This window comes from Cupressus sempervirens, chromosome 1, assembly GCF_028749045.1.
Source record: "Cupressus sempervirens isolate cs-2001-9-10 chromosome 1, ASM2874904v1, whole genome shotgun sequence".
Classification (NCBI taxonomy): Eukaryota; Viridiplantae; Streptophyta; class Pinopsida; order Cupressales; family Cupressaceae; genus Cupressus; species Cupressus sempervirens.
In genome coordinates, this window is record NC_143118.1 from 53,521,345 (window position 1) to 53,593,433 (window position 72,089).

At 36.1% G+C, this 72,089-nt stretch overlaps 1 protein-coding gene across 1 annotated transcript; it reads right to left on the reverse strand.

Moving 5' to 3' along the window:
- Positions 1-16,354: 16,354 nt before the first annotated feature.
- On the reverse strand, positions 16,355-51,406 carry TPI (triosephosphate isomerase). The gene is made up of 9 exons (XM_089816432.1): positions 51,320-51,406; positions 48,847-48,922; positions 47,998-48,121; positions 45,679-45,763; positions 45,205-45,337; positions 19,131-19,225; positions 17,175-17,253; positions 16,864-16,946; positions 16,355-16,741 (listed from the first exon to the last, which is right to left on the reverse strand). The coding sequence occupies exons 1-9, from the start codon at positions 51,356-51,358 to the stop codon at positions 16,694-16,696; spliced, it is 762 nt and encodes a 253-aa protein (XP_089672558.1). The 5' UTR covers positions 51,359-51,406; the 3' UTR covers positions 16,355-16,693.
- Positions 51,407-72,089: the final 20,683 nt, after the last annotated feature.

Below are 72,089 nucleotides of genomic sequence, written 5' to 3' on the forward strand. Positions count from 1 at the left end.
ATCAATTTGGGCAAATGGGTAGAAAGTTAATTTTGGCTCTATAATAGAAGTAGAGTAGAAGGAAAATACATTGTTGTAAGACTTTGGGAAATGAAAATTTGGTTATATTGGAATTATAGTGGCTTCACATTTATTTCAAATTCTTGCATGTTGTCCTTCCAATTTCTCAATTTTTAGATAGTGTTTTGTTCTCAATGGAGAAACATAAGGATGCTTGATGAATTTCCATGTCCCATACTTTTTGCAACTTCTTGATTATAAGTTGCAATGTAAAGTTAGTTGAAGCCCCTATTATAAATATGCTTGAATTTGACATTCATTGTTTGTTATGATGGTGTTCATTATTATATGAAATTTTTTGCATAACACTTAGAAAATTGTCCTAGTTCTTGCGAAGTTGTAGTTGAACTTGGCAAAACAAAACTTAGTTATTTTGGAATTTGTCCACTAGAGCACTGTCCATTGATATTGTGAAAGAAAATTTCACCATACATGGGAAGTACATTGTGAGTGTCATGCTCTTTTCCTCCATGCAAGATTGAGAGAATCATTATTTTCTATTTGTCAACATGATGCACATTTTAATCACGGCCAACCCTTCATCATGACACAATCTTTACCAACATGCCACGTGTCTCTCAAGCACCAAAGAAATTTTTTGTTTGATGGGAGACCTAATCCTTTCTCAAAACTAGACATGTGGCAGTCTCAAAAACTTATGGTACAAGCTCATCTCCAACAAAAAAGTACCAAAGAAAAAACAAAGTCAAAAAAAATTTCCAGATTCACAAAAGCATATTGATTTTTTTCCAATTTTTTATTTTTTTTCAACTACAAACTATGTAGATCATGAAAATCAAATGCTAAAATTTTCAAAAAAATCAATGATGTTTTTGATCTTTTGAAAATTGGTCAATTGTACATTTTTTGTGGGAGGATAGTTGTGTCCAAAACTTATCAAAGAACTCGGCCTTGGTCAAATATAGCATTTATGTCATCGCATTGTGTGTCTTCCCTATTGCACTTGTATTTTGTCACATGCCCAACTCTGTACCTTCATCATTCCTCCAATGTGGGCACAGTTCTTGATGAAAGTATCATCATGATTTCTTTGGAATAGAAGGTAGTGCAATTATGGGAATCCAACCCTCCTAAAAAGGAGGCTAACTATCATAATTTTGTGGCCAGTAAGGTGGCCCAACCTAAAAGACTTGGCAACAATGGAAACATGAGGCAATCTCTCGTATCCACTATTAGGGTTACCATGTTGCACCTCAACTATATGTATGTTGATCATTGTAATGTAAAAGGGATCTTTTGAAAGGACTTTCACTCTTATTCAAAAGGATATTGAAGCAAGTCTTAACACTATAATGAACATTATGAATCAATGAAAAGTAGTAACATTGCTTGTAGCCCTTTGCCTTTCAAAGATTCATTTGTCTCCATGAATGCTTTTTTTTTCATTTCATGACTTCAGTTGTTGCATGTTAGATTCCATCAAGCATATTATAGTTTAAGATTTTATGCATATAGTTATCTCTGTATATTTCTTTATTTATGTCTCGTGCTTAGATAGTTACTCATATATATGTAATTCTTCTTTCATTTGATGTAGAGGGTTACCTTGCTATCTCATTATGGGAGTTACTCTGTGCATTTTTAAGTGCCCCAAAGGCTTTGGTGGATCACTTGAGTAGGATTAGTTTCTCTTCTCGGCTTCTAAAATTCTAGAGTTCATTCAGTAAAGTGCATGAGGTCGCACACCCATTGAACTTCCTATAAGGTTGTTACACCTTAGAATGATTTTGGGTGTCAACAAAAATCATTGCCTTAGAAGTGGATTTAAATCCTTCTAACCCTTTCCACTTTAATTTCAATTAAATTCCTTCAAAGAAGCACCACAAGATTACATTATCTAATCAAATCGCAACCACCATTGTAAAAGAGGCGAAGACAATTCAAACATATGCCCTTTGTGGTACCAACATATCACAACGACCATTGAACTTATTCACAATCAAGACCTAAAATAAAAGACCTTTGAATCACATGTTTGATCTTTTGCAATCTTAAGATATATGAGATTTTGCTCAAAGGGAATAAGATACCTTAGTGATGAAGGGTGCTCCCCTTAATACCACGACAAACAACAGAAACAAAGAACAATACAAATTGAGAGAACAAAATATGGGCTTCTTATTATTGTTGCAAATGCAGAATTACAAAATTATAATATGCAAACCCACATGAGCACCTTCCTTACAACAGTCTGCCAAACAGAGCTACGACTATCACCCAAAATTGCCCTTGACAACCTATGGGCCTTCCTTATATAGGAACTTTTAAATGCCAAGGAAGGTTTTAGACACTAAGCCCTAACCCTTGAGGTCAACTAAGCTCATATTATATTATTCCATTACACTTCATTACATATGATCGACTAAAGATAATTTACAAATTGCATTTTTGGATGGATACACTTCTAGATACCATAACTAGCAAACTGTTGACCCAATGGGCTATTATAACCTCATTTTGGAATCCTCGCTAGCTATCTACAATGGGTGATTGCTCAAGCATCCATCAATCAAGGTTTCGCCTCATTTCAAAGGCATTTAGGCCTTCGTCATTGGACCTATAGTTTGGATAGCCAAAATTCATACCCAAAATCTGCAATAACTGCACCAATACATATGATATAACAATAAAACTCATCTAGCAAACTAATATGTCAAAGATAACCTCCATAGATGAGATTAGAACAATTTGAAAACATAGTACCAACTTACTAAAATTGACAAGATCCCACAATGGCAACTTTGTATAGGAATAGCCCTTATTAAACACAAAAACTGAAAAATCAGAAATAGAAATATTTTTGGGTGATGCAAGATCATCCTTACAGCAAGATTGTGCTTACATCCAGGATGCTCCTACATCACTTGACATTTTAAAATTGTTCAAAATGTTTCAACAAATTTAAATATAGACACTTGAACAAAAGTTAAATTTTACTTTTTATGCAAATGAAAAGATCCTAATTGTTTGGTTTGCTTTGTTATACGTTTTAGGATGCATTCAACTCAGAGATCCCAAACTCGCCATGAGTTTGGCAAGTTTGGCAATTCTTTGAACCTAATTGATCATTTTGATTTTTGTTGACTTAGTTCATCAACTCCCTAAGTTTCGGCCATAATGCACCTATCATGGCAAGTCACCAAAATTTGCTAGAAATTGCTTGCAAAACTCTATCACGCAACTGAAAAAGTTGGAGTTTAAAACAAACAAAAAAACTAACATTTTTTAATTTTATTTTTTACATTTCTTTTTTTTATAACCCTAAAAAACCTTATAAGTCCTTAGCATGGGAAGAAGAAAGGAAAAATGAGAAAGACGAAGAAAAAAGAAAAACCATAGGTTTGCATCCAATAAGTAAGAAGAGCATCAAGCAGGTCATAATCAATTAGGGGAGACTGTAATTTTGCATTAGGATGCAATAGCAATACTTAACTCGTTTGCAAGAGATAAGTGTTAAAATTTGTAGAGTGTTGATTTTATTTTGTACGTTAATGTATTCTTCATTGTTTGTTAAAAAAATTTAATTTTAATTCGTAAATCTTGAATTTTTTTTGTTAAATTGCAAAGTGCAAAGTTGCAAACCCTACAATATTTTTAGAACAAATTTGCAAACACATATTTACAGTTTTGTCAAAAAAACGTGGGATTGCTGAATTTTTTTATTACTTGAACTTTATAAATTTGTAAAATTTTGAATTGTCTTATTGCAGCAGCCTTAACATTCACTTTTTGTAATGCCTAGAAAGGATGAGGTTTGGAAATACACCGAAGAATTTTCTAGAAGACAAAAATATCAAACACTTTTTTTTTTGTGAAGATATGAATTATGATGGCATCAATAGATTTGAATACCATATTGTTGGCAAGCCTAGGTATGACATTACTGTGTGCACTTAACAAATTGTTGAGGCAAAACATTTTTATTATGTCCAATTAGAGACACATGAACAAGAGAACATATCTAAGAAGAGGCAACTTGAAGAGTTAAGTGTTATTGGCTCCCACCCTCCAACATTTGCATTTGAATCTGCATCCACATCCACGGGTTGTTTTGGAGATGGTTCTACTAGGTCTCCCTGTCATCCTAGTGCTAGTGCTAGTGCTAGTGCTAGTGCTAGTGCTTCTACTCATGATATTGACCCTATTTCATTTCGTCCTAGATTGTGTAATTCAAGATTGGATAGTAATTTTGTGTTGCGAACGACTCCTAACACACAACCCTCACATAAGAGCATGGATTGAAACAAGTAGATTCATGATGTTGCCAAAAAATAAATTTGCAAATATTGGTACTTTTGCAAAATCTCATTTATTGCAACCAAGTAATTAATTCTTTTTCATTTGTTTTTCTTTAAGTTTGAAGTTCAAATTTTTAATTTATAGTTTGAATTTTAGACTTTGAAATTCAAGTGTACTTGTCTAATCATTGATTCACATTGAGTTGTCATCTATTCATAATCTATTTGTGACAGATCTCTTTATTGGCAAGGTATCATAGATGTCGTAACTATTTGTGGTGCAGGGTTTAAAGCCTCCATTGATGCTGAGTTGAGTGTCCCCCTCTTAGATGAAATGGTTGAGGATATGAGACTTGAGCTAGAGAACCACCGAAAGGCATGGACCGAAAAGGGTTACACAATCATGATTGATGTTTGGACGGATAGGAGGAATAGAACACTCCTAAATTTTCTCATTTCCTGTAGAAGTGATTGATCATTCTACTTCTCTACATGCATTGTGATTGAATATTTAAATTTTGATTTCTAAATTAGTGATGATGCATGATAACTAATTATTTTGCTCTATTTAAATTTTGTAGGATCCACCATGTTTCTAAAATCTATTGATACTTCTTCATATGTTAAAAGTGTCACATATTTATGTGGAGTTATTAAGGAAGTCATATGGTGGGTGAAGAAAATGTGGTGCAAGTGGTGACAAATAATGTAGTAAGTTGTATTGTTGCGGGTAAACTTTCAAGTTTTAATTTTTAACTTTTCAAGTTTTGAAAATTTGATGGAGATACATCTATAAATATATTTGAACTTTTCTAAATTTCTTAACATATGTAAATTTATAATTAATTTAAAATTCGTGCAAGTAAACTTTTTATAAAGAGGCACCCCAAAAAACCAGTCTCCATGTGCGGCCCATTGCCTTGAGCTCATATTGTAGGATATTGATGAGCTTGAATGGGACAAATCATAAGTTGAAAGGTCCAAGAATATTGCAAGTTTGTCTACAATCATGCATTTTTCCTTAGCATAATGAGGAAATACACAGGGCAAAAGGAGTTGGTTCATCTTGGTATCATGAGGTTTGTCTCGAATTTCAGCACACTGAAATCCTTGTTGACATCAAGGGTAGATTTGAGGTGCATGCTTGGTGGGGTGGAGTGAACTTCCACTTCCTTTGCTATGACACTTGAAGGATACGTGTGGCAAATTGCATCTTTCATGAGGGTGGTTTTTGGACACCTTCTAAAGAAATATTGGAGGTAAATTTACAATTCAACATTTTGTATTTACTTGTTGAATAATTTAGATTTACTTTTAACTTGTATGCATATTTTTATTTGTTTTGCAAATTTGTAAATTTTCTTATTTTTATTTAATTTGTGATTTAAATAATTTGTTTACATTATATGCAAGTCACTAAGCCCCTCGTTGTTCTCCTCTGAGTTGTTGATGGGAGAATTTTGTTGGCAATTTGGGTAATGTAAAGTGTTAGGATTATCATTAATGGCAACATATAATCTACTTTAAGATGGCATAAGCTAATATGAAGTTAAAAGTGCAAAATTGTCTAAGTATGATAAAGTGAAACTGTGAACACGATGCGACTTTTGTTTGGCGAGCTTCACTGAAAGCACTTGAAAACTTGCACACTTGAAAGAAGGTAGTACTAACAATATATGACACGTGTATAAATATATGACGTGTATAAGAGCACTAAAAGTAATAACAAGATTTGTATAAGTTATGGCAGATTTATCAGTAACATGTTAACAAGGCAAAACATAGCATAACGCAGTATAATAAATTTTTGGTTAAGGGATTATTGTTTAACAAGGTTGGGACAACATCTTTGATGTTAACCCACAAACCACAAAACTTTATTTGATGATTTGGTAACATGCAAGGTAGCACAAGGTCGACTTATGAAGAGTTTTGGTATACGGGCAAAGATTTTTTCTTAGCGAAGTATGGTATTGTATTGTAATAATATGATGTTTATTTTGGCACTCTGTAATATTGATAAAGATGTGAAGTTGATGTCAAAACAGAGCAGAGTAGTTGTGTGTATAGTTTTGAAGAGGAACCACAAAGACTAATCAAATATAGAAGATATCAGCATAGTCAAAAGTTTTGTATCTATCTCATAGATAAGCTTGGCGTAGTTGTATATGCAAGTTTGAAAAATGGGCTCATCTTGCACCTTTTGTATTGTAATCACAACTCCTAACAGGGTTGAGGCTTCTAACAAGGACAAATACACTATACGGATATAATAGACACCTAACAGGATCAATATCTTTCACAAGATACTTTCCATTAGTAGATCATTTTGTGGGTGACATCCCCATCGGAGTTTTCCCTTGGCCAAGGTTTCCCTAGTTAAAAAATAATGGTGTTATGAGTTTCATCATATTATGTTTATGTTTACTTTTTAGTTTGATCATCTACGGAAGTTTAAAGATTGTTAATAATATCCATCTTTCTAACAAAGTCCTCTATGGGCTACATATATAAGGGCATGGACATGGCCAAGGAGGGCATTAGATCCCTGTATGCAAGAGTGGAAGAGAAGACTTGCCCAATTGGAAGATCACTTATAAGACATCGCACAATCGGCTTCAAAAGCACATCCATGCAGCAGCTTATTACCTAAATCCAGCATTTCATTTATGTCTTGACTTCAAGGTGGATGAGGAGGTTCTTATTAGCCTATAAACAATGATGTAAAAGATGTGTATTGATGGTAGTGCCCCAGCCACAACCATTTAGCTAGATAAATCTAATAATCAAGAAAGGGTAATTTTCTCTACCAAGATTTGCATAGACACTCGGACAAAATTACAATCAAATAAAAATGTATTCTTAAGTTTATGGCTTATAAGTTATGCATTTTAACTTTTGATTTTGTAATTTAGCCTTAAAGTTGTGCTTATAAATGAGACTAATTGTTTTTAATTTCCTTATTTCAGATAGATGGTGGAAACTGTTTGAGCCCTCAACCCCAAATCTTCAAAAAATTGTCATATGTATCTTGAGTCAGTTAGGCACCATTTCTGGATGTGAGCGCAATTGGTCCATGTTTGAGCACATCCACTCAAAGAGGCAAAATAGGTTATTTGTGGAGAGGTTGAATGATCTTGTCTTTGTTCATTTCAACCAGTCTTAGGACCAAACAAATTTTGGACGCTGACTTCTCTCCAATCACTCTGGACGAAATCAATCCAGAGTCAGAGTGGCTCAATGAGGCTATCAATCCAATCTTCACTAAGGACCTTGATCAGGTTGAACAAGCAAATGTAGAGGTTAGGTTATGTCAAAGGAGGAGGATAGAGCACATTCTCACACACGCATGCACCCCACACACCTTGTTGATATTAATCATTAGTCCACCTCGCATGGGGGGGGGGGGGGTGTATGGCTACTCGATTCTCTAGAACCTACCTTAAACGCCTTTATAGAAGGCAAACATGATACTTTGAGGTTGAGCCTGACACCAAGCTTGAGGTTGAAGACGAGGATGAAGCTTGGGCTAGAGCTTGAGCTTGAGCAAATAGACTAGATTTTTTTGTTTGCAGTATTAACACTTTACACTTTACAAGACACATGTTTTATGGATCTTATATACATTTATGATTTGATGTCATTGGTTTTATGGATCTTACATAAATTTATGATTTGACAACATTTATAATTCCATATATCTATGCCATATGATCCTATATTTTCTATTTACTTCAGCTACAATTTACATTTTATGTATGTGATGGATTTATCATTTATGTTCCATGTTTATGTATGTTAGCTTCTATTTGATGATGTTATAGTATTTTTAAGTTATATTCAATAAAGGGTGCATGGAATATGTTTTAAGTCATTAATATCTCTAAATTTCAAGGGGGTTTTTCATTTTGTGAAGTCGTAGCTGAGTAATAGCTAAGCCACACGTCAAATCAGCCCTATTGAGTCCGAGTATGGGAACTAGGATTCAAATACTCAAAAATAAACATTTTAGACCACACAAAGCATTCGAATCATAAATGCTATCATAATTAATGACATTAAAAAAATACCATTATTTATATTTTTGTTTTAAAATTAAATCTAATCTAGATTTTTGTTAGAAAGGTTAATCTTTCCTTGGATATATTTTAATTGAGATATTTCAAGGGTCCCTACATGTAGTTTGTCCACTTGTACACATGTGGAGGACATGTCATTGTTTGTCCTTTATTCCACATGTAAGGACAACTCTTGTTTATTTCTTTATTTAGTTTATCCTCCTTAAGAGGATTGTGACACTTTGCACACACCTATTATGAATGTGGCATTCATAGAAATGGGAGTTACAAATGCAACTCCTCTCTCATCTCTATATAAGAGATGCTCGTCCTTCCTTCTACATAACTACACACCACTCTAAGCACTTGATGTTATTGTATTGAGCTACCTTTGCTCCAACACTCTCTCTCTCTCTTCTTTAGGCATTTGCCTTCATTCATAATAACTCACAAGGGGTTTTCTTTGCTTTCCCCTTATAAATCCTTGTTTCCATTGTTGAACTATCTTGGTGTATGCTCTTGGAGTTGCTTATCTTATGGTAACATTGTTTCACACTTAACTTACTTGGATTGTTTCTCGTTCCTTGCTCAACATTATCATTTCTTACATGGTATCAGAGCTTGGTTATCTAATCCTTGTTTTAAGTTTTGTGGTGAAGGTTGCCATTCATTGGAGCACACCTTATTTGGAGACGTTATTGAGAGAAGAAGATTATGTTGTGATTTTAGCTCTTTAATTAATCTTGTGCATGCAAGCTTCATTTTTTACTAACCCTCTTTGGAAGGCTTGCCGCCAAAGGGTTTTCTTGTAAAGCTTCATATTTTTCACTAACCATCTTTGGAAGGCTTGCCGCCAAAGGGTTTTCTTGTAAAGCTTCATATTTTTTCACTAACCCTCTTTGGAAGGCTTGCCACCAAAGTGTTTTCTTGTAAAGCTTCATATTTTTCACTAACCCTCTTTGGAAGGCTTGCCGCCAAAGGGTTTTCTTAGTAAATTTTAATTTTTTTTAGTAAATTTTAAATTTTTTTTGTTTGTTTTGGACGGCATGCCGCCAAAACAAAACATATTACATTAGTAAAGCTTTCTATCTCTCTACTTTTTCTTACTTCATTTATCAAAAAAAAAAAAAATCTTTAGAAAAAAAATAATATATTTTACTATATTGTGCCTTTTTTTAAAAACATAGTGCAAAGTTTTTTTATATATAAAATAAAAACATTCTTTTATTTTAGTTGGGCGGCCGCGCCACCCGCGCGCCACCCCGTGGCTCAGCGCGCAACCGCCGCCGACGGCACTGTTCCCATTTCTCTGCGTGCAAGCGCCGCCGGTCCCGACTCGCGCCGCCGCGCGCAAACACCGCCGTTGCAGACTCGCGCCGCCACCGCCGCCGGTTCAAACTTACACCGCCGCCGCCGGTACAGCTCTGCAACTCTGCGACCCTTGCCGCGCGCAACCGCCGCGCACTCTTACGCCGCTCCCCACTCTGTTTGCATTTTTAAACCCCAACCATCGCTTCCGCCGCTCCCGCCACGCGGCAACCATCGACCGCGGACCGCTGCTCCCACCACGCGGCGACCACCGACCTCGGCCGCTCCTGCCACGCGGCAACCACCGACCGCGGCCCTCCTTTCACCACGCGGCAGCCACCGACCGCTCCCCTCCCCTTTCAACTTTTTAAAAAAAAGTTTCCCCTCTTTGTTTTACAATTTTGTTTTAACTAAAACTAATCCAACTTCTATTATATTAATTTTTTAATTGTTTAATAAATTAATTTTTAATTTTCTCTATCACAATTAGTTAAAATTAAAAGAAAATATTCTTAATCTTATATATTAAAAAAAAAACAAAAAAACTAATTTTTTTTTTTCAATTAATAAAAAAAATTTCTCTCTCATTTAACAACATTTTTTTTCCAATCCATCTGATTTTCAAATTAAGGGCATTTATTTTTTATTTTTTTTCCCAAAAAGCAAAGAATTTTTTTTTCCTAATCATGTCAACATTAATTCCAGAAATCAAACTTAATTATTCTAATTATCATTCTTGGAAAACTCATATCTCATTTATTTTTCGTTTTAAACATCTCTTCGAAATAGCCACTGACCCTTCTCTTGAGCTCGGTTCAGCGGCTACTCAAGACGAGAAAGATACTTGGAAAGCTAAAAATGAAGAAGCTTTAGAGTTAATTGGTATTTCTATTATTCCAGATTTATATGTCTTAATTGCTCACTGTTCTAAAGCTCATGATGTTTGGTCCATCTTGAAAACCAAGTATGACAGTGGCGATGAATACCGCAAAATACAATTGCAAGATCAACTCGAAGATCTCAGGTATGCAGATTTTAAAGGTATGGATGAATTCCTCTTAAAATTTGATTCTCTTAAAAGTCAAATTATGGCTTTAGGTGTTCAATTAGAGGACATTCATTTAATCCATCTTATTCTTAAAAAATGTCTTCCTAGACAGTTTCAACAGTTTATAACCAATATTCATGCACAGCTTGCTATTCCTACTTTAACTTCTCAGTTAACTTATGTTATTTTTCAAACTTTATTAAGACAGGAAGAAGCTAAGCTAATTCAGTTTGGTACTCTCAAATCAACTGAACATGCATTTGTGTCTAGAAATTCAACTAATAATTTTCGTTCCAATAATCATAATTACAAACAATCTAATTCTAATTCACATAACACCAACAATAAATTTCATCCCAAATATAATAATACCCATCATCCTAATAATACTCATAATACTAATAATCTAAGGAACCATTCCAATTCCAAACCTCCTTGTTCTTATTGTGGCAAAGATGGTCACCTTGTCAATAACTGTTTTAAAAAACAAAATGATAAAAAACCTATGAATCATAGTACCAATCATCAAACCTCAAACCATAGAAAAGGTAATTCAACTAGTTCTAATCCTCGTCATGCTTTTACTTGTAGCTTTAATCTTTGTAAACCTTTAGAATGGATTGTTGATAGCGGTGCATCACAACATGTCACTTCTCATAAAGAAATTTTTGATTCCTTACAGCCTGATATTGCTAACATTCCTATTCAGTTAGCTAATAATCAGACTTGTAAAGTTGAAGGACTAGGTGATGTTACTATTCCTAATGGTAAATTGCATGATGTTTTATATGTACCTAACTTGAAAACTAATCTACTTTCTGTTTCACAGCTATGTCAGAACTATAAAGTTGAGTTCTACAAAGATACATGTTATATTATAGATCCTCAAACCCTCAAAGTGATTGCTCATGCTAAAATGGATAATGACGATTTGTTTAAATTCCATGAATTTGCTACTTCACGATATTCTTTACATACTTCTATTGATTTCAATATATGGCATGAAAGACTTGGTCATTTAAATTCTGATTATATTACTTTCATGCAAAAGCATAATATGGTTGATGGCTTGCCTAACATTATTCCTTCCAAGATTGCCTGTACAGGTTGTATGAGTGGTAAGATGCATAGGGAGCCCTTTCCAAGTGGAAAATCATGGCGAGCAACTCATAAGTTGCATCTTGTCCATAGTGATCTTTTGGGTCCCATGGAGAATACCTCCATCCAAGGTTCTCGGTATGCACTTACCTTTGTTGATGATTTTTTTAGACGAACTTGGATCTATTTTTTGCATAGCAAGGATCAAGTTCTTGATATATTTATTGAATTTCAGTTGTATGTTGAAAGGCAATCTGGGTATAAACTTAAAATTCTTAGAACTGATAATGGGAAGGAATATGTGAATAATGCTTTTCATTCTTATTTGAAATCGTGTGGAATTAAGCACGAGCTTACTATTCCTTATACACCACAACAAAATGGTGTAGCGGAAAGAAAGCATCGGACCATTGTTGAAATGGCTCGAAGCATGTTGCATGCTAAGAATTTGCATTATAAATTTTGGGCTGAAGCCATGTTTTGTGCAACTTATATTCTTAATCGGACTCCTACCAAAGCTCTCAAGGCTATCACTCCAGAAGAAGCTTGGTCTGGTAGGAAACCGAATTTACATCATTTACGGATATTTGGTTCTATTGCTTATGTCCATACGCCTAAACAGAAAAGGCATAAATTAGATGCTAAGTCATCTCCTTATATGTTTGTTGGCTATGATGAACACACTAAGGGTTATCGTGTTTATGATTCTACTACTAACAAAGTTCAAGTTGCTAAAGATGTTTGTATTGCAGAAAATGGAGTTCATGATTGCTCTACTACAACGGATGAAGAATTCATTGGCACTAAAATTGTGCTAGTGGAGGACCAACCTCCTTCTCTTAACCCTCCTCTTTCTCTTAATCAAGTACCACCGGTTATTTCTACTCCTACATCTCATGATACTCAAATAGATACTAATGATACTTTTCTTACTCATGATTCTTCCTCTAGTGATAATTCCATTACAACTAAATGTAAACCTAAATGGGCTCAAAACCTCATCAATGAAGCTGATGATTATATTTCCAAATCTGGTGGAATTAAACATAGAAGGATTAATTATTGTAATTATGCTTTGATGACTACTATTATGAATTCTAACGATCCTAAGTCTTTTGATCAAGCTCACTCTCAACCTCATTGGCAAAAAGCCATGCAAGAGGAATATGATCCGTTACTTGCTAATCACACTTGGGACTTAGTCACATTACCTCCTGGCAAAAATCTAGTTTCATGTAAATGGTTATATAAAACAAAATTGAATACTAATAATGAAATTAGTAAATTTAAAGCTAGACTAGTTGCTAGAGGTTTCTCCCAAATTGAAGGCTTAGACTATCATGAAACCTTTGCACCTGTTGCTAAAATGCCTACTATCAAATTAGTTCTTGCTTTAGCATCTAAAATGAATTGGCCCATTCATCAAATGGATGTTAAAAGTACCTTCTTAAATGGTGAGTTACATGAAGAAATCTATATGGCTCAACCTCCTGGATTTGTTAAGAAAGGTAGTGAAAATCTCGTTTGCAAATTGAACAAATCTATTTATGGTCTTAAACAATCACCTAGAGAATGGTATTCTCAAATTAATTCTTTCTTCATTTCTCAAGGTTTTACTAGAAGCAAAAATGATCCTAATCTGTTTATTAAACATACTACCGATGATATTATCATTGTTATTGTTTATGTAGATGATTTAATTCACTTCTAGTTTAGACATTTTGATTTCTGATATTAAATTCCAACTTAAACAAAAATTTCAAATGACCGACTTAGGTATCTTACATTACTTCTTAGGTATGCAAATTTTTCAAACTCCTAATGGTATCTTTGTTTCTCAAAGCAAGTATGCTTATGATCTTTTAGAAAAATTTAAGATGAATGACTCTAACCATGTTTCAATTCCATGTGAATTAGGAACTAAATTAATGAATGATATGAATACTCCTTTTGTTGATGAAACTTTGTATAGACAGTTAGTAGGAAGTTTAAATTATTTAACTCTTACTAGACCTGATATTGCTTATAGTGTTGGTTTAGTGTCTCGTTTTATGTCTAAACCTCAACAAACTCATTTTAAAGTTGCTAAACGCATCTTAAGGTATATTAAAGGAACTATTAATATAGGCTTATTTTATGATCCAAACTCTGAATTTATTTTACATGGCTATACTGATTCCGATCTAGGTGGAGATCCCAATGATGGGAAATCCACTTGTGGTTATTTTTTCTTTGTTGGTTCAGGTCCAATTTCTTGGAAAAGCAAAAAGGAACACTCTATTTCCCTATGCTCAACTGAAGCTGAATACAAAGGTTGTACCAATGCAGCTAAGGAAGCTTTGTGGATTCGAAGAATTCTTGATGATTTCGGTCTACCTCAACAATTACCTACACCTATACATTGTGACAATCAAAGTGCTATTGCCTTGGCAAAGAATCCAGTGTATCATGCCCGCACCAAACATATTTCACTTCAACATCACTTCATTCGAGAACAAGTTGAAGACAATCAAATTATTCTTCTTTATTGTAAAGGAGAAGATCAAGTGGCTGATATTTTAACCAAACCACTTTCTAAAGAGAGATTTCAGTTCCATTGTAAAAATTTGGGTTTACAACCCGTTGAAGTAAACTCCCCAAATAAAGATTAAGGGGGGGTGTTAGAAAGGTTAATCTTTCCTTGGATATATTTTAATTGGGATATTCCAAAGGTCCCTACATGTAGTTTGTCCACTTGTACACATGTGGAGGACATGTCATTGTTTGTCCTTTATTCCACATGTAAGGACAACTCTTGTTTATTTCTTTATTTAGTTTATCCTCCTTAAGAGGATTGTGACACTTTGCACACACCTATTATGAATGTGGCATTCAAAGAAATGGGAGTTACAAATGCAACTCCTCTCTCATCTCTATATAAGAGATGCTCCTCCTTCCTTCTACATAACTACACACCACTCTAAGCACTTGATGTTATTGTATTGAGCTACCTTTGCTCCAACACTCTCTCTCTCTCTTCTTTAGGCATTTGCCTTCATTCATAATAACTCACAAGGGGTTTTCTTTGCTTTCCCCTTATAAATCCTTGTCTCCATTGTTGAACCATCTTGGTGTATGCTCTTGGAGTTGCTTATCTTATGGTAACATTGTTTCACACTTAACTTACTTGGATTGTTTCTCGTTCCTTGCTCAACATTATCATTTCTTACAATTTTCATATCTAAAACAGTTCTAAATTCTTTATTTTTTTGAAGGTTTGAAGAAAGAAGGTTTCTTATGTGCTTCAAGCGTTGGTCTTGGGTATTTTTAGTTAAGGATAACAATATAAATGAATGCTATGAAAATAAAAAGAATTTTTGTGTCTGTAATTCTCCCCCACAATCTATCCTTTGGACAAATGGAAAGAATAAGAGCAAGAAAAAGGAAGAGCATAAAAACGATGCCCCCAAGAAGAGCACATTGTAGCCTAGCACTGAGTACAATTACGGTCCACAATTGAGAGAGGCTATGCTAACATGAGTGGCTATGCTAGAGAGGTGAAGAAGCTCGAAGGGCATAAAGAAAGATGAATTAAGGAAAATGAGGAAGAAGCACAAGTAAATCACAAAAGAAAAACAAACATGTGCAAGTGAGGGACGCGAGAAAAAGTCACAACCACAAAGGAGGGACCATGAATTCCCTCATGGAAGAACACGTAACAAGGCACATTCCTTGGAAAAAATGACAAATGCAACACTTAAACAATATTATTGAAAAATATTGTTTTGGCCATTGTTATGATTGATTAGATGTGTTCAATACGTATCAGACTATAGGTATGGGCCTCTACATACTATGAACCCAAACATCCTCTATTTGAGAACCTCGGCCTCAAGTTGTTTGCATCAAATTTGGTGCACTTTGGAAGAACTTGTTTTTTATGGGAAAACAATCACTAGAAAAGTATGCCAATTAGCAAATGTTTAGTCATCAAGACCAAAACATCCCCTAATTGGGAACCTCAAGCTCAACTTTTCTACATCAAATTAGGTGCATACTTTGAAAGAAAATGTTTTGTATGGGAAAATGATTTCACTGGAAAAGTGTGTCCATAGTCCCATACTACATACTCTTGACAAAAACAAATGTTGTCTTTAATTGAGGATACCCCTAATTTGACTATACTATAACCTTACCAATCTAAAAGCTTCAAGGTGGCTGGGAAGAACAAGCAGACAAGTGGTCACAATGGCATACTTCTTCCTGGGAGTTGGAGGCAAATTGGCTAAAAATAATTTGATCAATCTAGCAAATGATAACAACAAGGTTAAAAATGTTGACTCAAATGTGATTTGATTGTGTCAATATCTGTAAAACAAACATTTCATAAATGACTTGGCCATGTTTTGACCTCACATACAAGTTTATGAATTCAATTCTTATAGGATTGCCTACTCCAAAATGAAAATTCTCAAAGATAACAGTAGCCTCTGGATATTACAAAAGAGTTTCAATGAAATACTTGTATAAGATGAAAAATCAAATGCTAAAAATTTAACATGGTTGGGACCTTTATTATCTTCCTCTAGTAACCTTGTTTCTCCATGAATGAGAAGTTGAAAACATCTTCGCACTGTGCAACTTTTTGTTACTCCATTCAAAACATCAACAAAAATGAGAGTATACATTGGAAACTGATTAGCAAGAGATAGTATGTAGGGAGCCCAACAAAATACACCTCTTGCATTATTTGCCACATCATAAGAACAGAACCGTGTCAAATATGCCCTTAGCATCTACTTTAAGACAAAAATTATGTTTTTCAATGATAGACTGCTACTAACATACTGAATGCGAAAAATATATATGGCTTGCCCTAAAACTTAGCCTTGCTTGACAGTTGCTGACTTGATGATATCCACAAATTCAGCCTGCAGGAAAAATGGACAGCCAAACTAGTCAAGATAACAAATCTGCAAACTTGAAGAATTCAAACATTTTATTCGGCTTGGCTTATCAAAGATGGAAAGAAAGCTAACAGTGAGCAGCTAACCTTCAGAGAAGCCCCGCCAACAAGAAATCCATCAACATCAGGCTGATGTGCCAGCTCAACACAATTTCCAGCATTCACAGAACCTGAGTTACAAGACAAACGGCATCGTATTTATTCATGGAAAACAAGAAGTGGAGTAGCATCTGTGAAACACAATCAGCATGATGGATGCAAGAGCACATCATCTTACAATGCCAAAACAGTTCAAGTTTCTTTTTCCATCTTTGACATATAAGAGATGATGATGCAGATGATAAGCTAAAAAAGAAAAATCAAATTTCACAGAAATAAATAGTGAGAAAGCTACTTACCCCCATAGATGATCCGGGTTGATTCTGCTACTTCGGGACTAACATTTACTTTAAGCCAGTTCCTTAATTCTGAATGAACCTGGAAAAAGGTATTGAAGAGCATTATGTCAAGAAAAAAGGAAGATTGAATAAGGCTCACAAAAAATATGAACGAAATGAAGTGAAAAATGGATCGAGTTTCTCATTCCAAATGTCCACAAACCAATTCCTTAATTCTAAAGTGAACCTGAACTAGGTATCGAAGAGCATTATGTTAAGAAAAAGGCAAGATTGACTGAGTTTCACAAAAAATATGAATGAAATGAAGTGAAAAATGGATTAAATTTTTCATTCTGAATGTCCACAAAGAAGCCAAGGAACAAAATATGCCTATGTTATCCATAATCCCACTGCCTATTTTCATCTATAATGCATATAAGACATGCAAAATTGCTCACAAACTTTACAGAAGATTACATGAGTATTAGAAGGCGCCATAGAAAATAAACCCATGAATCCTCAGTTCAGTAGCCAGGGTTCGGATGCTGGTATGAGTGAGGGTGAGGAAATACAAATTTTCTTCATGAAAACATTTGATACAAATTGTGTAAGTCCATTTAAAATAAAGGAAATTATATACAAACAAAAATCCATTGCAGTGATTAGATTGTAAGGTCTTCAAAGTGACAAAATTAAGACTAAAGAGTCTTTGAAGAAAAACTGTGTAAGAGATGTTAAAATTGTGAAAGTGCCATACATCATGAAGATTTATGTGGTTTTGAATGCCTTAATTTGGGGTTGCTGATAGGGGCTCCGCCCCTCAGCCCCACATTATATCGTGACACTAGAGGTGCTTCCCTTGGACCCAAGGGGCACCGCCCCTCAAGCCCACTGAGGTGTTGTCCCCAGACCCCCACAAAGTGATTCATGACAGTAAGTGAATCATTCAGAACAGCACCCAGAGAATAAAATCCTCCCTAAGAAACTCAAAGATACAAGAAAAGAACCCAATGTTCAATGTGAAGATGGTAAGAATGTCGACGTGTGTCCTTGTGCTAGGATCAGGACCCATAAGAAGAAATACTGTAAGGAGCAAAAAGATGTTCATGGTGTCATGAAGCTGTACGAAAGCTTCTACCAACAAGAGCTTGAGGGAGCTGAGATAGTGAAGAAGTTTTAAGGTCCAAGTGCTCTGTTTTGCTTTTACTTGATTATTGTTTCTATTCATTGGGTGGGTCGGGGTCACTGCATGTAATCGTTTTGCTATTTTTCTGCTACAAACTTCTCGTTTCTTAGCTGGCCAAACAAGATCCCAGGGTCCTTCAAAGTTCAAAACATATTTGACCTGTATATCAAAAGAAAAGAAATGTTGACAAAAATGGATGTCCACTGAGTCCTTCACCTACCTTCCTCCTTTATCCTCTATCTTCCTTCCTCTTCTTGCTTGCAAAAGAAAAAATGCAAAGTGCTGCATGCAATTAGTGAAATGACAATTTGAAAATCAACTAGGATTTTTGGATGCTAAAAGCGCAAATGTTTAGTATGGGAGCCCTTGCGGACTCTTTAATGAAGGCCCTGGGTTTTCTTCTTAAGCTCTTTTTATTTTCCTTTAGATGCATTTCCCAACTCCTCAGCTTACAGATTTCAGATAGCAATGACAGACATCACTTGCAAATGCTTCCCAGACATTACAGGCCATGGAGTTATTGAACGTTCCATTCAGATTTACTACTTTCTCTGCTACCTCCAACATCACTTCAGCAATATTCATATATTTGCTGCTGTAAGACATTATAAGTTAAAATACTGCCATACCTGTCAAGTGTCATGTTATTCTCATGCACTGAGTTGAATAGAAATATTGAATATGAATTTTAGTCTTCATATTTCAACAGTGTACGATGTTCTTTCAAGTTAAATAAAATCACAATTTGTAACCACTGTCATACTAAGCAGTTGGGATAGTAAAGGTTTTACCTCCTGAGCCTGGGCTGGCGTTGCAACTCTTCCAGTGCCAATGGCCCAAACAGGCTCATATGCCAAAACAATGTTACTCCAGTCTTTCACCTTCTCTGCAGAAATATATTCCTATAGTTTGTTAGCAACAAGATAAGTAACCACTCACAAAGCAGACTAAAAATATCAGAGACAAAATGGATAATTAATTGATCAAAGACAAATTAACTTTTGAACAATAAAATATTTCAAATAAGCAGTTCAAAGAACTTCAAACTATGTTGAATGGGATGAGAGCTTGAGCTGCAAAGGAAATGGGCTTACAAAATAGAGGACAATTCAAACCCAAGGTGACACAAGAAGATTTTATGATTAGGAAGAATACCACATCCAAAACACTGGGTGTAGCATAACCCAACTGACAATGTTGAATGCAAGTTCAAGGTGAATTTGCAGGAAGATAGACCTTGATTGTGGCCGCTAACACACTGGAAAGGGGGAGTTTTACAACATCAAAAACAACTGAGAAGCTCTACATATGAAGGTTTACAGTCAGAGCCATGCAAGCATCACAAACTGTGTATTAAAGCTGGTCATTGAACTAAGTTTTATCTCACTTAAATGATGTGTTGCTCCAATGCATAAAACTGTTCACTATAAATAGGAAAAAAAAGTGCAATATTTGCACTCATTTCATATGCCTCTTCATTTGTTGAAGACTCAACAGATGGCATATAAGCTTTTACTTAAACTGTCAAATAGGACAACGATCATGGAACTGCTCCCAAGTAGAACAAATAAAGATATTAGCAAATAGGGAGTCAAAGTGACCAAAACACATGCATATTAAATGCAAGTTAGATGATCTACAAAGGATTATAGCCTCTTATGCCAAATATCAGAATCAACTCAATATAAGACACAAGCTTGGAAAACTAAAATCTATATTTGCACATCTTTTATACAACACTAGAGTGGAAATGCCAATAATCAAAGTTTGTTTAGCATAAGTTTACATGATACATTGCAATGTGAATCACAGAATTGATTGGAAGAGAAAAGAACAAGACAATTCATGTTTCTTAAAACTGTTCAGCTAACTGATTTTAGAAGCAGCAATCAGTCTGCCCAATAAATGTTAACATATTTGGTTAGGTCTGTTGTACACCACACTTTGAAGCCGTGTAATATTTTAATACTATATTGTTTTATTTTTGGTTCCTGACTAGATGGGGCACCACCCTTGGAGTAATCCATGAGAATGCTTGGATGAAAAAGCCCACCATCCAGGATGTTAGATAAACCATGTAAAATACTTTCTAAGAGCATGATGAAAGAAAGGAGTAATATGTAAGTTGGAATGATTCTTGGAAAAAGGAGTGCTTACTTAACTCCCACCTTGGGTTTGGTTAGGGTATATTCCATCTTGAAGCTCCCTGGTCTAAATATCATGTGTTGGCATTGGGAAAAAGGTGAAAAGGGATTTTATGTAAGCCAATGCTGCTGGAATTGCCCAAACTCCATCAAAAGCAAGCCATTGGGCATTTGAGGTTGTGTGTGGTCATAAAACACCCATCAAAACATGCCTATCTGGGATAAGTCACCAAGTGTATATAATAACAATGGAAAATGCAAGTTGATATGTGACAATGTTGGAGTACATGCAATGACGGCCAGAAGCATGAAGATGTTCTAAGGGATACTCAAAGACAATGCAAGAAACTAGAAGCAATCAATTGTTTGTCTCTACTACCACAAGCCATGGATAGTTTAATTATAGTCGAGTAAAGATAGTCAACACTTTGACCAAGTGAGTAATGGCAACTTAATATATTTAGAGAACTAAGATTTCATGTAATGTGTGATATGTTGAAATCATGCTAAGGTTGTCTAATTGCTGATTTTCTATGTGGCACTTGGATACTTAAGAGCTAAGACAATTAAAGTTCCATAGTAATGTCTTGGCAGCTATATCTATTTGTTTGCACCAATGGAATGAGGTTCAGTTGGTAGAATGTTGATATTGAAGGTGCTGTAAACTTATTGAGAGGTTGTATAATATAGAGTGAGAGTTGAGATACTCTACAAGAGAGACTACTCTTTACCTATGTATACAATTGTTACCATCCTTCTCATATATTTATGGTTAGCATATTGTTATAAGTGCTTCATGCAATGTATTATTAAACATAACTAAAATTGGATTCCATAACCGTTAACTATTCTGATAGTCTATCAATTGTCTGTAACAGGGAATTAATTCACAAATTTGGTATTAAAGCATCTTGTACGGGCAAGGACAACATCCTCTGGAGTCATATCCTAAAGATCATCTCAATTTGATTCCAAGCCAGTGTTGTGAGGTCTTCACACCATAACCCATTGCAAATTGGGAGCCCCTCTTTTTTATCGTAATTGTAGGGTTTTGACCCTTGGCAGTTGAGATGAAAATTCAGAGCTCAGAAGTTCAGTGAAAGTTATTAAATTGTCAAGATTGTAAGTGCAAATAGGGGTCTCAAGGTTAAGATGCATTGGGTCAAGTTGCAATTGTTTGAGGTAAAATTTCTAACTGCGTGAATATTTTGGCTAGTCAAATAGTCTGAAATACGCTATAATGGCATATTTTATCCATAAGGACTTCAAATTTCCGTATGAAATTTGATTTTTTCAAATTTTAAAAGTACAAAATAACCTTATGAAAATCATATTTTCCTAAAAAAATTGCACTATCCCTATGAAAAAAGAATTTCCACTCTGAAAATACACAAAGTCCCTATGAAAATAAAATTTCCGCTTTGAAAATGGTCAATGGTCAAAGTCCCTATAAGGTGTGGGTTTCCACTCCAAAAATACACAAAATCCCTACCGTGGGTGGATTTCCACTCTGAAAATGTACGAAGTTCCTATGAATGGTCAAATTCCACTTGAGAAATTATAGAAGTCCCTAAGGAGTCAATTTTCCACCCCTAGAGGGCATGAATAACCTAAAAAAAAAGTATAGGGATCAAATTTCTCCTCCTAGATGGTTGATTTCCACTTCTAAAGAACATGAACGAGTAAAAAGAACCAAGTGTTGGGACCATTAGTCCCTGTAGGGATCAAATTTACTCTCCTAGACATGGAAAATGTGATAAAATCAAGGTCGCATGGCTATGTGTACCCACCTCCCTAGGATGTGTACCCACATATCCAAGTACCAAGTACATGTACCCAAGTACTGGGCACTTAGTGGAGAACATCATAGCTATGAAACTTGATTAAGATTTCTGATTTTCCTAACAGTTTTTTGTTTGCTTATTTGTTTATCAAGCTTAATTCAATACATAATCAGTTTGAAACTTTTATACAATACTGATTAATAGGAAAATTTATCATTGTTCAAGTCCAAAGTTTATCACTTGCAATATGTCATTGTTATATGATTTATGATCTTGTTCATGATTAAGATCTGCCTTCTCTGTCATGCATCTCAACATTTGGCATATATTATTAGTACAAACATATTGCAAATCTGAAACTGAAAACAATACATTACATCTGCAAGCTGCAAACTTTATCACTGTTCTTGTTTTGAAAAACCATTGTTATGACTCAATTTTTCCATATTTTCTATAAAAATTAAATTAAACTAAAAAAATTGATGTACCTAACTACCCCTGTCCCCTATTTTGACAAATAGCTGTACCCATACGCAAAGTACCCCCATGCAACCTTGGATAAAATGCAAGAGTCCTTGAGCATGTTAATTTTCCACTAGTCCCATATGAATGTTTTTGAATAGTAAGAGGGGAAAGTCATTGTGGTTAAGGAATTTTCATTTTGTCCCTCTGCATATCAATTTTTTTGCAGTCTCTGAGGGGGTCATTTTTCCCTTTAAGGACCAATTTGAATAATTGAGGGCATGAAGTAATGGGATTGGATTTGTCCCTATAAGGGATGATTGTTCCCTTTATGGAAAAGGAAACAAGTAAAATAAAAGTAGATCGAAAATCCTCTTTGGGGGTCAATTCAGCAAGCAAAGGAAAATTTGAAGGATTTTAGTTGTCGATGTGAAAGTTGATTTTCCTCTTGTTGGATAATGTGAGATGATGACGTGATGAGTGAAAGTGGGAGTAACGCTTGGACCAATCAATTTTCCCTTTGAATTGTGATTAAGGAAAATTTAAGGATCAGTTCTTATGAGGATTGATTTTCCCCTTTTAAAGGACTTGATGAAAATTCAAATATTATGAAATTAATTCTTGATCAAATCGAATCTCCACCCAGATGGGAAAAAAATGGTGATTTTCACGAATATGAATGTGATTGAAATAAATTGGATGCTTCCCTATATGAGACAATTTTCCCTTGGCAAATATGAACTGAAACTCAATAAAATGGCAAGGAAATTTAATAAAATCACCACTACAAGACTTCAAGGTAAATTGTTTAGTTGACTGAGCCTGGAGTGAAGGGTGGGAGGATTTAAGGAGGTGAAAGAAAGTTGATAAAAGAGGCTGGTGAGGAGTTCAAAGTTTGAAAAGATATCTGACAGCCACCATTTAAATTGGCCAGCGTTAGAATAGAGGTTTGAAAATGCCAAAGGATGTCCACTGAAATTGCTGTTAAGAAAAGGAGAAGTTCAAATGCCACAAAGATGAAGTAAGGACATATAAGAAAGAGCAGGACTACATTTCCAAAAGGCTGAAAACCACCCTCCATGAGAGCTGTGATTTCACAAGGAAACTCACACACTACAGCATGCAAATGATTAGGGTGTTTGGAAATCAAGTTTGTGTTCTATAAAATTAAGGACCAAGTCTGTGTAACTGAAAAAGAGCTGTAAGTAGCCCTTTTCAGGCTTAAGTCTGCATATTCCCTGGGAGAATTCAATTTTTTTACAAAATCATTGTTGAAACCCAGGTCAATAGTTCACATTTCGTTGCAGCCTTTTAGAAATGTAAAATCTGAGTTCAAGAACTAGAATTTGAGTGAGTAAAGGGCTCGCATGATGTGGTAAAGTCTGAAACTCTTATTGGAGGGTGATTTTCCCAAGAAAATCAGGGAAATTTCTAAGTCACTCAATCATGGCTGAAGTTGTTGCTAAGTTTGTAAGGATCATTTTCACAAAGTTTGGTAGAAAAATCACCAAAAGAAGGTATGTTGCAGACCATATCATCACTAAAACCAGCTTTTGGTAAAAGGTGGTGTTCTCACATCTTAACCTCTGAAAATCTTCATGCTCTTGTCAAGGACATTTGGTTAATGATAGGGCTGCATTTGTCAAGAAACCTGCGTTGAATTCAAGGTTTTTTTGTTGGCTGTCCTCAGAAATCAGAACTAATGCATGAAAGGTGAAACTTAATGTTTGCATTTTGGAGGATAAGCAAGTCAATTTAATCATTTTTTTAGTTTGAGGCAATAAAGGATCAATTTTATGCTCATAATTGTAGTATTCTTCAGACATAGTCCTTAGCACTTCAGTTGTAAGTTTCATTTGCAGCCATCAAGCATAATTTCCTAAGCCTTGGAATCGAGTTTAGTGATACAATCAAATGATTAGAAAGGTCTGAAGACAGTCCCCTTTATTTAAACAATTACACTATGCTTATTTTGAGATTTGAACAGGGACATGGCAGAAAATGAAGTGGCAGCAGCAAGGAAGGTGCAGATAAAGAGGTTGATGAAGGGATTAAATACCAAGTTCCTGATATCTTCTAAGTGAGGAGGTCACAGACACCAACATGAAGCACTTGAATATGAGAAGAATGAGACTTAGAATGTTCAGAAAAATAGATCACTCACCTTCCCCCATGGCAGTCAGCATAATGAGAAGTGGCTTTTACCATTAAGCACGATTCCCATCAGCCATTAAATGTAACGAGCTCTTGGTGGAATGTGTGGAGGCATTATGATCCAAAATCCAGGACAATTAAAATTAAGGAAAAAGTGTTTGCATTCCTAGGAGAAGAGGCAGTAAGGGAGACCTTTGGAATTCCCTAGTATCCGATGATGCAAACAAGGACTAAGGAAGTGGCACAATCCCTGTTTGAAAATAAATCTGAGGCTTGCATGGACATTATGAATAAAGGTCGGATCAGTAAACCAAGAAGACACCATTCCAAACTGCCTAACAAGCTTGTAAATACAGATCTTAAGGATGAATATGGTGGTGTGTTCTTCATGCTAAATAGGGTCATGGAAATACCCCAGTGTGCCATGTTTGAGAGTTGGATGTTTTATTTTATAGAGAAGGTTTTGGCAGGGACGGTGATGACTAATTGGGCCAATATAATCAGTGACAACTTGGTCACCCAAATGAGGAATTTGGAAAAATGAAGGCATTATATACGAGTTCCTATGTGATTTACTTATTGGCAAGGAAAACCCTGTATCTAATATTTATATGCAAAAGTGTAGTAGGGAATGGGAAAGGACAACTCAAAGTATATGATTGTCACCCAAAGCTCCAACTTCATGAAAGGGCAAGTTATAAAAGAGTCAATGATGCTTTTACCATACATATCGCACGCTCACTACAGAGTATTACGAGGTAATGGGTAAATACTTGCTTGATATTAACAAAGACCGAAAGGTCAATATATACAAAAGAATGAGGCAATGTTTCCTTAGGAAACGATCGTAAAGAATAGAAACATTCTATTCTAGAGAAAGCAAACTTAACGCTTAAGATATTTACAAGAGATAACCATTAGTTAATAATAGATAACTTATCTATTATTGTAATACCCTCCCTTAATGGTTAATCTATCGAACACACCAAGCTGTCCTCTGAATTTGACAAACTTATCAGGACCAAGAGGCTTAGTGAGAATGTCTGCAATCTGATCTGTGGTGGGAACATACTGCAAATCTATAGTCCCGTCTTCAACCAGCTGTCGTATGTAGTGACAATGAACATCCACATGCTTGGTTCGTTCATGGAAGACTAGATTCCATGCTAACTTGATAACGCCTTCGTTATCAACAAACAGAGTAGTCGGTCATGTTGGTGACATCTACATATCCCCAAGCATCTGACGAAGCCAAATAGCTTCACATCCTGCCTTAACAGTCCCTCTATATTCAGCCTCTATAGAAGAGAGAGAAATTGCGTGCTGCTTCTTGCTGGTCCATGTGACTGCAACGGATCCAAAACTAAACACATATCCAGATGTTGACTTTTTATAATCAACAGAGCCTACCCAATTTGAATCTGTGAACCCACTGAGTTTAGGATTAGAACTTCGAGAGTACAGAAGTCCATTATCTGAAGTGCCCATCACATAATGAAGCACAGGCTTTGCTGCCATCCAATGATCAGCCTTAGGAGCTGTCATAAAACGTGAAATATAGCTGACTACGAAGCTAATATCAGGCCTAGTAGCAAAGAGGTAGATGAGGCTGCCTATTAGTTGCCTGTATGTAGTATCATCAATGGAAGGAGAATCAAACTTTGCTGATAACTTGAGACCTTTCTCCATAGGTGAGATGCAGGTTTGCAATCCTACATACGAAATTTGTCTAACAGAGCCCTAGCATATTTGGACTGAGAGATGAATATACCAGAAGACTGTTGCCAAACTTCAACACCTAGGCAATAATGCATGAGCCCAAGGCAAGTCATATCAAAAAACTGGCATAAGTTCTGATTGATTCCTTGAATCAAAGATGCCGAACTACCAGTGATGATCAGATCCTCCACATAAATAACCAAAAGGATGATGTCGCTGTCATTAGTCTTAATGTACAGATTTGAGTCTAAAGAACTCCTCTTGAAGCCTTGATCACTAAGGTACTTATCAATCTTGATGTACCATGCCCAAGGGGCTTGCTTCAAGCCATAGAGAGCTTTTACCAATCTGAGAACCTGATGGTCTTTACCAGCAACCTTGAGACCAGGAGGCTGCGTCATGTAGACCTCTTTATGAAGATCACCATTCAAGAAAGCACTCTGGACCTTTCAGCCAAACTGTGCTGCCATGGCTAGGACTAATTTGATGGTGCTCATCTTTGTAATAGGAGCAAAGGTCTCCTCATAATCAATGCCTTGACGCTGAGAAAAGCCCTTCGCCACTAAACAAGCTTTGCACTTGTCCAAAGTACCATCTGATTTGTATTTGATTTTGTAGACCCATTTGCAACCAATGGGTTTCTTCCCTGGTGGAAGATCAGAAAGGACCCAGGTGTTGTTCTTCAACAGGCTCTAGTGTTCAGATGTCATGGCATGTTCCCACTCTGGAATTCCTTTAGCCTTAAAATATGTTTGAGGTTCAAACATACTGTGAATGTTGACCATAAGAGCAAAGTTAACAGAATCTGTAGTTTTGCTCTTTTTCCAAGCAGTTCTCCCATCAATGAGCTCGTTATCACAAAGATCAGCAAGTGTCTTAGCCCACCACTTAGGCCGAATAGGAGAATGACCAACAATAGTACTAGGAGATGCTTGATCAGCAGGATCCTCATCAAAAGAATCAAGATCAAACTCAGGCAAAGCATCTACAAAGCGAGGTGATCCTGCAGGAGAAGTCGGAGGTGTCTGTACAAGTATCACTGGAATAACTAGAGTTGCAGGAGCTACTAGAGTCCTCCCATTAGGTGGACCTAATGGAAGCTGAACTCCCAAATCATGAGCCTGCATAGGTTAGTCTATTAGATCAGGAATAGGAGAAACAGGCATGAATGATCCTCGTTGCTCATCAAAGACTACATCACGATTGTAGATGAGCCGAGATGTCTCAACATCAATGGGGCAGTAAGCTTTGTGAAGACTGCTATATCCAGCAAGCATTAGTTTCTGACTCTTGGCATCCAACTTGCTGCATGAAGCATCAGGGATCCAAACAAAAGCAAGAGAGCCAAAAACCTTCAAGTGACTAATTTTGGGCTTGTGACCTCACCAGGCCTCTTCCGAAGTTTTACCTTTGACTGCCACTGTGGGTGACCGGTTCAACAGATAAACGGCAATGTTAACTACTTTTGCCCAAAACTATTTCGGAACATGTCTGTGTTAGAGCATGGAACGAGCCATCTTGGTGATTGTCCTGTTCTGAAGTTCAACTACATTGTTTTGTTGTGGTGTGTGGGGTGTGGTTAACTAGGGTTTGATGCCATGTGTATCCAAGACGCTGGAGAAAGCATTAGAACAAAATTCCCCCCCATTGTCTAATTTAAGAGTAATAATAGATTTCCCAAACTCTTTTTCAACTAAGGGTTTAAACTTCTGAAATACAATAAATGCATCTGATTTCTTTTTAAGGAAATACACCCACATTTTTCTACTGAAATCATCTACAAACAACAGAAAATTCCTGGACCCAAGAACAGAAGGAGTGACCATAGGACCGCAAATATCGGCATGAACAAGCTGAAGTACCTAAGAAGCTCGCCAAGAATTGCCACTGGTGAAAGGTGTGCGATGTTGTTTCCCAACCTGGCATGCATCACAAACTCTAAGGTGTTGAGTCTAAATCTTTGGCAATCCAAGAACAAGCTCATCCCAAGCAAGCTGTAAGAGATAACGCACATTTAAGTGCCCATACCACTGATGCCAAAGTGTGTTGACCGAAGATCGCCAAGCAGCCATAGCTAAGTCTTCAGAATCACCAAAATCAATAAGTCTAAAAAGACCATGATCCTCAAGACCTACTACAATAGTAGACTTAGTTGCGTGATCAATGATAATGCACTGATGTGAACTGAAGGTGACTGCCAAGTGTGGAGAATGTCACAGCAACTGACTGATTGAGAGTAGATTTAGTTCCATCCCAGGAACGTAGTACACATCAAGGAATATGAGATTCCTCGCAACAGACTGAATCTAAATATTGCCTTTACCGACAACCGTGTACTCTTCTCCACCACCAAAATAAACAGAATCTGAATAAGGTTGGTAGTCAGTAAACCAGTCTCTGCGGTGAGTGAAATGTTGAGAGGCACCTGAATCAATGTACCAGGCAGATGACTTCACATGATCTGCAGGTCTTTTAGCCATGAAGGCGTAAAAGGCAAATTTCGCTTGCTCGTGTGCTCTGCACTGTTTGCTTTGGGTTGCGAACCTGATTGCTTAGACTAGGCAGGTAAGCATTTCCGACATTCAACCTTCATGTGACCAAACTTGTGGCAGTAGTTGCATTGAATGTTCTTCTTTCTGGAACCATCGAATGCTAGAGCAGAAGACTTCTACTAGGATGGTTGCTAAAACTTTCCCTTATCCTTCTAAAAGGATTTCGCAGCAAAGGCTTGCTCTGTGGAGGTGGAACTAGAGCTGCTACCGAACTGTTGTTTCCATCAATCTTACTGAAGCAACAGGGTGCAGAGATTAGTGAACTTCAGATCAACACCAGTAGATGTGATGTTGAGAGTCTCAATAAAATGCTCATAGGATTTTGATAAACTCCGACGAGTGATAACCACAATATCCTCTTCCTCCATCTTGCGATCAATGGCAAGTAACTGGTCACAAATTTCCTGAATCCGATTCAGGTGTGCCTGGAGCAAGGTGTGCTCATCCATGACAATAGAAAATGGAGTGTTTTTCAGAAAGAAGGCTCTGCTCTTGTCAGAAGTCTCATGAAGACCTTTGAGATGTGTCCAGATTTTGATAGCTGTTTTGTTGGATGGAATCTGAGAAAGTTGATCATCAGCTATAGATAATTTGAGAAGCATCTCTGCCTCTCGATTATTTAGATCCCATGTATCTTGATCAAGACTCGGAGAAGTCGGACACTTCGTAACACCCAGAACAAGTTTGATCGGTGTTCCGATATTCAAAAATTGCAATGATGTGCTATTTCTAGGTTCCATAATTGTGACCATTGAATTTGGAATTGTGCTTGAGTAGAATATTTTTCAGAGATACCATGGCATGTTTTTCAATGAAAAACTATGAAAATCTATGAAGGCACATTCTTCGAGGCAAAAATACGAAAGACCCAGAAGAGAGCTCAAAAAACTCAGAAGGAATATGTTGTCATTTTTTGGATCCACTGGCTTGAAAATTGAGGCACAAAAATCGAGGCACCCAAAAAAAATGGATGACAACCCAGTTGAGTGTCATGTCCCCTTTTTAGCGACATAACTTTAACAGGGGATTTGCCTATCATCGACTCTCGTAGGCAAATGATTATGGGAAGAGGGTCATTTTTGTCTTCCGATAATTACAATTTTGCTCTCGAAGAATAATAATTAAGTGGGGCCTACTCGTTCTAATATTAAATTAAGGTTGTACTCTAACTTTATAAAGTTATTTATTTAATTTTATAAAGTTTAATAGTTGAAGTACATCATAAAAGATGTTTCCGGAAAACTTCCAGAAACTTCTCAGCGAAGTGAATAAATAGAGGACATAAGGCTCCCTTTTGGACAAGCGATTTGTGAATTCTACTACTTATCATATGGGAGCAATTTGCGGTCTTGCTCTGCAAATTTCCATTGGATCTTTGGGAACGAAAACTCCTTTGGGTCTGCATAACCGAAGTGGTGAGATATCCTCCGAAGGGTTGCACATTGGAAGTGGTCTACAACCATTTCATGATTGGGTTTATTGCATATTCAAATTGTTGGAAAGGTGGCGATCTCATGAAACTCTAACATCAGACTACCGGCAGGAGACAAATTCAAATTATCCCTCATTCATAGAGGGTACAGGACTGGAGGATTGAAAGTGAAGTGGGGAAGCATTTTCGAGGTACCAATCCCTCATACCCGTCCTCTGACTTCATGCGAATTAATGCGATATCATCCTAACAATCAAAGGAGGCCGCTGTACCCCGCGTTGGAAGATATTAATCAAAAATTGCGCAAGTTATACGGCAAGGGCAGATTATTTCAAATTTGGCTCACCGTCAGACTAAGCTTGAACCAATCCCGTTGATTCCAGACAACGAATATTAGTGAAATCCTCAATCTCGTGCAGCTATAATTCTGAGGGCAGCATTTCAAATCGTTGACTGAGACGGAGGAAATTATGCTCGACAACGGAAGCCACGGGTATCAGTACCAAGGGCGAAGATTGGTCACGAGCTATTAAAGTCACGACAAGGATCGACTTGTTTCAGTTCGCCGTCCACAAAAACGGGAGAAACAGGCGTGAAGTGATATTCCGACGTGGATTCAAGGTTGCCGAATTGAGCCACGACTCAAGTCCTTTTAAAATTCGATCATTGTTGAAATACCAATTAAATATTTCAGATGATATTGCAGATTAGATATTCAGTTTCTCCTAAAAAAAATTCGATGTAGTTGTTTCATGGGTTATGTTAATCAATTTGAATAAATTATTAGAGACATTACCTTTACATTGACAGATGCCTGCTTAGTTTTGATAGAAGTCTTATTGCAAGGCAAAGCTTGCGAATTGTTGACGCTATAGTAAGGGTTATTAGAGTTAGTATGCTAACTGTTTGATACTCCTTGAAAGTTTTAAAATTTTTGGTGTTAAAAAGAAGCAAAACCTGTCAAGGTTATTTCATTGAGCTCTCAAAAAACCCACCGAGAATTTGCAATCAAAAAGAATTTTCGACCCCAAAAAGTAGGGTTTCGGGAAAAACCCTAGCCGTCGGATTGGAAAGTCGAATTTGCAAAAAAATGGTGGATTTCTTGCAAAAAAAGGCTGAATCTGCTTCCCAGAGCACGATTACAGACTGAGACCATGCTGAATAAAAATTTGTTTGACCTCCAAAAATGGTAGATGTGGTAGGAATAGTCGGTTTTGTAAAACACAGAGCCATTTTTTTAAAGCGATTTTCGGCTTTAAAAAATGTCGGTTTTGTTGCAGACAAACTTTGGCTGACGAATCTGGCCACGAAACAAGGCATGAGCAGTCATGAAGTTGGCGGCCAAGGAGAAATCGCAAGTTGCAGTGAAATCGAGCAATAGAAACACACGATTTGTTAAATCGCGGTTAGGGCAGACTAGTCTGATTTCTTCAATCCATGATTTGTCAAGAACCTCAGACAAATCGACCGCGATCGAGTTTGACAGCAAGGCCGAGCCCCTTGGCCAAGAAATCGCGAGTTTTCAACAAGAAATCTGACACGATTTGTAGCTAGTCGAAACTTGGATTCTTCACAAAGGAATTTCTCAAAAAAACAAAAACCCTAGACAGGCTATTTGAGAAAAACCTTAGAAATTATTTTGAAAAATTTTAGCAAATAATTTCGAATGAAATTATAAATTTTTCAAAAAAATTCAAGTATTGGCTTTGATACCATATTACGAGGTAATTGGTAAATACTTGCTTGATATTAATAGAGACTGAAAGGTCAATATATACAAAAAAATGAGATGATATTTCCTTAGGAAACGATCGTAAAGAATGAAAACATTCTATTCTAGAGAAAGCAAAAAACGAATGCAAACTTAACGCTTAAGATATTTACAAGAGATAACCATTAACTAATAATAGACGACTTATCTATTATTGTAATACAGAGAGGACTACATAGAAGATTCTCTAAAGAGGCAATGACATTGGTGGAGAAATATGTATTCTGGTACATCCAATTCCCTACTTTCACTTACATAAGAATCCAAGGATTCACCTCAGAAACCTCACAAACTTCCAAAATATCCTACAGATAAGACGGTGCTGCTTAGAAGTGATTAGGAAAATGTCAGAAATTGGTCACATTAAGAAGAAGAAACATAGACAGGGTATGCCTTCCTCTATCACATTAGGGCAAATGCTTGTGACACGTTCTTCAGCCCAAGCAACAGAGATAATAAATACAGAATTCCAGTTTTAACAACTTGGATCCTATAAGGTAAGGAGAGAGTTTGATCAATTCCAGAAAATCCACACCCAACTTGGTAGATGAATTTCCAGGATGTGAATCGAATTCACAAGGAAGTGCGACATTTTCCCTATTCCTGATTAGATCAAAGATGATGGAAATCATATACATCCCCAATATGAGCACAAGAAAAGCAAGCCCATTCAGTCAACTAACTGGTCACGGGTCAAGGAACTTATAGGGTTAGATAGCTTGATGAGGTAGGTGGTTAATAGATCAAGAGCATGGGTGGATAGACAGATATGTATATTGAGAATGCTAGGTATAACCTTCATATTTGACAAGATGCAGAATGAAGAATCTTATTCTATGGCTGATGAAAGAACAGTCAGCATTCCAGGATTGAATAATAATGAGGAAGGAAAAACTTCAAAGAAGAGGGATAACATGGCTGAGGCATCAAAAAATATTAAGGGAACTATCAATGGGGAGTCTTGAAGTAAAAGGCACGAGTCTACCACAACTCTCTCCATCACCAATTCTTATGTCAGAAAGAGTAGATATGCAGCACAGGAATAAGAATCAAAACAACATGGAGACACAAAGATACTACCTTAGAAGGATCAAGGAAAATCTTCATCATCACAATCAGTACAGCCAGGGGCAAAGATATTACCAGGATCTCTCACCGTGCAATTGGTGGTTGATTTGGGGGATGATATGAGATAGCCTGGTCAAGGAACTGACTTATAGAGTTAAATATCTTGATGAGGGAGGTGGTTGCCATATCAAGAACATGGGCGGATAGACAGATAAACAGATTAAGTAGGCTAGGTATTACCTTCAGATTTAGCAAGATGCAAAATGAAAATCTTCTTCCATGGGTGATGAGAGGACAATCAGCATTCAAGGATTGAACAATAATGAGGAAGGGCAAACTTCAATGGAGAGGGATAATGTGGTTAAGGCATCACAAATAATAAGGGAATTATCGAGGGGGAGTCTAAAAGTAAAAAGCACGAGTCTACAACAAAACTCTCCATTACCAATTCTTCAACAATAAGAGTAGATATGCAGGACAAGGAACGAGAATCAGTACAAGGTGGAGACACAAAGATACTCTCAAGAGGATCAAGGAGAATTTTTATCATCACAATCAATATAGCAAGGGGCACAGATATTACCATCACCTCTCACTGTGCGGTTGGTGGTTGATTTGGGGGATAATATGAGACAGCCTGATCTCAACACCTCGAAACAAATGAGGTTGATGATGAGATCATTTCAGCTTTGAGAGGACTTAATGAGGATCGATTAGATGATGGCATGGATTTGTTCACAGTTTCTGATTGGTTAAAGAGAAGAATGGCAAAGGTACATACGATCGAGGACATTGATACATTCCTGAGCAGGATTGGCAAGACAAAGGAACTGAAGCAAGCAATGAAGTTCCATCGGATCACTAAAGATGCATCAAGATCTCGCACTTTGCATATGGTTGTCCAAATGGGAGAAAAGACTAGAGATGAGGTCTCTCTAAATGGTTATCATATCACATCTGAAGATATTGGGTCATCCAGTTCAAATCATTTGTTGTTGCACCAAAAGCTCACACTGTCAATGTGCAATACAAATGCCAAATTTATCCCTATCCATGAGAAGCAGTTAAGCTATGTCATGAATTTCAAGGTGGTGTTGATCACCAAGTCAACAATATCCCCCTCAGCACTGACTGAGCCTTCAACATGCACTAAAGGGAGACTCGAACGTTTGACCCAAGGCTCTGATACCACTTCTCGGAATCATGTTGTTGCACCAAGAGCTTGAACTCTCAATGCCTGATACAAATGCTAGATTTAACCCAACCAGTGGGAGGCAGTTGAGCTTTGTCACGAATTTCAAATAGGTGTTGACCACCAAGTCAACACATCCACCAAACAACAATAGTTCTAGGCATTGAAGCATAAATTGTTGTGGATAAAAATGGGCAAACCAAAAGAGAAAATTTTTTGAAAATATTAGATTTATCAAAAAGCATAAAAAGTTGAAGAAAAACAGTCAGAAATCACTTTTTTCAATTGAAAGTGCTGCATCATTGATATATTTAGAGCAAATATAATATAGAGTTCAACCATTAATTGTAGAAAATAGATTTTCGGCATTTATATTCATATTGCTGATTGCATTGCAGTGTTGCACAAAACATATCACAATAGCATTAAAAAACTAAAACGTTTTTAAGTGAATTTAAGTCAATTTCTACTTATCTTTCACCATAACATATTCTAATTTGAATAAAATGATACATTTATTTTAAAAGATAGAGAAGCTCCATCTGTCTTAAACCACAAATTCATAAAGAAACACTTCAGAACTTCATTAAAATGAAAAATTTGAGCCATCTAAAACAATATTTCAATGATTGTACGTAAGCCATGCATAATTATAACTAAAGGTGACTTTGCCCGCCTCTACAGGAAAAATGTGAGCAATATATCCTATTTCTCTTCTCAAAATGTACTCTTATTTTTTGGATCTTCTAGTAGTGCGTAATCTAGATTCGGATCTCTATTAAAGAATTAAAAGTACTTTTTTTTCTATAAGGGAGCAACTTCCTTCAAAATGGATCTAGCAAACATGGACAGATCCCCAAAATTTGCTTAGCTATGTACTTCACCAAGCTGGAAGGCAACAAGGATTACAAGAAATATATATATATATATATATATATTGAAGAGTTTTGCTGATGGGAGAAGATGGGACAATGATGTCAAATGCTCAGCAAACAGATAAAAAATAGCAACTTCTCCTTACAGATAAACGATAGCATTTCCAAAAAATAATATAAACAAAATAACAGGAAATGGTGATGAAAATGATGACACAAGTTGTGACGGAAATGGTGTTTTCTTCTTGCTTCTCACAGCTTATAGCAAAGTAGAATCAACTAAAGAAGTTTTCTTCTTGCTTCTCACAGCTCACATTGCTCAAGCTCATCGTTTCTAACTACAGGCTTGTGCAGCACTAATAAATAGGAAGAATGGGTGTTTTTGGCATTGTTTAGGGTTTTCCCAGAACTAACAATTGGCGCCCTTTTTTAGCAGTTGATCATACTTTAAATGTGATTATTTTGCACAACACTTGTCAACCATAGTTGACTGATTTTTTTATTTTTATTTTTTTGAGGGGTGGGGGCAGGTGGGCCAATCAACACTGGCAATTGAAGGGAGAGAATAAGTTCAAACTTCAAAGAGAAAAAGGAGCTAGAGTTGGAGAATAGAAGATTGAAAGAATACATACACGTGCACAAGAGTGCAACAGGGTAGGAAAGTGTAGCGCTTGTTCCCTATGTCCCCACCTCTCAGGACTTCCATGATACTTATGAAGTAATGAAGAAGACTTGTCAGGAGGTTAGAGAATGGATTAATGATATCAAGAAACAATGAAAGGATTTGCTTACTAGGATGGTCCAAGCCTATAGAAAGACTACATTGTTGATGGATAAGATCCCAGGTTTGGAGGAGACATGGAAAGAATTTCAGCCAGTTGAAGATAGGATGATTCCTTGTCGTAAGGAATTGAACAGTGTTATTTTATCAGCTTTGATTCAAGGAGGGGTTGAGAGAGATAAAGCTTATGATATTGGTCATTGGTGTCATTTCTTGTCCATGAGGAGATCTGCATTTGAGCATGCACAGGCTGATTGTCTTGATACTGAGGGCTCTATCCTTGAAGTGTATTTGCAAGTTCTTATAGCAATCAAAGAATTACTTAGACTTGGTTTTGATGTTTCCAATGAGCTGCACTTAGAGAAGTTGAAGGTAGAAACAGAGTCAGTCTACTTCAGAGATGTGGGATCCATCAAGAAGAGTCAATTGGATAGTTTTCTCTTCCTTATGGTTTTTGTCCATGATCTACAAAAGCACACTTCAAATTGGAACAACATACTGGCAAGAAGAGTCAATTGGATAGTTTTCTCTTCCTTATGGTTTTCGTCCATGATCTACAAAAGCACACTTCAAATTGGAACAACATACTGGATACTTGCTTGGAGAGATTAGAGGTGATTAAACTACAAAAGAGAAACTTGCCTAGCAGTCCCATGGATGAACTTGCTGTATTTATGTTCCAGTTCATGGAATTTGCTAGGGAGAAAGAAAAGGGAATATATCTTCTAGATGATAAGTTGTATGATGAATAGGCAATTGTAATGTCCCGATTTCTAGAATAGGATTTAATAATAAATATTAAAAAATAAAAACCATATTAATATAATAATTATTACCAATATATAAATAATATTTTATTTATCAAGAGTTGGCAATATATAATCTTTTCATTGATCAAAAAAAGGTTAGCAATATATGCTAATATATTATCAACAATATATAAATATCAGATCCTATATTATAATAATTATACTATTATAAATCTGTGTATATAAGTAAATTCAATATATCAAATATCATATATAATTATAATATTATAAAATGTAAAATATATATTAATATCAAAAAAAGATTAAAATATATTATTAAACGTATATCAAAAATTATTAAATATATATACATATACCAAATATTAATATATATAAATATAAACCTGAAAATCTATACAACATATATTATAAATAAAAATTATTGTAAATACATTGTATATAATAGAGGTGTGGCTTGTGTTTGGTATGAGATGAACAGCCACAAGCTTTTGGAAGATCTCTTCTCCCTCCACACACAAGATAGAATGACGCAGGAGAAAGGCATAATGACTGCTAGGTATGCCACCCCCATAAGATATGGGGCTAAGGGAGACAAAGTATCTGCTCTTGGTCTAGGGCAGTGACAAAAGGGCACCTCATCATCTCTTCTTGTCCAGTCCTCACTATGGCTATGGCCCATAAAAGTTAAGATGCTATAACTGTTTCCTTATCATATGCCCAAGTATATTATGAATATGTTGTTATCTAACTCAAAGACAGATCTGCATATCTTTTTATTTACTCACAAGGTACTAGCAGTTTAATAGTCGTGTATCATATATGCACTTATCTCTTGATTGAAGGATTTATATTCAAACATAATGAAAGAGATTTCCTACTTGCTGTAAATATGCACTTGTTCCCCATTTAGCAGCAAAACCTGGGAACTCACACCCCCCCCAGCCCCCCAAAAACCTCGAAGTACCCATCCTCAAGACATTCCTACACTGGGTACTTGGAGTACTCAAGTACCCCCACCTCCATCGTTCCCAACTATGTTGTTGTTGATTAGGATACTTGAATATCTATTTGAATTTTGATCTTTGAATGTTACTACTGGATATAACTATGTTACTATGTTAAAAGCTTAATGGTTTTGGTTCATGTTGCAATTTTTCTATGTTCAACTATTTTTAATTTGGTATGTTACACCAAAACATCACTTCATAAGTAGTATTTCAAGTTCCATATGTATAGTAAACAACACCTCCCCTACTCTCCCATCCCCCTTGCCACCATCCCCCCGCCGTTCTGAAATTGAGGCCCCTGAGACTATTCCCAACGTATCAGCATCCCAAAGTACTCTAGCATCAATGTTACACTACTATTTGATGATTGCTAGACCTAAATCAGGAATTTCCTTCTTAAAACGCATTTTTATTGGTAAGGTTATATCTCTAATCGTCTTACAATTCTTATTTCAATTAAGTTTGTGATTGCAAGGCAAAAAATAGGGCAATCCCAAAAATGACACATTACAACAACTTCCTTTCTTCTTGTTGGTCCCCGTGCCTTTGAATTTTCTCATTGGCCCATTTTGTGTGCTCCGTTCTCATTGCACATGCATTTGATGTTTGTAGCAACTCTAACTAAGGTTTTCTTTGAGAAAAAGTGAACCATTGATTCTGATTCAATCTTGGTTGTTCAGTGTAATCAGGGCTCCTATATAGACCCCCCTCCTCTCATTTGTAAGGGAGATTGTTGGAGAACTATTGCAAACATACTACTAAATTTGATCTATATTCATTGTTGTGTTGTGCAAGGTGAATACTTGTAGTCTTTTGGAGCATCGCATAGTGATCTATATTCCTCATTTACATTAGAATTTGCTTCAAGTACTCAAAAATTTGCTTTGAATAGTTTAGTTGCGTAAAACTTGTGGATGTATACTTGTTAAACTTGTTTATAGACCAAACCACTACTTGCATACTAACTATAAGTCATGCCTTAAGTGGCCAAAAGGCATTATTGTGCAATTAACTTCGAAGCTAAACATTGCTATGCATTCAATGATGGTATAGATGTAATGGTTGTGATTTGAACCTTAGTTTTAGACTCAAACTCGGAGACTACTTGAGATGCCCAAAATTTTTAACTCAAAAAAAACTCAGAGAAAACGCGACAACTTCGAACTAAAATTTGACATCTTGAACAAGAAAATGCATGGTTTTATTGTAAAAATAGTATGTGGAAAACATATTCTAACCAATATTTAACCTACATCAACATTTTTACACATGTTTTTGTCTATAAAAACACGAGAGTTAAACTTGTGAGTACTTGCCCAACAAGAAGAAAAAGAGAGTACTCGGTTGGTGTCCTTGACAACAAGACCATCTCTAGTAGAGTTACAAGAATATTCACAAGTTTGCATAGAAATAGAAGTAATTTAGAGATATAAGATTAAGTTCATCTGTGTATTTGATTTCCCAAGCTAAGAGTCGTATTTCCAATGCTCATTTTGAAGCCATATCTTTTCACGTCAAGTTGGTTAAGTCTTAGTGAACTAGTGTAAGTCCCCTCGTGATACCAACATATCACATTATGACTATTGAGTATCCATAGTTGAAAGGAACCTTGGAGTGGCCTCGATGACCTTTCTTTGGAATCTTTAGCATATGTAGTGTCTTTACTCGAGAGGATTCAATATTTGGTGTTTCATCCTGAAACATTGCATGTTTCTCCCTGCACGTGTAGTGGCATAAAAATCACATCAACAGTCAACTAACATCAATAGGAATCAAGATAAAAATAGAAGAGGATAAGCACATTTTACTATTATGTTCCTTCACCTCATTTGTGGGAAATTTTGATTATGACAATCATTAGTTACTATTACCCAAGCTAGAAAAATTATTTAAGGCTTTTTTAAGTTAATCAAACATGAGAGAATCCCTAGATGATTCCTCTAATGGCCTTAATTGCAAGGAGTAAATCTTCATCTAAGGATAGAAGTAAGAAAAGAGGTGGGGATAGGAAGCTCAAGAAGGACAAATCTAAATCTCCTACTAAATCTTTGGATAAGTATAGGAATTATGACAACAAAGATCACATAAAGATAAATTCCAAGTCCAAGGAGGATGATTTTGTTGATAACGAGGGAGATTGTTGGATATTGAGGAGATTATTCATTGGAGTTGTTGTTATATAAGGTGTTGACATACAGGTTTTCTATTGATGTCAACATATGTTCATAAGTTTTTGAGATGAGATAGATAGACTATGATTTTGTGTTACAGGTTGTTAAACAGAACGGTACAGACAATGTACAACATTCCTAAGTATACAAGATTGGATTTATGTTTCACAATGTGTGTAGACCTTATGTCAATGGTCACAAAGCTTTATGTGCTGACCTGAGAGAGTTGCATTTGTTTTAATGAAGACTGGTTGCAGGCCAATGACAAGGAATTATGCCAAATGTAATCACTATGTTTTGAGCATAGGTTGTTGGCATGCAAGAAGGATTGTATGCAAGCATAAGGCATGGTAAACGACTTGATCTAGTGCATGCTTTGGGATTTGTGATTCATTTGGTTCATGTTGTGTTAGTCACTTGCATGTAACATTTGGGTAATTGCTTGTGGGGGCCAATTGGATGGTATAACATGTAATAAGGATTGGTGATCATTAATTACAGATCTTGGTGCATATTTTGATAGTTGTAATTGTAAGATGTTCGGTAGCTTCGGTCGAATAAAACTATGGCTATATATTATTATATATGAGATATAATTACATATGATATATAAGTTTATTATATGAGAGAAATTAATATAATAATGATATATATACATATATGATTATATTTATTATTATATTAATTGTCAAATTAATGAATATACATGTCCCTTCTTCTTAGCCTTTTCTCATTATAAATAAGAGGTTGCTGCCATTTGAAAAACATACCAAGAATATGAAGGTGCTTAGTACATTTGCAGCGATCCTCGGAATTCAACAAAGGTGCCGTGTGTATCTTAGCATTTGTTGTTGTAATTATTTGTGCATTGGGGAAGTCCTAATTGGCCAGCCTAATTGCTTATTTGTAACTTGTATAGAGGAAAGTAATTCCTTTGTTGTAATGTATGGGAATGTATGAATGTGAGAGCCTTAATGCTAGATATCAGAGCAAAACTGATGGTTGGTCAAATGCTTTGATAGAGGTATGAGAAGAATCTGTGATCGTTCCTTGTATACTTCTATGAAACTATAAAGGCAATTGAGTTGTCATTAGTCAATTCATTAAAGGTGGATATAACCTTTCCTTTTTCAGACAGTGAGTCCTCTTGAAGGTGGCTTTAACCTTCACCCTTCGAGCAATGTGCTCAAGCAGTGAGCCTTTTGTTCTCCATCAACTCCTAACAAGGTTTTGAACCTTTTAAAGGGTTTCGTCCTTTAACAAAAAAATGATGTGCTAAATGTTTTTATTGACTCCTAATAGGGACATTTTCATATTAGTGCATGATCTTGTGGGTATCATCCCCACTAGGATTTTCCCCTTATCAGGGTTTTCCTCAAGAATAAAAATCTTGTCTTATGGTGTTGGCTTATATCTTGTTCATCTTGTTTTGCATTGCTATATCTTTCATTGCTGATTTGATTGAGAAATATGAAGTTTGTAAATATGGCTCAAACACTTATTCACCCCCTCCCCTCCCCCTCTTAGTTTTGTTGTGAGGATTGTTATTCCTAACAAATTCCTCTAATAGATTCTTTAACACTAATGAGCATGCTAGAGATGCTTTTGTATCTATAGATATTAATATATTATGAGCAAGGGCTCTTGATCAATTGGTTAAGGGCATTATACCTCAATCCCTCATAAGGAGCAGTAATATGATCACAACGAGTGTGATGGAGAACAAATTTTTCTTGCTGATAACAGCTCAACTAAAAGATCAGTTGAAGAAAAGTCAATTGTCTTTTATGGATAAGAGAATGAGATCACTCTACGATGTTTTGCCTTTCTCTAAGATGATTTGACTTTGGTATACACGTCACATTTGATGAAAAAGATGTGGGTTGGCTAGCACCAATCTGGTGTTGGCTAATGATCTAAGCCATGGGACTCTTCATAGGCTAGAGGCATCAACATTGTGTAGGTTGGTGATATGTGAGAAAATACTAGAAAATATTATAAGTAAAAATATGGTGAAAGGTCTTTCAAATTGTTTTGTTGGATTTTATTTTTGTTAACATTCTGTGTTTGGAAAGCAAAACAGGAGTGTCATTTGCTTCAAGAAGCATTAGAGCACGGGAAATATTGCAAGTGATTTGCAGTGATATCTTTGGACTTGTCGAAATTCGCACAATTGGTATATCCTAGTACTATGTCTATTTCACTGATGATTATTCTAGTAATATTTTAAGAAAAACAGCAACATAGATTAATATTCAAGGACAATACATTAGAAATTGTGGAGGAATACAAATATGTGGAAATCAATTTCCACTAGAGACTAAGTTGGGAGACATGCAGATCTAAAAGAATACAGGGGGGTGGAAGGCCTCTTACCTTCTTTAGAATAGATGCAAGAAAGCGGAACTATGGGATTGGAAAACTAGGAAGACCCTCTTTGGTCTTTCGGTGGTTCCGGTTATTCTTTATGGGTGTGAAGTTTGGGGGAGCAGCGTATCAAATCACAAATGAAGCCAAATAGAAAGAATTCAAAAGCATCTCATTAGTTCTAATCTCCAGGTCAAGTCAACGGTGCCTTATGAGATTCTCTTAGCAGAGGTGGGCATATTTCCGGTTGAGGCCTCAACTATTATTCGACTGCTTAGCTATTTAAACAAAGTGCGAAATATGGATAATCATCACTGGCCTAAATTGGTGATTGGGGAGGAATTAGAATATAGGGGAAAAAAAGTGGAGGAAACAAAACAAGTGGTTGAACAAATGGAACATTAACCCTCGGGAATGTCCAAACACCAATATAGAGATCAAGAAATGGTTGTTAGAGAAATTCAGATCTGTCATGTGGAATAATATGTTAGGGAGGAAAAAAGCATAGTACATCAAAGAATTTAATCACAAAGGGGAACATGGAGACTACCTAGGATCCACAATTAAAGGCAAGACGAAAAATTTTAATTGCTCAGTTAAGGACCAGCTCTCATTATTTATGATGTGAAACTGGTAAGAGAAAGAATCTGTACCTTCTGCAGCAAGGAAGTGGTGGAAACGGAATGGCACTTTGTGAAGGAGTGTATGGCTTATGAAGATATTCGCAATAAGTACAAGGACAGCTTACAGGTGAGCAGCATGAAGGAACTTTTGAGGAGGCAAGGTTACACAAAACAGTTAATCTTCTAATACAGCTCCACAACAAAAGGAACAACTTGGAGAAAAGTCAGCAGGCTGCTTAGTTGTCCTTTTGGTCCCTTAGACCGGTGGTCCCGTGGATGTCATTAAAACCTTTCATTTCATAGGACAAAATGTAAGGTGATTTACAGGTTTAACAAGTATAAAGCACTTGCAAAAATTAGGCTGGTATGTAAATTAAAATTTTAAGGTCAAACAATTGTGAGAAATTTTGCTCCAAGATGTTTGGGCCATTTTGCAAGCACACTGGTATTGTTAGGAAAGGACAACATGCCACACACCACAGTAGTATGGAGTGGCTTGATGATTAAATAGAACCTTGTTAGATCAATTCAAAAAACTCTTGAGCAGTGCTGATCTAGAGCAAGAGTTTTTGGCTTACCTAAGAAATGGTCCTCTAGAGAGAAGACACCATTTGGGATGTGGATAGATAAGATGCATTTTCTAACACACTTGAGATTATTTAGTTGTGAGATATTTGGAACTATTTTCAAATCGGACTTCAAAGCTAAACAAATGTGAAAGGCCACAGGCTTGGGAATCTGGTGACCCAAGAGGTTCTTGATTCAAGGGATGTCATATTGAAGAACTTGCAGTTTTGTTCAAGAAGGTACATGGACATATTATAGAAATTTGTGGAGATATAGGCACACCTGGCACAAATTCTGAAGAACAGGATGCAGATGCAGCAAAAACTCCAATGGTGACAGCCATGAAAAGGTCTAATAGACAAATTAAAAAAGAAAAAACCCTAAAAGACATTGCATGATACTTCCAATGTATTTTAGCTCTAACTTGCATTGTTGATGAACCAAAGTCTAAAGGAGAAGCTCTCTCTTCTAAGAAGAACAAGACTTGGAGAAATGTCATTAAAAAGGAGATAGCCACATTGCACCAGAATAAGACTTGGGGCCTGAATCGCCTGATTGATCTGTTTGAATGTATGAAACTTCAAATAATCAATCTCCAACGGTATGGTCTGCAACTAAGACGGCATTCTCAAGGAGGCCGAGTTTTCATGCTGAACCAAAGCCACATGCTCTCTTGGAGAAGATGACAAGCATTGAGAAAATATTGGACTTCATGGTCTCTAATTTTATCCAATCAACCAAAGCAATGGATGGAGTATCTGCCACACCCGGTATAGAAAAAGCTGGAGCAGTCTAAGACTTGGGGCCTGATTGATCTGTTTGAATGTATGAAACTTCAAATAATCAATCTCCAACAGTATGGTCTGCAACTAAGACAGCATTCTCGAGGAGGCCAAGTTTTCATGCTGAACCAAAGCCACATGCCCTCCTAGAGAAGATGACAAACGTTAAGAAAATATTGGACTTCACGGTCTCTAATTTTATCCAGTCAGCCAAAGCAATGGATAGAGAATCTGCCACACCCGGTATAGCAAAATCTGGATAGCAGGAAACCTATCTTGAACTTCCATCTTTTCTTCGTTATAAGTGGTATTACTTTTTGTGGTAAGATGAGTATTTTTTGAATGGGCTGTTTCATTTGTTAAATTCTCGTTAAGTCTAGTCAGTTCTATCTCGCTTATGTTGAGCTTTTGCATGTTCCCAAACCCATGGCTGAGGATTAGATTGTTCAGATTAATGTTTCAGCTGGTAAGTGATTAGGTCTAGTCTGCTTCAAGCATGTTTAAATGAGCTGAAGCACATAAATATTTCCAGAATACTTATAGCCGTCCCAGTCTTTTAGTCACAGATTAATTTCATGTTCACTTTACTCATTAAGCAAACCCTGCAAGGATTAAAATGCACAGAAAATGCATTGTATACCAACCAGCTATTGCTTTTGTTTGTTCAGAGACTATGTTCATTGTATTTCCAGCTTCTCGTTGCTCCAAAGTCTCTCCAACACAAGCTATCGCTTTCAAACCTTGACCAAGGGCATAGACTACTTTATCTGCAACAAACTACGAATCCATATAACAAGATCAAGACATGCCAGCAGAGGAAAAATAGACAACCCTTGATATTAATATAATAAGCCACAAGTAACTAATAATACAGACAGGTAGACGAGCATCTACAACCTATGAGAATGGGATACCTATCATATAAGTGAAAAAAAGTCAAAAGATGGAATTACTATGAACTCACTCCCATCCTAAAAGTATAAAGATGAAAACCTAGCCATCAAATCAACAATGGTGATTGCATTTCTTATGTCTCCATAGACAAATGATGATGTCCTGGCAACAGTGAAAACATCCATGATATGTAACAATTATCAATGTGCAAATGCAATGCATACCTCATTCTCTTCTTTCAGTATGAGCCTTCTCTCTGAATGGCCAAGAATAACCCATGGAATGTTTAAATTGACCAGCATCTCGGCACTGCATTCACAATATAGCAACACAAATTTCAAGTCCATGAGACTAGATCATTAACAATATTTATCTCAGCTCTAACATTCTAAACATGCTCCTCAGTGTTGGATATCACCATCCATTACCCTCAATAACAGCATAAATGTCAATCCATAAACATGAAAAATATGCAATACATATTAAAAAATGCTGCTGGTGAAAGATGTCAAGATTTAGAAACATGACAGTCTATATAAAAAAGAAAAGTGATGAAATAGACATTCCTGGCAGATTCAAATAGATTTCTGCAGAGATAAGTAGTAGAAAAATGTAAAAATTGATAAAGAAGTTCCAACTCACACTGTGTTCACGAAAAGCAATCCCATTCTAGTGAAGAGATGAACAATTTTATGTCTAACAAATAAATTTTATTGATCTAACAGCTCGAATGAAGATAGTCTACCTTCTTACGAACTTGATTTTCGAAAATGTCTAATATACTTGCTTTTGCTTGGTAATCCCTCACTCCCTCCCTCTCTTTAAAAACCCACTATACGTACAATGTGTGGGAAATAATTTTCCTAGCTTCCTTCTCTAATAAGGAGGAAAAAATTTGATTTCATAGTCACCCTTGGTTTAATGCCATTATAGGCACTTGCAGGCAGTACCTGAATAACCTGACACCAAACATTAATCCAATGAAGAAACACCTTCAAGGGTGCTGATCTGTGGGATCCTCTCAATCCTCCCATTAGATATTTGGACTCCAGAGGGCTTGGAGACAACGGGAAACATTATTAAGGCATTCAAGAGCTGGGTTGGACCCAACAGAAAGAACACCTCTATTGCTTGTTCCTGTGTCGAGGTATATCTTCTGAATGGCCTTCTTGAAGCCATTATTCTGCAAATGAACAAGTTACTATTCAACAAGAAAATAGACTATGAGTGTATTACATCTGTCATGAGTAAGGACATTTTCAAAGATGATTGGCCCTCAAAATTTAAAAGAAAGGCAAGTTCTACTACCAGGGATCCTCCTTCTTCTAACCCCTTCTTTGCCTCATCTTGAAAAGGTCATGTGGCATATGAAGAAGCTAAGGAAACTACTAGAGAGGGCCCTTTCTAAAGAGGATCCTGAGCAGATATCACCCGTCCCTTTCAAATTGCATCAAGTTCCTATCATTAAGGAAGAAAATGTGTTAGATGAGAAATATGTTTGTGGTTCCCATCTTCAGTCAAAAAGCTTCAGGAAGAAGAATGCAGAGGTCACAACTGAAGTGGCAACCAAGAATGTCACTGCTGAAAAACAAGCCACAGTAGATTTGGCTCCTAAATTGAAAAGAAAATCAAGGAAACAATTTGGAGCTTGTTTTGGAAATTTAGGACATTGTATCTTGTTCATATGTAACTGTCTGGATAGTGCAATTTTGTGTGTGAAGCCCAGTTAGAAGGTTGTATTGTTGGCCATCTGCTTGAGTCAATTCTTAGAAACCACTACAAGAATCTGATAAGTGGTGAGTCTTGAACAGTGAACACTCTGAAGGTGCTAAGTCATAGAAAATCATATCTGTCATCTACAAAAGAATTTTTCTTATGTTTAAAATATGATATGTAAATCTCATTGTACTTCTGTGTATTATAGGTAAGAAAGCAAAATTTATTAGGATAGATAGAAGATTTTTGCAATTTGGAATGAGATAGTATTAAGTATTCTGTTGCTTATCTTGAGTATTTGTGCTTGTGCCATCAAATGTTATTACAGCAGTCTAGCACTGAAGCAAATAATTTAACCAGCCTATAAAAGCACTTTACCAACCATGTAACTTCTTGTTCCGCAATAGCAACCCAAGAGTCTGCATATGAGCTATACATAAATCTACTCGATCAAGGGAGTGATGGCACCAAACAATCTCAACTTATTGACACCAGTCAAGGATATTCTTGGCATTAGAACAATGAATTTGGCTCAAAAAGGAAATATTATAATGCACAGTGAAGATGCTCCAATACGTTCCATCTTTTAACTCTATTGCTTGATCCTTTTCATGTAGAGTATTGAAATCATTTTTTCATAACCTAGCTGCTAATGCTTAAATGCTTCTACCAAAATTTTAACCTTCAAGGTGCTTTTTGAATCTGCTATACATTCAGTATTGATGATTTCCTTTCTCATGAATCAAGTTCAAGAGAGTGAACAGTACACAAATGCAATTTACATTTTTCAACCACTATGTCATAGAGAAAAAGGATTGAAACTCCACCTGATCTCACCAGTAAAAGCACCACCTTTCCTCACCCAACAATTTTGTGCAGCAACAGCAAAATCAGAGCGTAATAAACTCTTCACCAGTGCAAGAAACACAAATGGTGGACTAACAACAACATCTGCAGGAACCAAGCACATTCAGCAATAATAACTTGCATTAATCATGGCAGATAAATCATTCTGATTCCAAAATATTGGAGAAGTAATCTAAAAATATAAATATGGCAAATGTGTCAAAAGACTATCAATGTACATAAAAAACTACATAATTTTTTGCTAAACCTCATAGGATCTCACCAAAGTGATCTTGATAAATCTAAGAAATTGTAAAACTGAACAATATCCTACTGATCTTCTGCTTGTCCTAAATTTATTAGGTGTAAATCCAATAACCAGCAGCAAATCTCAATAATTGACAAACTATTGGGTTTGTCAAATGCAAACATATGCATTGAAGCTTCCCAATTAAACCACTTTTCTAATACATTTGATGAATCAACTAATTATAGGATATTCATTACAAGATAATTGCCATGTAAAAATGCTTTAAATATTTTCCCAAAGACTAGATATGTGTGTGTGTGTGTGAGCTTCAAATCACACTGGAGGCATTTGCAAAATTGAAGCATGAGAAAGGCATACCATTGATAACCAACTTCAGAGATTCAAAAATTAAAAGCCACATGCACACTCCTCGAAAAAGATCTGGTAAATTTCTACAAATGGCACATTAGAGGATTTTATTGAGTGAAAACCCTAACTATCTAGAACATTACTCTTGGTCGACTTTTGTCAATCATTCTTGTATCTATGACCATGAGGGATTTATGAATTATTTACTTACCAACAACATCTTCAGATGGCACTTCTGCTGCATTTAGTGTGCTCACGAGTTTCTTCACTTCCTCTAATGTTCCATTCTAAAAGATCGACAAAAACATAAATTCAGCATTCTCTTATTCTTTGCAAAACCACTAAATAGAAATAAAAAAGAAAAAGAAAAAATTCCATTGTGATTAAGCGCTCTCCTTAAAGGGCTCTGTACATCAAGTGTATAGGATTTAAATTCAAAGAACATGATTCTCTAAACAAACCATTACCTTTTTTATATATAAAATATTGAGATATTTATATTGATTCAATATTTAGCATATCCAATTGCTTTGATTAAGAAATTGTAAGCTGTGGTCCAACTGGCTTTTCTCTAATATCTTTCTTATTTAGGTACCAGAAAAATGATTATTAATTTATTTGTAATAGAGCTTAATCAACAATACTCTGAAGGATATATATGCTAGATTGGTGATACACATGGTAGCTACACAGTAAACCGCAAATCTTCAGAATCCAATCACATTTTCATATTTTATAGTTGAATAAATATACATAGGTAATTTTAAACTGGCACAATACATCCCAGAAGTGCATAGACAGAATAATGCATGCTCTAAAACATTGAAACAGTTAACTATACCATTTTGGGTGCCCTTTGGAAGCATACACATCAATGTTAAATGTAAAACAGATCAAAGAATTTCTGTCTAAGAAAACAATTCTTTAATAAAGCAAGCAATTCTCAGGGATGGAAGTTTTTCAACTATCTGTCAAATAGTTGAAATAACAGATTCTATGCTAGGAAATAATTTAATGAGAATTACAAAGTTTGTATTAAGCCCAACGCTTTGCACCAACATATAAAGCATTCGATTTTACTAGAAAACAATTAAAAGGGAACACATGTATGCAAATTCCATAACTCCCTCAAACATCATTCAGAAACAATGTTCACATGGAAATGAAGGGGTGCTTTTGCACAATTAGCCACACTGATCATAACTGCACAAGCTGAATAACCTCAGGGTACTATAAGTTGGTGCTCTCATACTGTGAAGAAAGTCAAGAAGGCCTTTCAGTTTTTAACACTTTCCCATATAATCATTTTTCAGTTTGCTAACATCTGACATGTTAGCGATTAAAAGTTAATGGTTCCACAAAGTGCTGATATATTGCCATGATTTGGAAGATAAAAAGGACAAACGAATATCAATTACATAATTTTCAAGGTCATCAGAAGCAACGAGTATGCAATGCAGAAGGGGTGGTAAACAGCAGATTCCACCAATCTTTTATTATAATTATTTTATATGTGTACTGGAAGCTTCAGTTGCATTCCATTGAACCAAGGATTTGGATCTGTCGGAGGCAAAATAGCTTTGGAACTTAATAATTCAGGGGGGAAATATTTTAAAATATTGGACTAGTTTCCTCCAGTAAAACATCAGGTAGTCCCATGAAATGTCAGTAGTATTTTCGATGCACTTTTTCTCCAATTTATTTTCTGGTGTTTATTATTGAGTGTTCCCCATTGACTTTCAGAAAAGAAAATTGAATGTCCTGCAGGACCAATATACTGCAGAACATTGCTAAATCTACTCAAACTTTTCTGTAAGGTCCTGACCATGAGACCAATAGACTAGATGTTTGACATTAAATTAACATTTTTGTTCACCTCAAAACTGAAGAAACCTAAATCTAAACAAGCAAAACAGCATGACAAGCTTGAAGCCTTGTGCTGGAGGGACAAAGATCAAAGGCCTAAAAGCACGTTTCAAAATATCTGAGAAATAATATTTATTAAGCCCATTCCCTAGTCACAGAAATGGTTATTTTATCATCAAAGAATTTAATGTAGAGAGTAACAATTTAAAAGAAAATTGTCAGAACTTTTTGGCTGATAAGGACACAAAAAACATAAAAAATCTGAATGCTCTTCAATGTCATTACAATTGTGCACCCTATCAAACACGTCTACGAGAGAGCCTCATTGGGGATCCAAAGACTCTTCTTTTTGAAGCGCCATTTTGTGTCTGCATATTAATAAGTTCAAAAAAACAGAGCATTCAAAATGATACGGATGTCCATCCAGTGAAAACTTATGAACCCTTAAAATTTCAATAAAAATCAAAATACAACAACAATAGAAGAAGTGACATATTAAATCTGATGTATGATTCACCTGTTAGCTTCATCAAACAAATTTACAATGCATTTTCTGTGAGTTAAGCCTGACATCTTCATACAGAAATACTAATCCATTTCCGGTCATTTTACTATAACCTGATATTGTCACAATCCATTCGCAGCCATTCGTAGGCTAAATATAGATTTTACACAGCGTTGATCCATAATTACCCAACAAAGCAGAAGTTCTGACAGACTCGACGAGTTAAGAGACATAAAATCTCTACATATTTTACTCCACAATTGCTACACACATGAAAATAGAAAAACAGTGCAAGATTTCAAAGCTAACTTACGCATTTCCAGTTGCCACCAACGAAAAATTTACGGGCCATTGCGTTAGCGCTGATCGATCTGAGTACCTCTCAGGGCAAAAATAAAACAACAAAAATGCGACACTTCAGCTGACATTTATTAGTCAGAGATAGGTTTATCGCGACGGCTCGCCTACTATAAAATCTGATTAATTGTTACGTTCCGAATCCGGGGACCCACTCACCTGATACTGCTCATGTTTACGGGCATTGTATTGATTTTCAGTTGGTAGCCGTCACAAAAGCTTTTATCAAATTTTATTCCTGAGAAGATAATGTTTTCATATGTTGACGGGCATCAACAATAGGAACAGACGATGACGAACGGGTGGACTTCATCCCCTCGAATCAAGCTGCCCGAATAAGGTTTTTGGGAATATGGTTTTGGGACCTCGAATATGCTAAGGTGGTATTTTTTTTTAATTAAGATTTTCCACAATATTCCAACTGAAACTGTAATGGGCACCCCTGAATGTCGCAAAAAACTAAATCAAATTGCTGAAATGAATTATGTCAAACAGTTTGCATTCAACTTCTTATTTCTCCGTTTAATGTTTTCAACCCCTTATAACTCTGAAAATCAAACGTTTATTTGTTTGTTGTGTTTTGTGCATGGAATTGGTATCATACAACATAAACAAGAAAGAAACTACAATAATATGCAAAGTGGAAATGAACTGTTGCCAATAAAATGTTATTTTCAGAATTCATAAAACCAAATACATGGCAGATTTATCAACTCACTAATTACTTCAGCATTATTGACATAATACTCCAGCCCATGTTTTCGAACTTGCTGCTACAATGTCGTGTGAATAGTGCCGCATGAATAATGTCACGTAAATAGTGTCGTGTGAATAGTGTTGCGTGAATAGTGTCGCATGAACAGTGTTACTACAGTACTTTGTCCTTCAATTAGTCCACTACTTTCGTAATATCATTCCCTCAAAGCGACATAAGCATCGGACAAGTAGTGAAAAATATATGAGCAAAATACCAAATCTGCCTGTAGCTAGAAATGCAACTAAACTGCCTAATAATGAAGCCGATAACAAAGAATTCCAAAGGCCAAACCCCAAGGGAATGATGTCTAGAATGTTACAAGAGAGGATAAACGTCCTCAAATGCCAAGAATGGAGCTGCAACTCACACACCAATTTCTTCTCATATTCAACTTGTCTCATGAAGCCACAAATGCTTCCTTTTATTCTATTTCCAAGGGTCCACTCAACTCATATGGGCAATGTGGGATAAAAGATGTGTAATATATAAAACATATATTAAAATACCCCTTATGTCTCCCTTGGGTACACATCCCCATAAAATAAATTTTAAAGTAATACTTTAATATTTTACAATTAAATTAGACGTTACTTTAATAAAACTTCAGGCATTAAAATGTATTAGCAATCAGACTCCGAATAATGTGAGTGATAGCTCATTGAAAAGCTCTCACCGAGGAGTATCAAATCCAATCACCAAAATTGACCTGCACTATTTCTTGTCGACTTACTAAAAATAGTAAGTATGCCTGAAACTGAGTAAATCAACTTCGTTTTGGCCCAAACTGAAAATGACTAGGCCAAAACACTCCAGGATCCCATTAAACCCTTCGTTAGCCCTCGGGACCATGTAGAACAAGGCTAACGCACACACACTTGGTCAACTGCTAAAATGGGGACATTACAGTCCACCCCCCTTGAAATTGCTTAGCCTCAAGCAATCTCAGTCCAGCCTGCTGAATAACTTGCTCACTCTCCCATGTAGAATCTTCCTCCGGCAGGTCTTTCCATCTGACCAAATACTCCTTCACTATCTTGTTTCTAAGCTTCCTCTCTCTGGTGTCTAGAATAGCCTCAGGTACTAACACAAGCGTCCCCTCCTCATCCAAAGGGGGTAAATCTGCAGAAGGCACTACACTCTGACCAATGGCTTTCTTAAGCCTAGACACATGAAACACATTGTGCACTCGATTGCCCTCTGGAAGCTCAAGCTCATAGGCGACTTTGCCCACTTTACGAATCACCCTGTAGGGACCATAAAATCTAGGTTTCAACTTTTCAGCTCCGCTCTTCTTGAGCGATGACTGTCTATATGGTTATAGCCTCAAGTAAACCATATCCCCTACCTCAAAGCTACGTTGTATTCGGTGCTGATCAGCATACAATTTCTGTTGATTCTGGGCCTGTTGTATATTCTCTTTGAGCACTTTCAAGATGTCCTAACTATCCTGCAATAAGTTTTTTCCTTTGGGCACTCTACTGTCTCCCAAAACTAAATCCATGAAGCTAGGTGCTTCATAACCATAGAGTGCCATGAAAGGAGTCATCTTGATGGACATATGATAAGTGGTGTTATAACAATACTCTCCCATATGCAACCATTTGATCCAAGCCTTTTGTTATGCAGTTAAATAGTTTCTCAAATATCCTTCCACCCGTTTATTCACAATCTCTATTTGCCCATCTATTTGCGGATGATAACTAGTGCTAGGTGTAAAATCTGTACCACACAACCTAAACAACTCTTTCCAAAAAACACTCATAAACTTACTATCCCAGTTGCTAACAATGAATCTGGGCAGCCCATGTAACTTGAATATCTCTCTAAAGAAAAGATTTGCCACTTGTGTTGCTGTGTAAGTGGACAGAATAGCAAAGAAGTGAGCAAACTTTGTCAAGTGGTCCACCACCACATAGATGCAATCCCTTCCCTGCACTCGTAGTAAACCAGTGATGAAGTCCATCGAAATACTTTCCCATTTCCTATCAGGAATGGGCAAGGGTTGTAATAAACCTGCAGGAAATGTGTGCTCTCCCTTATTCTGTTGACAAACCACACACTCCTTGACATACTTCTGAACATCATCCTTGAGCCCTTTCCATGAAAACCGCTCTCAAATTTGCCTGTAGGTCTTGAAGACCCCCGGATGTCCAGCTGTGGGTGCATCATGAAATGCCTTCAATATCACCTCTCTCAAATGTGATGACAGAATCAAATAAACCCTCTCCTGAACTCTGATCAATCCATCTATCACCTCATAGCGATCATCCTGTATGGTACCTGAAATCAATCCAGAAGCCCAAGCATCTCCGACATACTCTACTATAATCTGATCTCTCCAATCTCCTAAAATCTCTGCCAGAGCACATAAGTGAGGTCTCTGAGATAAGACATCAGCCACCACATTTTTCTTACCTTTGACAACCTCTATGTCAAAGTCATAGGCCTGCAATTTAGTCACCCATTTTTGTTGCCGGTCATTAAGATCACGTTGGCTTATGAAGTATTTAATATTGTTGTGATCAGTCTTGATCACAAAATGTCCACCTACCAAATATGATCGAAATTTGGCCAATGCATGCATTATGGTCAACATCTCCTGGTCATAGACAGAATAACTCTTCTCAACTCCTTGGAGCTTCCTACTCTCGAATGCAATGGGATGCTTCTCCTGCATCAATATTGCTCCAATCCCATCACCTGATGCATCACAATGAAGCTCAAAAGGCTTCGTGAAATCCGGTAGAGCTAGAACTGGACATGAAGACATTACCTGCTTGAAATGCTCAAAACACCTCTATGCTGCCCCTATCCACACGAAGGCTCCTTTCCTGGTAAGATCTGTCAAGGGTGTAGAAATCTATGAGAATCCCTTAACAAACCTCCTATAAAAACCACATAAACCAAAGAATCCCTTAAGCTGTGTAAGGTTTGTGGGAGTAGGCCACTCTATAATAGCTCTAATCTTTTCAGGATCAACCTGAATGCCATCTACACTAATGATATGCCCAAGGTAAAGGAGCTCAGTCATGCCAAACTCACATTTAGATTCCTTGGCATACAATGACTCTCTCTCCAGAATAGATAACACCTCCTCGAGATGATGTAAGTGCTCCTCCCAAGTCTTACTGAAGACCAAGATGTCATCAAAGAAGATCAAGACAAATCTCCTCAGCTGCTTCCTGAATACCTGGTTCATACAACTCTGAAATGTAGTGAGTGCATTGGTTAGACCAAATGGCATAACCATGAACTCAAAGTGGCCATAGTGACATCGGAAGGCTGTTTTCTCAATGTCCTTTGCTCTCATCCTGATCTGATGGTATCCGGATCGCAAATCAATTTTGGTGAAGAAGCATGCCCCATGCAACTCATCAATCAACTCATCAATCCTAGGAATGGGATACCTGTTTTTAATTGTTTTCTTATTCAGTGCCTTGTAATCGATGCACATGCGCATCGTCCCATCCTTCTTCTTTACCAATACTACTGCTGAGGCAAAGGGGCTCTTACTGGGCCTGATATGCCCCATCTCCAACAAATCCTTAATCGCCTTCTCTATCTCATCCTTGTGTTTCTTAGGATGACGATAGGGAGTAATCATAACTGGTTTGGCTCCCTCCTCGAGCTCAATAACATGTTCCATCCCTCTGTCAGGAGGAACCCCATGAGGAATATTGCTAAATACTTTAGCGTGTCTATCAAGTATCTTCTGGATATCTGGTGGATGACTCTTTTCTTGTGGCTCTGGTGAAGTTGGCATAATGTAGCACTCTGGTGCCCACTCTATGTCATCATGACGAAAAAGTCTCTACATTCTCCTCAAGGATACTACTCTGCAACCTCCATCTGAAAGTCCTCTAAGTACCACAATTCTACCCTCATGCTGGAATCTCATCTCCAATTTCACTAGGTTGAGTGTGAACTCAACTAGTGAAGCTATCCATGTCATGCAGAGGATGAATTCATAATCTCCCATGTCCACAACATAGTACTCATCCTCCAACTCGTAGCCATCTCCAAACCTGATGCGAAGATTAGATATCTTCTGAGTGCATAATAATTTATCACCGTTAGCCACCATGACTCTAAACCCATTATGCTCCTTTGTCTGTAACCCTCTCCTGGCTACCAACTGTGCATCTATGAAGTTATGTGTAGCCCCAGTGTCAATAAGAGATATCACTTTCTGCCCCTGGATAGTACCCTTGACCTTAAATGTGATTGCCTTTTGGGCCCCTATCAAGCGTGCCAACGATCTATCATACTTAGGAATGCTGCTCTCCTCTATAGTGTTACCCTCATCTGAATCGGAGTGCTGATCCTCCCCCTCTGACTCTGACTCTTCTACTAAAAAATACTCCATTTGATTTGCCTTAGCCTTGAGAGAACATTTATGAGATAAGTCCCAAGGCTCTCTACAATGGAAGCACAACTTCTTATTTCGAAGTTCATTCAAGGTTTCATTGTGTAGTCCTTTTGATCCTTCTTTGGGTTTGCTATACTCTTTTTGAAATGATTTTTTGTCTTTGTCCTTGCGGTAGGAAGAATCTGTTGAATGGTTTTTTCCTTTGTATACCGAAGGGGCTAAATCTCGTGCCTTTTTAGTTGCTTCAGCTAAGGTGAGTGGATCATGTCCCTTCACCCAACCTCGTAATGGATCAGCAAGACCATCACAAAATAACACCACCAATCTCCTAGGAGAGATATCAGTAACAAGTACAGACAAGCGCTGAAACTCGACAATGAAAGCATCCACAGAATCTAACTGTTTTAACTGTGCTAGCTCCTTGAAATGTAACTCGGGATCCCTAGTGTCAAATCTCTCAATCAATGTTTGGGTGAATTCCTCATAGGATGTAATCTGATTATGCCCCAAAGTCACCATGCCATGATGCCACCATTCATGTGCAACGTCATCCAAGTGCATAGCCGCATACTTGATAGCCTCCTCCTCAGGCATAAGATTTAGCTACAAATATGTATCTACCTTCTGCACCCAAGCTCGTGCAGTCATCTTTCCTGAAGCATCATAATAAGGTAAAGAAAGTTTTCCAACTTTCTTTCTCAGCTCAAAGTTTTGATTCCTCCCTCTTGCTCTAGGCATGTGTCTCATCCTCAAGTCCATATAATCTTTGAGGGAAATATCTGCCTAAAACTCTGGTCCACTAGCCTCCCAATCCCTCTTGAACTGATCCTGTAACTCGGTAATCTGTGGTTCGTTTACTGGTTGAACCGGATCTTTGGGTGGGAAAGTGGGTAGAAGAGGTCTCGAGCTTGTAGTCCGCGTTGGGCGTGCAACGTGTCTAAAGTTATCAGCCTCATTCCCATTATTGTCATGTCCATTATTACCATTAATGTTATTCTCAGGACCATTGTTGTTGCCTTGGCCTCCATGGTTATTGTTTCCCCCATTGTTATTGTTTCCCTCATTGTTATTGTTTCTGTTGTTGGCATCACCTGGATTAATATTGACACCCATCTATCTAGCCATGAGCTGCAACATCATGTCCATTCGCCTATTCTGCTCCTGCTGCATACGTTGCCCCTACTCTAATGTATCTAGTAACTATCTGAACATTACCTTCCCCTGATCTGGACCGACATTCCCGCCTCTGCCTAATCCTATATTCCTGTCATCTCGATCACCCATATTGTTGTCCTGATCAAAGAATATCTCCTATGTGTCTGTATGGCTGGATTCAATGTCCACCTGCACGGATGTACTAGACTATTTGCTTTGCAAGTCTGAAATCCTATTTTGTCTTGCTTTGGTATCGCAAAAATTATAAGGCCCCTGTCGCATGCTCAAACATAAATGCTTAGCCTGTGTTTTCTTTTTATTATTATTATTATTTTAGTGTTTTGACATTTTGTCAAACACTTTTCCCTCTATTCGGTTGTTCCAAATTCCCTATAAGACCTCCACAGGATGGCAGGACTTATAGCTCTGATACCACTGTAATGGGCACCTCTGAATGTCCCAAAAAACTAAACCGAATTGCTGAAAGGAATTATGTCAAACAGTTTGCATTCAACCTCTTATTTCTCTGTTTAATGTTTTAAACCCCTTATAACTCCGAAAATCAAACGTTTATTTGTTTGTTGTGTTTTGTGCATGGAATTGGTATCATACAACATAAACAAGAAAGAAACTACAATAATATGCAAAGTGGAAATGAACTGCTGCCAATAAAATGTTATTTTCAGAATTCATAAACTCAAATACATGGCAGATTTATCAACTCACTAATTACTTCAGCATTATTGACATAATACTCTAGCCCATGCTTTCGAACTTGCTGCTACAGTGCCGTGTGAATAGTGCCACGTGAATAGTGTCGCATGAATAGTGTCGCATGAATAGTGTTGCGTGAATAGTGCCGCATGAACAGTGTTGCTACAGTACTTTTTCCTTCAATCAGTCCACTACCTTCATAATATCATTCCCTCAAAGCGGCATAAGCGTCGGACAAGTAGTGAAGAAGATATGAGCAAAATACGAAATCTGCCTGTAGCTGGAAATGTAACTAAACTGCATAATAATGAAGTCGATAACAAAGAATTCCAAAGGCCAAACCCCAAGGGAATGACGTCTAGAATGTTACAAGAGAGGATAAACATCCTCAAATGTCAAGAACGGAGCTGCAACTCACACACCAATTTCTTCTCATATTCAACCTGTCTAATGAAGCCACAAATGCTCCCTTTTATTCTATTTCCAAGGGTCTGCTCAACTCATATGGGCAATGTGGGATAAAAGATGTGTAATATATAAGACATATATTAAAATACCCCTTATATCTCCATTGGGTACACATCCCCATAAAATAAATATTAAAGTAACACTTTAATATTTTACAATTAAATTAGATGTTACTTTAATAAAACTTCAGGCATTAAAATGTATTAGCAATCAGACTCTGAATAATGCGAGTGATAGCTCATCAGAAAACTCTCACCGAGGAGCATCAAATTCAATCACCAAAATTGACCTGCACTGTGTCCTGCCGACTTACTAAAAATACTATGCTTGAAACTGAGTAAATCAACTTCGTTTTGGCCCAAACTGGAAATGACTAGGCAAAAACACTCCAGGATCCCATTAAACCCTTCGTTAGCCCTCGGGACCATGTAGAACAAGGCTAACGCACACACACTTGGTCAACTGCTAAAATGGGGACATTATAGAAACTGTATGTCTATATAGATTCAAGTAGGAGAGGAGAGGGGCAAGTGGTCATGTGGAGGGTATGTTGATCTTGTGATCTCTGCATCAATTATGTGATAATTGTATCTTACTTAAATTGGAAAGTAAAGTCTATGAAGATAACTGAGAAAGGGGGTATCTCACTTAAATTGTAAAGTAAAGTCTATGAAGATAATTGAGAAGGGGGGGTGAATCAGTTATGTAATTAAAACAAGTCTTAATATTTTTAGTAATTTTGAAACATGTAAAGAGTAGATGCAACAACCATAGAAAGATAACTATACACAATAACATCAGATATGTTAAGTGGGGAAACCCTTGATCAAAGGGAAAACCCCAGGGGAAATGATGCCAACAAGATGATGTACTAATATAAAAGTTATTTGTGGAATGATGGAGTATGTTAGGAGTCAATGAGATACAATTAGTACATGTGAATCCTTGTTAGGAGATTATGATTGTGTTAGGAGTTGTGTCAACCCTGCTAGGAGTTGAAAGGAAGACAAATGGACCCACTATCCAAACAGCTTCAATACATCATCACTGAATAATACAAGTGTACGACAACAATTGTCCAGCAGCAACTTGTTTTGTTAAACACAGTTCCTTGTAAGCTCACTATGTCTCAATTGCACCAATCTTTGCTCTAATCCAATAGATATTTGCATTCAAGCTCGCATATCACAATATGATCTCACTAATTACAAAATCTACATTGGATACCTTTCCTTTATACCAAATCCTAAAACAAATTATTGAGTTGGCCCTGAGACTTTCCCAATTCACGATAATAATATAGGACAAACTTAAGATATTACATTACACGTTTCACCACAATATTACATCTTTTCACAATTACAAGTAATTTGTCGGCTCACAATCTTCATAACTTTGCACTCATTAATTATCTAATTATGTGTATTTAACCAAGTCATCTTCAACATATCTTCAACCTCTGTCTCAGCTCGCTCAACTAGATTCCATCTTTGTTAGGAGATAAAATTCAAATAATAGTACCTATTTTCCAGAAACATTATCTGAAAGTTGACTTCACCAAAATCTCCATAACTTTGTCCAATCTTCATACTTTCATACGCACTCTTAACTATAGCATCTAGACATATTGTAGAACATAATCTCAAGTTCACTTAAGTTGATCTTCAATCCTCAAACCGCATGAAGCCAATCTCTGTATGTTGTTGTGTTAGTCTTTACATAATAACAAGTATGTTTACATCAATGACAAACTATGTCGTGAATGCAACACATAACCACTAAATCATGTCTCCAACACTGCTAAGATACTCCCCCATAGGAATACCATCATCATTCATGCTACCAATCTCCCCCTTTGACATTGATGGTAACATGGATGAAAAACATATAATGTTCCAATAATACCAAAGGTATCTATTATGCATCAGCTCCCCCATTCATGTTGTTCATGAATGTAATCATACAACAACCAACATGCACAAGGAAGGTGTTAATCTCCCCCATACATCAACATCTTCCAAATCCTCTTCATTAATCAATATAAATATCTCCTTTAAGTATATCTCTCCCCCATTGAATGTGCCAAGTATAATGTACTCATCTCTCCCCAAAGGATAATCATGCTATTCTCTCCCCAGACATGCATATCAAAGAATGTTTTTCATGTACATATCTCTCCCTAATCGACATCAATGAAAAAGGCATCATTGTGTCAATTCTCCAAGAATGATTTGCAATAAGCTCAAGTGTCCAAATACACTATAAAATACTAGTACCAGGAGTCCTTCATAACTCAGCTCAAAACATAAATGCTCCCCCATAGAAGAAGCATCAAGCATCCAGTCTAGATAAAATAAATAATGTTCTATTACCATTGGACTTATGAAATCTTTGCATCAACTACTCAAAAGTAGGCTAAGATATAACCCCAAGCATACCTCTCAAGTACTCAAATGTGTTCTTAGCCAAGGGTTTTATAAATATGTTTGGTATCTGCTCCTTTGTGCTAACAAACTCCAATATTATCTCTTTCTCTACAACTTTTTCTCTCAAAAAGTGATACTTAATAGATATATGCTTTGTCTTTGAATGTAAAACTAGTTTCTTTGACATACTCATTGTACTTGTGTTATAACAATGTATGATAACAAGCTCTATAAACTCAATCTCAATGTCTTTCAACATTTATTTCATCCAAATAATTTAATTACAATTGTTTGTTGTTGCTACATACTCTACTTTTGCTACACTCTATGAAATATAATATTGTTTCTTCTTATCCGAGAAACCAATCTTCCTCCCAAGAAGAATGCTCCACCACTGATATTCTTTCTGTCATCCACACTTCCTACCCAATCTATATCAATATATGCACATAGAGTAAAATCATATGATCTATCATACCATAATCCATAATCAGATGTGCCGAAAAATTCTTTTTACTACTACATAATGTATCTCTTTAGGATCTACATGAAATCTTGCCACAATTTCAAGTACACTAGCTATATCAAGTCCAGTGCATGTCAAATATTTTAATCCACCAATCATAGATCTATACATTTTATGTTCAACAATAGGGGATTCATCTTTGCTAGATAACTTACATCTAGTTACCATAGGAGTTCCAACATATTTACAACTTGCCAATCCAAATCTTTTCAACAAATCTTTATGATACTTCATTTGTGATATGAAAATGTCCTTTTTGATCTATACAATCTATAACCCCAAGAAGAATTTCATCTCGCCAATCATACTCTTCTCAAACTCTTTCTTCATTTCCTCTGAAAATGCTTTACTCGCTTCATCATTTCCTCCAAAAATGATGTCATCCACAAATACTTCAACAATCAAGCCAATGTCATTCTTCTCAAATACAAATTACTATCAACATTACCTTTCACAAATCCCAAACTTGTCAAATACTTATCCAATCTTGCATACGAGGCTCTAGCTACTTGTTTCAGTCCATACAATTCCTCCTTCAATTTGCAAACCATATCATCATTTTCTATCAAAGGAAAACTATCAGTATTCTCAACATATACCTCTTCTTCTAGTTATCCATTTAGAAAAGATGATTTGGCATCTATTTGATAATCTTTAAAGTTCTTATTAGTTGCATATGCTAAAAACATTCTTAATGTCTCTAGTCTAGCAATAGGTACAAATGTTTCTTCAAAATAAACTCCTTATTGTGAATAATATTTACATAACAATCTTGTTTTGTTTCTTGTGCCTTCACCTTGTTCATTCATCTTGTTTCTAAATACCCATTTAGTTCCAACAACATCATTATCCTTAGGTTTAGGACCTGATTCCCAAATCTTGTTCTTCTCAATCTGCTCTAGTTCTTCTTTCATAGCTTTTATCCAATTATCATCTTTACAAGCTTCATCAATATTCTTAGGTTCAACTTGATAAATTAAGCATAGTTCTTTGTGTATCTTGTTTCTTGTCATAACTCATTTATCTTTCCTACCAATGATTTGTTCAACAAGGTGATTATGTTAGAATGTAAAGTCCACCAATATAACTGAGTTGGGCAGGGGGGGGGGGGGGGATCAATTATCAAACTATTATAATAATAATCAACCTTATTAATCCTTAACCATATGAGCAATATAATCAGCAACCATAACAAGATGCACGTACACAATAACATTGGATATGTTAACTAGGAAAACCCTTGATTAGAGGAAAAACCCTAGTGGAAATGGTACCTACAAAATGATGTACTAATATAAATATTTCTTGTTAGAGGATAGACCATGTTAGGAGTCAATAAAAACATTTAGTACATATCAATCCCTGTTAGGAGACTTTGAATCCATGATAGAAGACTCCAACCCTATTAGGAGTTGTGCCAACCCTGCTAGGAGTTGTAGAGGGTAAATGGACCCATTGTGCAAACAACTTCAAGAGCAAGATCATTGAACTCACTATTCAATTGATCTTTGTATTATTCCTTGTAGAATAATACAAATGATTTGTGCTTGTACTTCCTCTTCCTCTCTCATGTCAACCAAACTTCTGCTCCTAATCTTGATACCAGAGCACCAACTTTGCATCCAATAATCCCTTGGATCGCTTACTCGCATTTACCAAATACTTTGCTCAAGTTTGCACACTTCACACTCCATTATTCACATTCAACACACACTTTACTAAAAGGAAAATAAAATTCATTTATATCATGTCCTCAAAATAATTCCTTGAGTCATCCTTGAGGCTTTCCCAATTAATTATAATAGGACCACATTAAGATAATTAATTATGTTATAATTACACAACATTGTCAGCTCACAATCTTTACAACTTCTCACACATGCAACTTCAAACCTTGCGCACTTGTTGACATCACCATTAGACTGTCTACTATCACTATACAACTTCGCACATCAAGATTCTATTTTTTTTAGGAGCTATAATCCAACCATCAGAAACTATTTCTAAAGAACTTTTTATGTATACTACTTTTTGTAAATCAAGCATATCTTCAGCTCTCTATATGCGCACTTAACCATGTCATCAGGACATAGTGTAGAACACCTCCTTAATCGCACTTGACCTGACCATCAATTCTTTGTCCATATGACCTCGATCTCTATCTACTACTCTTTCGATCTTAACAAAAAACATATTATGTTGTCATCAATGAAAAACACGATCATGAATGAAACACGTGAAACATGCTAACAATCTCACACATGCTCTAGCAATGCTGAGGATACTCCCCTAAGGGAATACCATCAAAATTCATGCTAACAAATTCTTTGCCAAATTTATGTTAGGTGTCACTGCTTCAATTGTGATTTCTGCTCTAAGTTTAGTTCTAGGTTTTTCTCTTTGAATTTTAGTCTACAAGTCAATGTCAACTTCATAAAATAATTCCTACTCAACATTCTCCTTGTTAATTTTGGGATTAGTCTCTTCATCAAAATTATAATCAAGTATCCTTTCCTAAATTCTAAACTTTTCATCAACTCTCACATTAACACTTTCAACAATAGTCTTAGTTCTTTGATTAAAACATGTATATTCCTTGCTTTTCAATGAATATCCAAGAAATACACCTTCATCACTTCTTGAATCAAACTTTCCAATATCATCATCTCTTTTAATGTAGTATTTACTTCTAAAGATTCTAAAATAGCTCACTGAAGGTGCATGTCCAAACCAAAGTCCATAAGGTGTCTTACTAGTGCCTTGTTTGATCTGCACTCTATTCATAGTGTATACTGATATATTTACCGCTTCTCTCCAAAATATTTTTGATACATATTTTCAACCATCATCACTCTTTTGACTTTGTTACTAATCTATTTCTCCTTTTTGCTATCTCATTCTGCTCAGGTGTCGTAGGGGCTGAAAGCTGTCTATTTATACCATTATCTTCACAAAAAATGTTAAACTCATTTGAAGTAAATTCTCCTCCTCTATAAGATCTCAAACATTTGATCTTTAAACTAGATTCATTCTCAACTCTACTCTTAAATATCTTGAATTTCTCAAAACCTTTAGATTTTTCGATAAGAAATGCAACCCACATCATTCTAGTGAAATCATCAACAAGAATCATAAAATATTGTTAGAAAATAAAACTTAGCATGTTTTTTTGTTTTTATCCATGTTTTTTTTGGATAAAGCTTATTTTCTTAGTGTGTAAGCTAACTAAGAAATACTTCTGATTTTTTCAATTTTATTCATGTTTTCCTCTACTTTATGCTTTGAGGAATCCTATATTATTGTAATTCTTTCTTTGTAATTCATGAGAAGTTCCATTTTTCATCTTTTGTCCTAAATTTTTTCTTTCTATAGTTGCATATTTTGTTGTATCATTCTAGCTAGATTATTTGTTGGTTAAGCTAAAAATTTACATGGTATTAGAGCTAATGGGTGCTAGAAAGGAGAATGAATTTTTTATATTTTTTTAAAGTAATTTTGCAATTTATTATTTTATTTTTGAAATATAAATGAAAAAAATCTAATGCAAGATTTAAATCTAACACCAAAAAAGAAAGAGTTGTCATAAATAGGTTCACCAAAATGAATAGGTCAAAAAGGGAGCTTTAACAATGCATCTTACATTCCACACTATTCATTTGTACTTTTCAATTGAAGTTAAATTAGTAATGGAAATATGGAAATGCTTGAAATTAGATAAGATACATACCCTCATGATGGAATTAATATGGAAATACCTATTTTCTTATTTATGTGCACAGTTTTGAGGAATTCTGCAACCTGCTCCAGACTGAAAATGTCGAGACAGAAAAAACCCAAAAAACTTTGTCCTTTTGCAAGTAGGTCGACTTTGACCCAAATAGAAAGGCACAATCTTACCCCTCACTAAAATTCATTGCTGACCCCAAAGATTTGACCTTGACCTATATTGTTCCAACAAAAATTCTATTTGTAGATCTTGGAAGTTTGCCGAAAAGTGTATCTGAACCTGTATGTTAATTCTCGAAACAACAAATATACATATATTTGAAAATGGTGTTTTGGGGAGGCTATATAGGGTTTTTCCTTAGTCAAATCCCCATTTTGGTTATCTCCACCTCAATGAATAGCTGATTGTAATAGAATATGTGTGTGTAATGCCAAGATCTAATCCTCTAGATTGAAAACCTAGGATGAGTATGTATGAGAAAGCAATGCATGGATTTGAATAAGATAAGAAAGAATATCAAGCCCCCAAGACTAAAGTACCCCAACTAAACTCATAATCTGTGATTGCTACCCCGCAATTGTATCTTTGAATGCTTGAATATTGGTAATGGTGGATCAAGGAAAATAGGATATCTCTTACTCCAAATAAATGTTCACAATGGTGTGCTCACAAAAATGCTTGATATCAACAATAGCTTGATCTTCTATATTATTCTCTTGCAAACTTGCATCTTCATTTCACCATTGATTGTGTGCTTCTCATGACTTCTTGTTGTTAATGAATGCAAAATGAGAGTTTTTATATAGAGATTTCAAGGTGAGGCTCCTAGGGTAATGCAGGGACCCATAATTCAAATTTCACCTCAAATTATGGTCTAATCACAATAACCAACTATTGAGATGTCATTTTTCATGATGCTTAATGACAAGAATCCTTTCAAAATCCTCTCTTGAAAAGTTAATTTGGGATCAGCTCAAAGGTTTTGGGCGATCTTGCGACCTACTAGAATTTGCTCAGCAGAAGATAAATGTGACTGTTCACAAGGAGGCCTTTGCCAGTTCGACCAATTTTGGATAAGATGTTGAATCTACTTGCTATCTCAAAAGAATTATCACATGAAAAGAAATATATATATATATATATATATATATATATATATATATATATATTTATAATGAATGCAGTTTTAACTATGCAACTATATGAATTCCTAAATTAACCAACTGTTTGTAAAAGAAATTAACGAAGATGGGGTAACAAGAAGTTTAAGAAAATGACTTGAAAAATAAATCCCTAATGGACATAAGCCACGAAAACAATATGTTTGTGAGTTAAGCCTTTGAAAAGATTGGTAGGTAACCAATGAAATTTGAAAGGAATTCCTTAATTCCACTAATGCAATTGTCAATGGGAATTCAATAGCCATAAGATGTTTCACTTTTCATCAAATTGCAAGGCCACATAAAGTGCACTCATGCGAGACAAAAAGCTATGTAGGAACAATAGGTGATCTCTTCTCCAACTAAGTACATCAACGAAATTTGTAAACACGTGACAAACACCAAAATTACAAGATCGCTCAATCAAAATAACACAACAAAACTATTAATTCCATTACACTCCATGAAAATACATTCACAAAATATAAGACACTCATGCAAGAATAACTACACTCCGAATGAGAGCACCAATAACATATATTATTGCATTAAAATAACGACCTAGAATAAATGTTACATTCTTGAATTTATAGGAAATCTTATCCTTAATTTGTGTTGAGAGTGAGAGATCTCTTTATGCAAACATATACTTCTAAACTAATAAAACAAATCTATTTATGTAAAAATTGATTCTCTAACTGGTGCTAAGTAGGACTCCACCCTTGTTTATATAACTTAATGGGTGCATGAGCCTTTATATGTCTTAAAACAAAGAGAGCATGAGAAAATAAGAAGAAGAAAGCCATTAGATGAAGTAGGAGTCTCTGGAAATGCCAAAAATGGAAGCTCCACCTTCTTTGGAGGTTTGTTTTAGTTGAACTATTATCGTAATGTATTTCTAATGCATGGAAAGCTCTAAATTTAGAACTAGCACTTAACTATTAGCATACCTCTGACTTCTTCAAAAAACTTTTGGTACACCTTTGGAGAAGCACACCTTGCGCGCCTTGGGAGAAGTGCACCTTGGAAGATAGGGTTCAAAAAATGCAAAATTTTCTCAAGTATCAAAACTAAAATTATAGCTTCTAGGTTTTCTTCCCCTTCATACCAAAGCTATGTTTGGATGTTTTCTCTTAAATTTTTCTATGATCTTTGAGATGGTCTAATCACAATAACCAACTATTGAGATGTCATTTTGCATGATGCTTAATTACATGAATCCTTTCAAACTCCTCTCTTGAAAAGTTAATCTGGGATCAACTTCAAGGTTCTAGGTGATCTTGCGACCTACTAGAATTTGCTCAGTAGAAGATAAATGTGACTATTCACAAGGAGGCCTTTGCTAGTTCGGCCAATTTTGGATAAGATGTTGAATCTACTTGATATCTCAAAAGAATAACCACATGAAAAGAAATATATTTTTATATATTTTTTTGTTTATAATGAATACAGTTTTAACTATGCAACTATATGAATTCCTAAATTAACCAACTGTTTGTAAAAGAAAATAACGAAGATGGGGTAACAAGAAGTTTAAGAAAATGACTTGAAAAATAAATCCCTAATGGACATAAGCCATGGAAACAACATGTTTGTAAGTTAAGCCTTTGAAAATATTGGTAGGTAACCAATGAAATTTGAAAGGAATTCCTTAATTCCACTGATGCAATCATCGATGGGAATTCAGTAGCCATAAGATGTTTCACTTTTCATCAAATCGCAAGGCCACAGAAAGTGCACTCATGCGAGACAAAAAGCTATGCAGGAACAATAGGTGATCTCTTCTCTAACTAAGTATGTCAGCAGAATTTGTAAACACATGACAAACACCAAAATTACAAGATTGCTCAATCAAAATAACACAACAAAACTATTGGTTCCATTACACTCCATGAAAATACATTCATAAAATATAACACACTCATGCAAGAATAACTACACTCTGAATGAGAGCACCAATAACATATATTATTGCATTAAAATAATGACCTAGAATACATGTTACATTCTTGAATTTATAGGAAATCTTATCCTTAAGTTGTGTTGAGAGTGAGAGATCTCTTCATGCAAACATATGCTTCTAAACTAATAAAACAAATCTATTTATGTACAAACTGATTCTCTAACTGGTGCTAAGTAGAACTCCACCCTTTTTTATATAACTTTATGGGTGCATGAGCCTCTATATGTCTTAAAACAAAGAGAGCATGAGAAAATAAGAAGAAGAAGGCCATTAGATGAAGTAGGAGTCTTTGGAAATGCCAAAAATGGAAGCTCCACCTTCTCCGGAGGTTTGTATGAGTTGAAATATTGTCATAATGTATTTTTGATGCATGGAAAGCTCTAAATTTGGAACTAGCACTTAACTATCAGCGTACCTCCGACTTCCTAAAAAAAAAATTGGTACACCTTTGGAGAAGCACACCTTGTGCACCTTGGGAGAAGCACACCTTGGAAGACAGGGTTCAAAAAATGCAAAATTTTCTCAAGTATCAAAACTAAAATTATAGCTTCTAGGTTTTGTTCCCCTTCATACCAAAGCTATGTCTGGATGTTTTCTCTTAAATTTTTCTATGATCTTCGTCACTTGGGTAGCATCTAGTAAATCCAAAGCACTATACTTATCCTTCACTATCTGTCAGTAGTTGCCCACTTCTATGTGAATCTCTACAAAATCTTCTAGTTTTATATCTAATTCCAATAATGCCTCCTCTGTCTTGAATGCTTGTCTAATGTCTTCATCAATCGAAGCTTCATCAAAGATCTTCGGAAACTATTCAACAACTACTTGCACTAATAGGAGTTAATCTTTTGATTCATCTTCATAAATGTCAATACATGCATTACTATAATAATTCCTTGCTTCCAAAATTTGCTCTTGGGTTTCATCCTTGAGCTTATGAATATCTGCATGTAATGTCTCCATAACTTTATTACCATCCGCAATCTTCTCAATCCAATCATCTATCTTATCTAACTCATCCATCATATATACATCCATTAGCATATAATACCTTTGACCTTTTATTGATTACAATGCTCAAAGGTCATTTCCCTAGGTATGTACCTCGTCCATCAATCCAAAATCATAGTTTAAAATAGCAATTAGTTTCTCTACGTTATCCTGCATATGGTGCAATAACTTAAGGTTCCCCTATATTATCTGCACACCCTTTTCCTCAGAACTTTCTCACCACAATTGACAAGCCTTCAAAAAATATAACTGCCCTCTCTTTATCTCTCTTTTCTAAAGCTACTTCAAGGGTGGCCTCTGAATTATCTAGGTCAATAGGACCAACTAACTCATGTAGAAATCCCCTCATGATCTCATTCTGCTTTCTCAACTTGACCAATTCAACCTCATCTTTGTCTAAGTGGTTAAACACTTCTTTAATTCCTGTGGTGTGTTAACCTCATAATGGTTTTTGACACTTGAGTGCCAATAACACTTACCTACTCTATATTGGAGCCAAGTACACCATGCATGCCGAGCCACAACAAATGTTGAGTTAGGAAAGACTTTAGGTGCCGAGTGATCTTCATGTGCCGAGTAGTTTTCAGATGCCGAGTGAAGATCAGATACCGAGTGTTAACAAGTGCCGAGCAACATAAGGTGCCAAGTGTTAACAAGTGCCGAGCAACATAAGGTGTCGAGTGTTAACAAGTGTCGAGTAACATAAGGTGTTGAGTGATACAGTTTTGTTTAGGTGCCGAGCTATCCAAGAAATAGCATGTGCCGAGTATTAGCAATACTTCAAGAGCCGAGTTACTCAGAATATTAGCATAAGAGTTTGTAATAGCACAAACTATGATGCAAACAGTTTTTGTAGCCGACATAAGGTAAATCTCGAAGGATTTAATGATGAGATCGAATCTTTTATCTCTCCTATGCAATCTACATGCAACCAATAAGAAAAATGATAAAGGCATGCAACCAATAGAAGAAATGCAAATAATAAGTAGAAAATGGAGATTGAATATGGATCGTAGATCAATACCTAACCCTAAATCCTCAAATGTCTTTATAAGAAAGATGAAATTTCATTGTAAAATATGTGAGTGGACATACAAGGGTGCACAAGGAAATCTATTTTCAGAAGCGAGGATTATCAGATCACAAAAGGATCAAGATCAGAGAAAGCGGAACAGGTACCTGCATTCAGCAATCAAGGATTGTAATCTATCAGGTTCATTATACCTAATACTTTCTAGCAATTGTATTAGAATGAAAATCCTATGGTGATAAGTTAGCTTAACAACTATTTCGTAGATCCTTTAATTAGGTGATTAAATCCTTTAACAGGGTGACACTTCATGTAAAGTGTTTGAAAAGCCTCTAACCAGGTCACTATTAATACAGTGTAAAGCCTTTGACAGGGCAATCCTTTAACAGGGCAGACCATCAGAAGTGGTTGAACAATATTGCTGCAGTAATTTTTGTGGGTATCATCCCCACCCCAGTTTTACTTTCTTATTCCTAGAGGGTTTCTAGGTTACCAAATTCCAATGTTATGAGTTGTTGATGCATGTCTTAGTTTCATGTTTACTTGATGTATTTACATGTATGCAATTTACTTCCACCTAAAAGTTTTATTGGTTAAAGTGTCATACTTCTGATTCACCCCCCGCCCCCCCCCCTCTCATAAGTATTCTTTCCATATTTGAATATTCCAACAATTGGTATCAGAGAATCTAGATTCTCACAAGGAAAAGCCTAACAACTTGGAGGAAAAGATCTAAAGAAGGAAGCTTTCAAACTTGGAAAGATCATTGAAAATCAGGTGATAGATATGCAACTTGCTCTGCATAGCTTGGAGGAATTTAGAAACAAATTGAGAAATTCTTTAAAAAAGAGGAAGGATCTAGCCATAGCTGAAAATGATATACACTACAAGGAGATTGATACCACCAACATATTTTCCAATGGAGCTACTAAGGAGTTTGATGCAGCAATAGCAAAACTGATGGAGAAAAATAAAAATCAAGCAGATGAGATAAGATCTCTCAAGATGGAACATGAGTCATAGGCCATAATGATATGTGAAATCACTGACCACAAGAGAAGAGCAGTTGAAGATAAAGTTATGATAGAAAATGACAAAAGAAATCTTGCAAACAGACTTGAAGAAAAATGTACTGAATTGACAAGGATCTCAAACATGCAGATGGATACACTTGCCCAAATGATGAACCTTCATCATGAACTCAATGTGAAAGATATTGAGATCTCTACTTTAAAGATGCAAAATGAACAAATGCAAAATGAATTGAACAGAGAAAAAGAGGTAGCAGAGAATCTCAACAAGTCAAGTGAAGCCATCAAGTATTTTGAACAGTTGCTGAAATCCCCAAAATCTGCCCATGATACATCAGGACTAGGATACAATAGCATTGAAGTTGGGGAATCATCAAAGAATGCTGAAC

Bases quoted from the DNA above. Each gene is read 5' to 3' on its own strand.
- TPI (XM_089816432.1), bottom strand. From the start codon at position 51,358: ATGGCCCGTAAATTTTTCGTTGGTGGCAACTGGAAATGC. The intron at 16,947-17,174 runs GTAAGTAGCTTT...CTTGTAACTCAG, and splicing joins AACCCGGATCATCTATGGGG to GTTCTGTGAATGCTGGAAAT. The intron at 16,742-16,863 runs GTTAGCTGCTCA...TTTTTCCTGCAG, and splicing joins TTGGCGGGGCTTCTCTGAAG to GCTGAATTTGTGGATATCAT.